This window comes from Carassius carassius, chromosome 46, assembly GCF_963082965.1.
Source record: "Carassius carassius chromosome 46, fCarCar2.1, whole genome shotgun sequence".
Taxonomy (NCBI): domain Eukaryota; kingdom Metazoa; phylum Chordata; class Actinopteri; order Cypriniformes; family Cyprinidae; genus Carassius; species Carassius carassius.
The window spans coordinates 4,584,566-4,656,654 of record NC_081800.1 but is presented as its reverse complement, the minus strand read 5'-3'; the positions used below and the strand labels follow the sequence as shown (position 1 = coordinate 4,656,654).

Genomic DNA, 72,089 nt, shown 5'->3' with positions numbered 1-72,089 from the left:
CACTTTAATGGAAAACTATGTGAGTGGCACGGCAGGATTTTGTACCACGCCCAGAGCCGCAGCTTGGATCAGTGGACAGCTGTGTAAAGTCCACACAGTTGACAGCTTTACCTGTTGTAGTTTTTTCAAGTTGTGCATGAAATAGTCATCACTTTTCTGCACTTTTACTTTGCATGTCACTTTCAATAACTCTCATGCTACCACAAATGCAGCTGCATTTAGCTAGTGTTTGGCTGAGACGAGGACTGATTGAATAGATTTTTTTTCTCTAAACTTTAATGTGCATCGTTATTACATCAACATAACAAAAGATGTGATTGCAAAACAAGCACGACCAAAACAAATAAGACCATTTTAGTCACAGTCTGGAGTCCTGCCTCATGCCAGAGAGGGCCCACCTCGAAACGCTGGATCTGAAAGGTGCCACCTTGAAAATCCCTCCTTCTCAGAAAAGATTAAAAGATTCTCTTCAAGACAAAGAAGTGTACTAAGTTGTTGTTGTTAAGTGCTTAGCTAAGCTACATGTGCTAAGCTGTGTTGCTTCTACTATAAATGCTCTAAGAGCTAAAGCTGCTAAGCTTAGTTGTTCTAAAGAGAAACAAGAAAGTTCTGCAAGAAGTGGATTTGGGGAGTTTGGAAACTGCAACAACGACCACAAGGTTAGTGCCCCCCCCCCCCATTTTCTGCAACAACTTCAGAATTGTCTCATCAGCAAAAAAAAATTTCCTGTGTGTTCCAGGTGTCTAGATCTTCTGTACAGATTTCTGAACCTTCACCTTCAAGGCTCATCTGTTTGCAAATTTTCTAGACCAAGGACTTTCTCTGTGCTCAGGAGTTCATCGTTCACAAGTGCTTTATGTTCAAATATCACTCTTTCCTAACCTCTTTCCAGAGACTGTTGGCATTAGTGTGTATTGTCAGTTTATGATTATCTAATTTGCATCAGATTTTCCTGAGATAAGGGAACAAGCGTTGCATTTTCTTGATGATCTATGGGGAAAACTCCTGTTTTACACTGATACAAAAGTCTAATTTGTTCACGTTTGTGTAGCTGCATAAATCAGAATGGGAAGGCCTGCATGCTATGTAAGCCAGCTCAGAGCACCATCTAATCTGAATCACTCGACTGAAGCAACAATCACCAATTCACTTGCAGCTTATAGCACAGTTACACAGTGTTCGTTCCCTTATCTCAGGGAACCAAGGTTACATTAGTAACAAGAGCATTTCCTATCAAAAGGTAACTCTCGTTGCATCGTCTTTACAACCAAAGGGGAAAAAGTTTTATCTCACTGTGAAATCACTACATTACATGCAATCATTACAGTGCTTCTCAAACTATGTACCACCAGTGGTAACATGTGCAGCATGACTCTGGAGGGGGTGGGGGGGGGGATTTAGTGAGCTTCAGAATAGCTTATATTATATGACATTTGTCTAAGTTTCTTTTGTGTCCTTTCTGAAACATGGACATGTAATGTATGGATGAATTATTGAGTCAGATTATAAACTAAAAGTCTAAAACTAAAAGTCTTAAACCAAATTTAAAAATCTACATTTTAAACTTAAAGTCCAAGTCGAAAATTAATTTGGTATTTAGGATTGGGCATTTGGTATTTAGGATTAGGCATTTTCTATTTAGGGTTGGGCATTTGGTCATTTAGCCATTTAGGATTTAGGATTGGGAATTTGGGGATTTAGGATTGGGCATTTGAGGATTGAGGATTGAATGCAAATTAGGAGGTGTGGCCCAAATACTGGAGGGTGGGTTTGAAATGGCTGGTGCGCAGAGGCACCTTATGGACAGCAGAGGGAGCTCCCAGTGCTAAGGAGCACACTGTAATGAAAGTAATGTAATTATAATGTAATTCTGTTTCTGTAATGAAACAGAGCGAGTGAGCGGCTTGAGCGAGGACTGTGTAATAACTTAAACTTAATGAAAACTTTGTAACATTTGTGGCCTCAAACACAAAGTCACCAGTGAAAGGAGGGCTATCGGTCTGACGACGAGAAAACAGCAGACAGTGCAGCAGGTAAGATGCTAACATTAGCTATTAGTTATATAAGCTGATATTGCTAACATGCTTTAGTAGGGTATTATTATATTGGGACATGCTGTTTTGTTTTTTAAACTGCGGTTAACCCCTCTGACATTAGTAGATACACTCCTTTCACATTGCCACTAGATGGTCTTGTTTCTGTTTTTTTTTGTGAGAGAAAAGAAATTAGGCTTGTTGGACTTGAACCGGCGCTGCACACTGCAAGATTGATCGGTTTATGAAATCAAAGTACTCGAGAGCGATTCAAAAGCATAAGGAGCGTCTACTCTCTTTGATGTCATATGTCGTGTGTGTATGTATATACTCAGACCGGCCCGTCTGGCACCAACAACCATGCTACGCTCAAAATTGCTTAAATCACCTTTCTTTCCCATTCTGACATTCAGTTTGGAGTTAAGGAGATTGTCTTGACCAGGACCACACACAATCCTTTAGGTGAGTGTATACATATACATATATACATACACACATGACATATGACATCAAAGAAAGTAGACGCTACTTATGCTTTTGAATCGCTCTCGCAGTATTTTGATGTCATAAACCGATCAGTCTTGCAGTGTGCAGCGCCGGTTCAAGTCAAACAAGCCTAATTTCTTTTCTCTCACAATCTTTATAAAGCATGTTAGCAATATCAGCTTATATAACTAGTAGCTAATGTTAGCATCTTACCTGCTGCACTGTCTGCTGCTTTCTCTTCGTCAGACCGATAGCCCTCCTTTCACTGGCGACTTTGTGTTTGAGGCCACAAATGTTACAAAGCTGTCATTAAGTTGAAGTTATCACACAGTCCTCGCTCAAGCCGCTCACTCGCTCTGTTTCATTACAGAAACAGAATTACATTACAATTACATTACTTTCATTACAGTGTGCTCCTTAGCACTGGGAGCTCCCTCTGCTGTTCATAAGGTGCCTCTGCGCACCAGCCATTTCAAACCCAGCCTCCAGTATTTGGGCCACGCCTCCTAATTTGCATACACTCCTCAATCCTCAATCCTCAAATGCCCAATCCTAAATCCCCAATCCTCAATCCTAAATGGCTAAATGATTAAATGCCCAATCCTAAATACCCAAATTCCCAATCCTAAATCCCCAAATGCCCAATCCTAAATCCTAAATGGCTAAATGACCAAATGCCCAACCCTAAATAGAAAATGCCCAATCCTAAATACAAAATACCCTATCCTAAATACCAAATGCCCAATCCTAAATACCAAATTAATTTTCGACTTGGACCTTAAGTTTCAAATTTAGATTTTTAGATTTGGTTTAAGGCTTTTAGTTTTAGACTTTTAGTTTATAATCTGACTCAATAATCACTGAATTGATTAATAATAATAGCTGCATTTGGAGTACGAATTAATATATTTGATTTGCTCTCAGGTCGTAACTTAAACTGAATCTCCAAAACCTTTACCTATCATGATTATACACACACACGTACACACACGCACACACACACGTACACACACACACACACACACACACACACACACACACACACACACACACACACACGCACACACACCCACACAAACACACACAACCACACACACACACACACACACACACACACACACACACACAAAGTTATTTTACAATCTACAAAATCTTTGCTTTCCTAAATATTATGATGTCTAAAAGGCACCTAATACCAGGAATGACTAAATAAATGGGTAACACTGGATTGCATTTCAAATCATTTCAATGACATAATGATTATCACGTTAACAATTGGCTGTGTTCTGAGTCCCCTGCTCTACTCTCTCTACACACATGAATGTGTGTCTTCCCACAGCTCCACATCTGTTATCAAATTTGCTGATGATACTGTGATTTTTGGCCTCATTCACAATTCCTGACTTGGACTACCCACATTTAAACACAGGTTAATAAGGAATAAGGACTGTACCATCTGTGACAGCTGAGAAAATTCAGGGTTTCGCCAGCAATCCTGAAAACTTTCTATTCAGGGCCCATAGAAAGTGTATTGACTCAGTTTGGTATGGGAACAGCTCCAGTCAAGACTGCAAAGCTCTGAAGAGAGTTGTGCGCTTAGCTGAGCGCATCTCAGGGACTGCAGAGAGCGCATCTGAACCTCTCTGCAGGACATCTACCTCAAACACTGAAAAAGCATAGCTGTTAAAATCATCAAGGACTCCATCCACCCCAGTAACCATCTTTTCACTTTGCTGCCATCTGGTAAGCGCTTCCATAGCCTGATGGCAAAAATTGAGAGACTTGAGGAGTTTCTTCCCCCAGGCCATTAGGCTCCTAAACTCAAAACCAGCCTCTTAACATCTACATGTCTCCACTTAATAATCACTTAATCAGAAAGATATTCATCATTCTCTACCTTACATTGACATACTGTCAACTCTTGTACATTCCTGTGTAGGGATGGGAACCGAGAACCGGTTCTTATTCAGAACCGGTTTTGTTCTTTGAAAAGAACCGGAACCATGAGCAATTTCTAAGTTTCAGTTCCGATAACGGTTCTGGTGCAACACGTGACTGCCGGTGTTCTGAGTATTCGGCGTTTCCCATAAAGGATCACAAACCGAATAACAGACACGCCTCCCTGCCTCTTTAATTACTGAGCACATTGATTCCAATGACGCGAATGACACAGACTCTTTGCGCTGTCACGTCTTTAATTGCCGAACCCATTGTTTCCCACGACTGTATGTGCACTCGCGCCTTTGATAACTGTGCACATCCTTTTGTGTGACTGTACATCAAACGGCAGCGTGCTGCACCTGCCGCCACTAAATTACATTATATTTGTCCCATATTGCCATTAATATACATACTGGCTTCAACTTGGACCAATAAATAAATAGACTGCTATTGTTATGCAAGTATGAGGGTTAGATTATTTAGTGTACAGGTCATTTCAAGAGTGATAAACAAAGTGATAGAAAATATTTATTTGAATGCATATTAAATGTTTAAAAATGTGGAAACCACTCATTCCATCACACCATCTCCTGACTGCATTATTATTTGTAAAATAGGGACTTTATGGAGAGTGTCTATACATGTTTATAAGTTTAACCGTTTATATTTCTTTAATGAAGTGAAATTAACAAGTGTCTCAGCCCTCAAGGGACTATTTGGCCAACAATCTTATTCCTGCTTGAAAAGCAAAACGTTATTGATAGTGTAAAAAACATCAACTTTGAAACACATGCTGATTGATGGACTAGCATTACTCAACATTACTTACTACCTTCCAGCAACGCTACATTCAGTGAAGGTAAAATAGTAAAAAAAAAACATAATAATAGTTCATCTAAATGGAACCAGAAGCCAAACCGGAAAATTTATTCAATTCAAGTTGCATTTAGTTTTTTTGCCAGTACATGTCTAGCCTATATAAAAGCCTCAGTTTGATCAAAGAGAATAAAGTCAAACAGACCAGGGCAGAGAAAGCATGTTTACATCATTATGATAAAAAAAGTATTAACACCTAAATAAATTGATCGATCAATCAATTTATCGATCAAACCTATTGTATGTAAAATGGTCAACACTCCTGTGGACTACTGTAATAATTCAAGGTAGCTGTCACAGTGTCTGGGTTGTGTTCCCTGGGTATCCACTAGGTGTCCTCAGTTCCCACGGTGTCTATCATATTATCACTTCCTGTTCCCTTATTTGGTCACCTTCCTCCTTGTTTTAGTTAATTGATTGTTCCCACCTGTCTCCTGTTTCCCCATTATCCTTCTGTGTATTTATACCCGGTCTGTCTGAGTCTTTGTCACGGAGTCCTTGTCGTATGTATGATACCTCCCAGAGTCTGCTCTTCCGGTGTGTTCTTGTTTTGTTTTTATGTTTTTGGATTTTCTGGTTTTGACCCTGCCTGGACTGTTTATGCCTTTTGGATTGCCCTCAATAAACCTTTTTACCTGCATTTGGATCTCTTCCGTGTTCCTTGTATCACCGTACGTGACAGAAGGACTCCGTCAGGCAGAGATCCAGCGGTATGTAGGTTGACGCTTCTTCCTCAGCCACCGAGCGGGAGAGAGGCGATCGCTTTGAGGGAACCCGCCTGGTCGTGTTTCGCGGGACCAGGGGAGGTCGCCGAGGAGGAGGTGGGCGAGAGGAAGCTCAGCATCGCTCTCCACCACGGCCCCCCTTCGACTCGTGGCTCACGTGGGAGGGACCAGAGCTGCCGTCTCACCAGGGCAGAAGAGGAAAGTCAGCGACACTGCCCGTGATGGCCGCCAACCCAGGGACGCTGCGGTGCATAGCCAACATCCCCGCACCACGAAGCAAGATGGACGTCAGCTTCACCCCACAGTGTAAGATGGCTGCCAGCTTAGCACCAACGCCCAAGATGGCCGCTGACACCTTTTCTGACACTCTCGATTACTTCGAAAAGCTACCAAAGATCCTAGAAATTCCCAAGATGGTTCACGTCATGGCTGCTGAGCCAGTGCCTCAGCACAAGATGGCCACCAACCCAGCGCCACCGCACAAGATGGCTACCAGCTCAGAGCCACAGCACAAGATGGCCGCCAGCCCAGCGCCACAGCACAAGATGGCCACCGGCTTAGAGCCACAGCACAAGATGGCCGCCAGCCCAGCGCCACAGCACAAGATGGCCGACTCAATGCCTGAGTCTCCAGACAAGGTGCCACCGACTCGCCATCATAGAGGGCGGAGGAGGAGGAGACAGGCGTCTACCGTTCCTCAAAGCCCGGAGAACACTCCCGAGCGGGCAGCTGCCGTCCAGAAGGACGTTCCCGAACGGACCGCGGCCGTCCAGGAGGACATTCCCGAGGTGGTGCCCGAGGCCGTTCCGGAGGCCGAGGCGGTGTCCGAGGCCATTCCGGAGGTGGTGCCCGAAGCCGAGGCGTCTCACGTCTCCACAGGCAGTCCTAAGTCAAGTCAGGTGCCCATTGACTTTCCAGAGTTGAGTCAGTTCCCGGTTGACCCTCTAGAGTCGAGTCAGGTGTTCATGGACTCTCCAGAGTCAGGGTTAGTTACCGTTGACCCTCTAGAGTCAGGGCTAACTCCTGTTGACCCTCCAGAGTCGAGCCAGGTTCCAGTTGACCCTCCAGAGTCGAGCCAGGTTCCAGTTGACCCTCCAGAGTCGAGCCAGGTTCCAGTTGACCCTCCAGAGTCGAGCCAGGTTCCAGTTGACCCTCCAGAGTCGAGCCAGGTTCCAGTGGACCCTCCAGAGTCGAGCCAGGTTCCAGTGGACCCTCCAGAGTCGAGCCAGGTTCCAGTGGACCCTCCAGAGTCGAGCCAGGTTCCAGTGGACCCTCCAGAGTCGAGCCAGGTTCCAGTGGACCCTCCAGAGTCGAGCCAGGTTCCAGTGGACCCTCCAGAGTCGAGCCAGGTTCCAGTGGACCCTCCAGAGTCGAGCCAGGTTCCAGTGGACCCTCCAGAGTCGAGCCAGGTTCCAGTGGACCCTCCAGAGTCGAGCCAGGTTCCAGTGGACCCTCCAGAGTCGAGCCAGGTTCCAGTGGACCCTCCAGAGTCGAGCCAGGTTCCAGTGGACCCTCCAGAGTCGAGCCAGGTTCCAGTTGACCCTCCAGAGTCGAGCCAGGTTCCAGTTGACCCTCCAGAGTCGAGCCAGGTTCCAGTTGACCCTCCAGAGTCGAGCCAGGTTCCAGTTGACCCTCCAGAGTCGAGCCAGGTTCCAGTTGACCCTCCAGAGTCGAGCCAGGTGTCCGTGGACCCTCCAGAGTCAGGGCTAGTCACTGATGACCTTCCAGAGACAAGGCTGGTCACTGATGACCTTCCAGAGACAAGGCTGGTCACTGATGACCTTCCAGAGACAAGGCTGGTCACTGATGACCTTCCAGAGACAAGGCTGGTCACCGTTGAACTTTCTGAGTCAAGTCAAGTCACTGGGTGGCATTCTGCTCCGCCCTTTTGGACTCCGGCGTCGACCACAGGGGCGTGGTGGTCATCTGCTCCGCCCTGGGGGATTCTGGCGTCGACCACAAGGACGTGGTGGTCCTCTGCTCCACCCTGGGGGGCTTCCGCTCTGACCACGAGGACGTGGTGGTCCTCTGCTCCGCCCTGGGGGGCTTCCGCTCTGACCACGAGGACGTGGTGATCCTCTGCTCCGCCCTGGGGGGCTTCCGCTCTGACCACGAGGACGTGGTGATCCTCTGCTCCGCCCTGGGGGGCTTCCGCTCTGACCACACGGACATGGTGGTCTTCTGCTCCGCCCTGGGGGGCGCTCGCCCTGACTACATGGACATGGTGGTTTTCCACTCCGCCCTGGAGGACTCTGGCGTTGACCACAAGGATGTGGTGGTCTTCTGCTCCGCCCTGGGGGGCTTCATGTTGTTGTTTTTGCCTTTTGTTTTTGTGTTCACTTCTGTCCCTGTTCCTTTCTGTTAGTCTGGCCCTCCGTCCCTCCCCCTGAACATCCTCTGGTCCTCCTCCCTCCTGGTCTTCCTGTTTTGTGTTTACATTCTGGTGCCTGTTCCCCATGTTTTTCTTTTCTGGCCCTCCGTCCCTCCCCCTGAGCCTCCACCTGTCCACCTCCCTCCTGGTCTTTGTTTTGTCTATCGTGGAGCGTCTGGAAGCCGCTCCGTAGAGGGGGGGTTCTGTCACAGTGTCTGGGTTGTGTTCCCTGGGTATCCACTAGGTGTCCTTAGTTCCCACGGTGTCTATCATATTATCGCTTCCTGTTCCCTTATTTGGTCACCTTCCTCCTTGTTTTAGTTAATTGATTGTTCCCCACCTGTCTCCTGTTTCCCCATTATCCTTCTGTGTATTTATACCCGGTCTGTCTGAGTCTTTGTCACGGAGTCCTTGTCGTATGTATGATACCTCCCAGAGTCTGCTCTTCCCGTGTGTTCTTGTTTTGTTTTTATATTTTTGGATTTTCTGGTTTTGACCCTGCCTGGGCTGTTTATGCCTTTTGGATTGCCCTCAATAAACCTTTTTACCTGCATTTGGATCTCTTCCGTGTTCCTTGTATCACCGTACATGACAGTAGCCTCCTTGTTTTTATTTTTATTTTTATGGATCTTGTCAGGTGTGATCACTATGAACTGTGGAATGGGAAAAATGCAATGTATTCATGTGTATGCATGGAAATTTTAAAAGAAAGATATGCTCACTGGTTGCCACCTACTGGTATAATGATTTAAACTATAAAGTGAGTCATTGAACAAATCCAAGAATGATTCTATTCAGTGAATGGATTCAATGAAAAATTCAGTGAATTGAAATCATTACTGCTAACATTTTGACCATTTTTTATATCCTTCAAGTCCCAGCAAATAAAATTCCTATGAAATATGAGGTAATGCCTATGAAACAAATATGAATGAATGATATATATATATATATATATATATATATATAATTGCCAGATATTATGTGATTTAGAAACACATTGAAAGTGTCATATGAAATGTAAAATTGTTTATTGGCTCTTTGTCAGATGTCAGATTTCTGACTAAGAACATAAACAGGATGGTCGTTATGACTTAAATGGTTAACACTTTAAAAAAGATTAATTAGTTAACACTATAACCATTTTAGTTAACATGAACTAAGAATGAACAAAACTTCTACAGCATTTATTAATTTAGTTCATGTTAATTTCAACATTTACTAATGCATTTTTAAAACCAAAAGTTGTGCTTGTTAAAATTAGTTAATGCAATGGGAATTAACATGAACTAACAATGGACAACTGTATTTTCTTTAACTGACATTAACAAAGATTAATAAATACTGTAATAAATGTATTGTTCATTCTTTGTTCATGTTAGTTAATACATTAACTAACATTAACTCATTGAACCTTATTACCTAATAAGGTTACCCTTATATAACCTAAGTGTTACCCTTAAATGTTTACAAACAATCAAATTATAAAAATTTATTCTGAGATATATAATATTATATAACACATTATATAACTCTATTACATTATACAAAATCCAGCTGTATCTGATCTCATATATTTAATTAGTGTTACACCTCAAGGTGTAATTACTTGTATTTATTTTGGTATATTTGTACAGTATTTGATATTGCTGCTGACTGGGTAGATAGTTTGCATTGTGGCAGTGTTGTGGTTTTGATCTCTCTCTCTCTCTCTCTCTCTCTCTCTCTCTCTCTCTCTCTCTCTCTCTCTCTCTCTCTGAAGTGCGCAAAGGACCAAGTTACTGACGTAGTCTGGAACTTCATTAAAAATAAAGTTCATCCACTCTGTCCTAATGTCTCAATCAGAAGGAAAGAAGGTGATTTTTTCACATCTTGGCACTGCACATCATCTTGTTGTCTGTGGCGCATCTTAATGGTTTGATTTCAGCAAAGAACTGCATTTGCGCCTCTTGTTATTTACATGCATGAATCAGTGGGCGGGGCTAAATAGAGAGTGATGTAGATTCGGAGGGTGTGGCTTAACAGGCAGTGATGTAGAATCGGTGGCCAGGGCTAAATGGGCAGTGATTTAGAATCAGTAAGCTGGGCTAAACAGAGAATGATGTATAATCAGTTGGCGGGGCTAAACAGGCAGCGATGTAGAAGCAGGCACTGATCTTCTTCTGTGGAGGCGGGGTTTAGTCACATTATTATTTAAGTGGCACATTCCAGAAGCTGTCATTTTGGCAGATGGGCTTCCATATAAGCTGTTTTTAGACTAACAGCTAGACTTTTGAGTTCTGAAACTTACAGGATGTTTTAGCAGGAAGTTTTAGCAGTAGCGCACAGAGTGAATGTGCATGAAGCACGGACAAAAATGCATAGCGAGTGAGTAATTTAGACTATGCTGATTACAATAAGCATTTATATTGCGAATTGTCTTTTGAATAGCAGATTTATTGTTTATGTCAGTTGGGAGGTTGAATTTGAAACACTGTGGAAGAGAAGTTGAAGACATTGTTTTCAGTGACTGTTTTCTGAGACATTCTGGTGAGTGTATTCTGTTTGTAACAAAATATTTTGTTGTCATGTTGTGTTTTATTTGAGCAAAACCAGTCAGAATGTATTCATGTCAAAGAAAATGTGGTTAAATCGTTCATGTGGGAGTGAAGATTAGAGCACCTAAGCATAGCACCATAATGCTAGTTTTGCTAATCAAGGAGAGCACGAGGTGTGCAATGCTTGCGTTTTTTTCACATGTTGAGTGAATTTGCGAATGTATACACCTGTAACTCTTAAACCGATTTAGGTAAAACTGTATTGTTAGCTCTCAAATTGGAAAAAAAAGATCCAAAGCAGGTTTGTTTCATAACCTTTATTTCATAGGTGTAGGAAAATGATTATATGAGAAAAAACATGTGATCTCTCTTACTAGGAATTATCTATGTGTTCTGATATTGTTGATGTAATCAATTTAAAATGTACATTTGTGCAGACTGTTTTTTTTTCCTATTGGACTGTTGTTTGGTGATACAATTGGACCTGAATCATCTGAGTGGATTCCTTTGGAACAAATTCTCTTTGTCATCTCGTCGTACTCAATCAACTCATCTGCTCTTCATCATCTAGTCGTACTCCATCAACTCATCAGCTTTTCTTTCCTTCGTACTTGATTAACTGAATATTATTCCGAGCGAAGTGGTAGGACTGAGACATTTTTTCTTATTTTTTCCACACATCACACAGGACTGAGAGTTTTTTTTGTTGTTGTTTACACACTACATTGGGACTGAGACTTTTTTTTTTTTCTCCAAACTTGAGTTTTCAAAATCAGTTTCCTTGGGTTACAATTATATTCTCATCAAGCTCAATAATTTTTTTTTTGGAGAGTGAATATCATTCAATGTTCATTACTTTGCTTTTAAAGTGCCAGAACAAAGAGCATGCCTTACAAAATACAATTCTGGCCAACTCGAATTCTTGTCTGTGGCTTCGTTTTATTTATATTTTCCATGTGATATTTCAGTTGCTCATTTAAATTGAGATTTTGGTTTAAAAGGAAAACATATCCCAAAGCTCCTAGAACGAACTTAGAAAACTGATATTGTCAATTAGATCATAAATCCCTGAAGTACCCCCGCTGAGTTTTAGGGGGTTACATATACACACTCACCTAAAGCATTATTAGGAACACCATACCAATACTGTGTTTGACCCCCTTTCGCCAGAAAGGCAGACAGAAGGACTTACTTACAGATGGAGAAGGCAGAATGATACCAGATTAAGAAGGGCAAAAGTGTAGATGGGTGGAGCATTTTAATGAGCTGCTGAAAAGGCCATTATTGATACTACGATTACTAATAAAAATATAATATAATATAATTAATAATAATTTGTATTATTGTTATTGAATAATACTACTGATAATAATTCAATAATAATTTAAATGTTTCTTGAGCAGCAAATCAGCACATTAGAATGATTTCTGAAGGATCACATGACACCGAAGACTAGAGTAATGATGCTGAAAATTCAGCTTACCCATAGGAAACTTCATTGACACTCTGCAATCCTAGTCCTTCAAAGCAAAACTTCACATTCTTCAGTGTGAGCTAAAGTGGGTTCCAAAAAACAACCATAGCCTTCAACTCTTTGCCAACTACAACGTCCCCTTCAGGCTTGGAGGTAAACAAGTAAATATTTACAAGTGATGTAAGTGAGATTTCAACGTTGATCTCATTAAACTAAACTCATTAAACTCATCAAACTAAGTTTGAATTAAACTAACTAATTCAAAGCTAAAAAAACACACATTGATCTCCATATATCAAAGTCAAAGTCACCTTTATTTATATAGCGCTTTAAACAAAATACATTGCGTCAAAGCAACTGAACAACATTCATTAGGAAAACAGTGTGGCAATAATGCAAATTGATAGTTAAAGGCAGTTCATCATTGAATTCAGTTATGTCATCTCTGTTCAGTTAAATAGTGTCTGTGCATTTATTTGCAATCAAGTCAACGATATCGCTGTAGATGAAGTGTCCCCAACTAAGCAAGCCAGAGGCGACAGCGGCAAGGAACCGAAACTCCATCGGTGACAGAATGGAGAAAAAAACCTTGGGAGAAACCTGGCTCAGTTGGGGGGCCAGTTCTCCTCTGACCAGACGAAACCAGTCGTTCAATTGCAGGCTGCAGCAAAGTCAGATTGTGCAGAAGAATCATCTGTTTCCTGTGGTCTTGTCCTGGTGCTCCTCTGAGACAAGGTCTTTACAGGGGATCTGTATCTGGGGCTCTAGTTGTCCTGGTCTCCGCTGTCTTTCAGGGATGTAGAGGTCCTTTCTAGGTGCTGATCCACCATCTGGTCTGGATACTGTCCTCTGATCTGGACACAGACTGGATCTGGTGGCCACGGTGACCTCGGAACAAGAGAGAAACAGACAAATATTAGCGTAGATGCCATTCTTCTAATGATGTAGCAAGTACATAGGGTGTTATGTGAAGTGTTTCCGGTTCCGGTTTACCTAATTAATGCAGCCTAAAAATCCTTTAACGGATTTGGATATTAAAAGCATATTAGTATGTAATGTGTAAGCCAGGTCAAAGAGATGGGTCTTTAATCTAGATTTAAACTGCAAGAGTGTGTCTGCCTCCCGAACAATGTTAGGTAGGTTATTCCAGAGTTTAGGCGCCAAATAGGAAAAGGATCTGCCGCCCGCAGTTGATTTTGATATTCTAGGTCAGTGGTCTCCAACGTGGTGCCCGCGGGCACCTGGTAGCCCGCGTGGAGTCTCTGAGTCGCCCGCCGAGCACGTTCTATAAATAGCCTGAATTGTAATCTTTCATTTTTTTATGATAATGGCATAAAATGAGAAAATAACTATTGGTGACATTTCATATACCATTAAAACATAATAAAATAATTCAATAATTTAAAATATTTAGAATCTGCACGTCTCTCTATCTCTCTCTTTCTGCGTCTCGTGCGCGCACCTCTCTCTCTCTCTCGCTCTTCGTCTCGCGCGCGCGCACCTCTCTGTCTCTCTCTGTCTCTCTCTCTCTCTCTCTCTCTCTCTCTCTCTCTTTCTCTCTCTCTCTCGCTCGCTCTGCGTCTCGTGCGCGCACCTCTCTTGTTCTCTCTGCGTATCGCGCGGCAGAGGAGCAGCGTTTTAATTTAGTTAAACACGGATATTATGTTGCTTTTCTAATTTTACATGCAAGTATGTAAAGTATATCATTCAGTCACTATTTCATATTTATGCCGTTGTTCTTTCTCCCTTTCCCCCCGTGATTTTGTCTATATCACGAATATAAGACGACCCCCCATTTTTTAAGACAAAAAAACTTGTCTTATATTCGGGTATATACGGTAATTATATATTCAATAGTCATATTTAACAATATTACAGTTTGTTGTTGTATTTTTCAAAACTTGAAACTTTGTGTGTGTGTGTGTGTGCGCCTATATCAAACAAGTAGCCCTCAAGACTATTTTATCCCTTCAGTGAGCCCTCACTCACAAAAAGGTTGGAGACCCCTGTTCTAGGTATTATCAAATTGCCTGTGTTTTGAGAACGTAGCGTACGTAGAGGATTATAATGTAAAAGGAGCTCATTCAAATACTGAGGTGCTAAACCATTCAGGGCTTTATAAGTAATAAGCAATATTTTAAAATCTATACGATGTTTGATAGGGAGCCAGTGCAGCGTTGACAGGACCGGGCTAATATGGTCATACTTCCTGGTTCTAGTAAGAACTCTTGCTGCTGCATTTTGGACTAGCTGTAGTTTGTTTACTAAGCGTGCAGAACAACCACCCAATAAAGCATTACAATAATCTTACCTTGAGGTCATAAATGCATGGATCAACATTTCTGCATTTGACATTGAGAGCATAGGCCGTAATTTAGATATATTTTTGAGATGGAAATATGCAGTTTTACAAATGCTAGAAACATGGCTTTCTAAGGAAAGATTGCGATCAAATAGCACACCTAGGTTCCAAACTGATGATGAAGAATTGACAGAGCAACCATCAAGTCTAAGACAGTGTTCTAGGTTATTACAAGCAGAGTTTTTAGGTCCTATAATTAACACCTCTGTTTTTTCAGAATTTAGTAGTAAGAAATTATTACTCACCATCCAGTTTTTTTATATCGACTATGCATTCCATTAGTTTTTCAAATTGGTGTGTTTCACTGGGCCGCTAAGAAATATAGAGCTGAGTATCATCAGCATATATACATATACATCATATATACACATTGATCATTTTGAGTTTAAAACAGAGAAGTCTTTTAAACTCACTGATGACTAGGTCTGGTGTGCACAGTCTGAAATGAAACTGGGTGGCCAGAACCTGTTTGGTCTCAGTAACACGTCCAGTGAGTGTGAGCATCAGCACGGCCTGATCCACCAGCTGGTCTTTATAGCAGACACCACTCCGCAGTCTCAACGGACGAGCAAGATAAAAAAATTCATCCCTAATTGGCAACAATAATCCAATATGAATAAAACACTATATTATTGCCTGAGTTCTCTCACCTTCATTGGTTTGGAGTTTGAGTTTATACACCCCAGTATAGTACATAACAACCACCTGGCTGTGGAGGTTGAAAGTGAGCTGTTCTGATCTTGTGTTCTTCACTGTGATGAGCAGTTTAGTGAGTGAGTGACGTGACATGACATTCAGCCAAGTATGGTGACCCATACTCAGAATTCGTGCTCTGCATTTAACCCATCCGAAGTGCACACACACAGAGCAGTGAACACACACACACACACACACACACACACACACACACACACACACACACACACACACACACACACACACACACACTGTGAACACACACCCGGAGCAGTGGGCAGCCATTTATGCTGCGGCGCCCGGGGAGCAGTTGGGGGTTCGATACCTTGCTCAAGGGCACCTAAGTCGTGGTATTGAGGGTGGATAGAGCACTGTACATGCACTCCCCCCACCCACAATTCCTGCCGGCCCGAGACTCGAACTCACAACCCTTCGATTTCGAGTCTGACTCTCAAACCATTAGGCCACGACTTCCCCTAGCATCTGCACCAAGCTGAGGTTCTTCTCTATCCATGGTGATCTGGATGGTGACATCATTAGCACTGGCGACATTGTAAATCCCTGCTTCAGAGCCATACTGAAAGGCTGTTTCCACAGCAATACGCTCTTCCTCTGAATCTAATGAGAGTGACAGCATTGGATATTGACATGGCGCTAATTTTTTGTCATATATATATATATATATATATATATATATATATATATATATATAATTTATTTATTTACTTTGATTCATAATGACTTTTAAATTGTCATAAAAATTGCTTTTTTCTGACAAGCAAGCAGCTTTAAATATGTTATTATTACTTTTTGGTTCTGCCACATTTTTAGAATCTTCAAATTGTCACTTTTCTTCAAAATGGTATAAAAAAAATTCAAACCCATAACAAACCAACTACATGATTGTAATTAATTACAGTATTTTTATTTAGGTAAATTTTTACTTCACTACATTCCAAAGCATAATATAGTTTTTACTCCTCTCCGTTTTATAAAAACATATTGTTCCTTGTAATGATGTTCAGTTGAACTAGCTGATTCTTTCCGGAGAACCTGTTTGCAAATTGGTTTGCAAATTACACTAATAATTAATTAGCAAATTCCACTTATGAGATTGCAGCTGTTCTCGCGTCAACAACTCATTGATTCAGTCAGATCTGACCAGAGTGAGTCTCCTCTAGGTAACAACTCACTCAATTGGTAATTACTGACCAAGTACATTAAAAATCAAGTACTTTCATACTTTTAGTCAAATAACAATCTATAAGAAGTACTTTTACTGGAGTAATATTTTATTACTTTTTCTTACGGGGGCTGATTGCATAAACTGCTTAGACTACTCTTAAAAAAGTTAGTGATCTAATTTGTATTCTTCAAGTGTTGTCAAAACTTTATGTCAGTTATAGAAATGTTGATTAGGCCAGGTTGAATCAGAAAAGTAAGACACCTTGGATAACTGTGAATTGGTCAAACTAGTTCTTAAGACACAGTCTTAACATAGTGGCTATGTTTATGCAACTGGCACTAAGATCACAGATGTATTAAACGTACAGTATGGGATCTTTGGCCACCAGGGGTCACTCAATCAAAATAATAACATAAGACATACTTTGATGAAGTCGGGAAAGAGCGTGGGCTCATGGGAGTTGTTGTCATTGGAACACGTGCTCTGTCGCTCCCCACATTCTGCACTCATTCTAACTAAGTATTTTGACTATCACGTCTTTTCGAACGGAGAGATATATGAATTATCAGACCCCTATCAAATCAATATTCCATCTAGCTAGTAGTAATATATGTTAAAAAAACACGGTTGCCTTTCGTTAATAATTATAATTACGTTTATACTATGATATCGAACAAGATAGTGAACTGCATTTGAAACTACTTTATCCAGCTCGATATAGAACAAATGTGGATTTACATTATACTATACATGAGCGCTAGTCCATCTGCGTTTTACACAAGACATCATCGTTTCAAAAAATATACGGATAGATACAGTTAGCTGAATGGATGCATACCTGTTTATTAGAATGCAAGCATCTCTCTGTAGTTTCAGCTTGTCACGAAGCTCTCTCTATCTTGGAAAAACTCCATTATTTACCCGTGTCTTGTTTCTTCTCTTGTCCCAAAACCTTCTCATTTATTTCACCCGTACGTTTGCGCTTCACAGAACGTGCAGGCAAAGCATAATCATGATCCATAACTAAGTTATTGATTGAGGTATAAATACTAATATAAACAATATAAATATAAAATATGATAGTCTCGATCAAGGCTAGCTACTACTTTTTCTTTTTCGTCTCTTCTTTGCTTCTGTTCACCTTTGTATTTGGCATTCAGCCGGGTTCCGCAGCAAGTTAGATAAACTAGAGGGGTCAAAGGTTATATGACGCCATAGACGGGCGACAAAACGGAAATAAAGAAACGTGCCGTGTTTTCTAATTAAACTATAATTTTCTCAGAATTTGAAAGTTTGTGGAAACTGTTGGGATAATGTAAGTACACAACTAAAAAATATATATAACATAGATATAGTGATTTCTGCTATTTTTAAAGCAGAAAAAATACATATTGTGCCTTTAAGGAACCTGTAAATGTCTAAATTTCCTCCGTCATAACACAACATCATGTTTTGTTTTTTTGTTTGTTTTTTTATACAGAGGTCATGTTTTAGAGGTGTGTGATGTTCTCACGTTCATGAGCCAGCTGCTTTAGTGCTAATACAGCAACTGCTTGCTTTTTTTAAAAGTTGGAAAAGATTAAAGGTGCCATCAGCAGTTCACTCCCAGTACAGTTTATCACTGTTCACCTTGAATAAATATAGTAAAACTTTTATTATCTACAAGTCTTTTTGGGTCTCATTTTAAGTTATAATTTAGAGGTTTAGGTATACCTCTGCTAATACAAATGGTGTGTCATTCTTGAAGTAAACCTGTCCATTCCGGACAGCTGTGACAGAAGCAGGACCACAGCGAAAAACACCCTGACTGGTCTCCTGAGGGGTGGCATCTACTTCTTGCCACCCCCCATACCCGTGGGTCGGTCTGGATGGGTCATCCAGCAGTCATTCCACACATGGAAGTTCCAGTAGACAGAGACATTTGTCTGTTTAATCCTTTTTTATGTGAAGCTGATGCTTTACTACATTGAATGGTATAGTATACGCACTTTCAGAAGACATAGGTTTGTACAGTTATAGTATAATCTTCAAAGTTTTAGAGAGCTGTTTACATTTTTGTGAATGAAGTGTTAACTAACCAGACAGAATCTTGATTGAGCTCCTCAGTTGGCTCATAGTTCTCATCTAAATACACATCTGTTGTCAAGGAAACATCTGTGTCATGCAACGAGTTGGAATCCTTAAACACCTCATTACTGAAAATGGGAAAGAGGTTTAAATGTTATGCTCAAGTCAAATGAATGTGTTCTTACTCATTCTCAAGCACATATTCATACCTGAGGTGGTGACCCCAGAGAAGACCCAACACTGTCCATATCTAACCGGTGTTCCTCTATTTTCATAGTACTGTCTCAGGATGTCACTGCTACTGCTACTGCTCCAGAATGTAGGGGCTGTGCCTTCATCATACGTACCTGGCCAGTTGCCTACCAACACAAAGGTGACATCAGTAGAGTTAATCTGTGAAACATAGGATGAAAGGTATTCTTCTGTTGCATCCAGATATTTTTAAGTGGTTGCATTTATGCATAGCTTAGTCAATGATATTCTTTTGAAAACAAATTGCAGATATGTTAGATTTTTTAAATTATATTATTAAAAACAGCAATTAAAGTATTGGAACAAGCTAAAAATGTAATAGTTGTAGGGTATCAGACGAGAACCAGACAAATTAATGATTCGTTCAGGAGCATGGTTGAAACATGAGGAACCGAATTCCACAGAAAAGCTCAAGACACAGGATGCTCGTAAATCAAATTTGCACAGCAGCCAGTCTGAAGCAAGCTAACCAACCAACTCTTTCACAGAACAGCGTTCAACATTAACACCATTAGAACAATTATTGACAATTTTAATTCAGAAAAGAGTTTTGGGTAATCAAGTAATCAAGATTGATGGTCCAAGAGATGCACAGCATGACCATCACATGTAAACCCATGACAGTAATCATGATCACAAGATCTTGGAATTGACTTCCCCAACCAGAAGAAAAGAACCAGACTGCAATTCCTTTAAGGGGACCTTTTAACCTCTGGTCTCCGCAGAACGTCTTTATGTCAAAGAATGGCACAGAAACTGCCTTTTACAGTTGTAGATGCACTTAAATGACCTCAAAAAGACTTATAAAGGAATATCAGTCCATTGCTTTACTCCATAATATATATGTAACCCACACATTTGACTATCATGTTTCTAATCACTTATTGTGTATGTCTTTTTAATAACTATTGAATAGCTTAAGGATTCAAATTCATGTTTAGTATGTGTGTGTGTTTGAATCTTCTTGCTTGAAACATTTCTGATAATCAATTATTTGTTGAATGTATAATATTCTTGTTATAGGAATCATGTCCAAAATTATACCCTGAAAAAGCAGGAAAATTCAGACCACATGATTGATAAGATAACATGATTTATCAACGGGAAGGAGAAACATCGCAACACCCAGAGCAAAGACAATATCTAATTGGTCAAGAAAACATTTGAGGTGTGTTTAAATACTCAGGACACCATCAAATTTTGCTCTTAGCTTTTGCTTTTAGTCATCACTTTTAGCGTTCTTTGAGTGCTGTTCCAGCAGGCTTCGACCTGCACACCTGCTGCTACTTAGCCACGATGGGAAGAAACACCACCTAGTCTCGTCAAACTTTACTTCTATTCTTTTACTTTATTTTCTTTTTGAGAGTTTGAGAGTTTCGTTTTTTGAGTTAAGTTTAGTCACGCTGCGTCTCTGAGTCTGACCTCGAGTGCTTCAACCAGCCCACAACTGCATCGTCAGCCAACGCCCAACAATTGGCTTCCCAAGACATCACTTCAAATAATATTGAACTTCCAGCCAATCAGCAGCCTCGGGAAACCCCCTTTTGACAACAAAGGGAACCCCTTTACACAGTCAACACAAGTAACATACCTCCAGACTGAGCTAAACTGGTGCATCTAATATAATTTTAACCTCATTGAGGAACTCAATGCGAAGGTTAATTAATGATGGATGGTTGTTCATGTCTATGCACTTTCACGTATCGCTGCAAACTTGGGATTTCACATTTTCATTCTCTTAAACTCATTCTTTCCTTACTTTCTATCTTCCTGCAACTTGTGTGAATATATGGGCTAATGTGTTAGATTAGTTTATATGTCTTAGATTTATCTAATAAAGCCTTATTCATTTTGAAAAGAGAAGTATCTTGTGTTTCGTGCTTACAAGTTAATGTCTTAAACTGCCGATCTTGTAACTATGCTAAATAATAGTGTTTTCACTATACTTTGGACATTAATATCCATTGCAGAGTTGATGTTAAACGGCTTGTTCAATGAATCCCTGGCCATCTCAGTTATCAGCCATAAAAAAGTGATTCTGTCCAAATTTCCTTTAAAATCTTAAATGATTCTCTTTGTGCTAAATTGACCTGTATCCCTTACATAGTTTTAGCATGTTAATGGATAAGACAATGTTAATTAGTTGGTCTAGGTGAACTAGATGTGCTACACACTAATCTAATATTGGGCAAATTTATAAAATAATGTGAATAGTCAAACCAAAAAATCTGATCTGAGCAATAATTGATTAAGGGCTTGTAGCATGTAGCTTGTAGATGTGCTGCTGCTTCATGAATAGGCATGTAAATCCAGTAACAGATGTAGACAGGTGGAGCTGGGGGAGGTAGAGGGTTTCAGAGGAACTCTACACTGTGCAGCAGGTCCAGCTTACTGTGAACACACTGAACTGGGGGGTGGTTAGTAGAAATTAGTCATTATAAGTGGACCCCAGTGGAAGATAACAATGAAATGACCCATTTAAAATGAGTGTTAAAACTCACCATTGCAGACAAAAGCCTGACCACATTGATAGGATCTCCACATCCTGACACTGGGGCTCCACTGTGCTCCAGCAAAAAAAGACATGCAGGAAGAATGCCCTTATCAAACTATAACACAAGGAAGGAGCACATTTTTCATTTAAATTCATCTTTGGAAATTGGAAATCTGGTTTTCTGCCATATGTCAAAGCTAAGATGGAATCTATTTATTTAGTCACTTCTTTTATTAAAACACTGGATGTATATGGATGGGTTGCTCTGACCTGACCAAAATTCCACGACCTGTCTCTGATCTGGCTGTCCATTCCGTAATAGATTATACCCATGTCATTTTAGACATACTCTTTCCTCTCTTCCTCATAATCCATGTACACATCAGGGGTGTCATCTAGGGGGAAAAGAAAAGCTGGATGATTCTTTTCATGCTAGGTTTAATGTCATTTAAACATATCTACTGTCTAATATATAGTTTTTATATAGTTTTTTTTTGCAGCTTCAGCAGCAGCAGCGCTGGCAGCACTGTCGAAACCATGTGCTACATGTCCACTTTGTATCTGGCTTCTCTGGCTTCACCTTGTCTGGATCCTTCAGTGTAAGAGTGCCGGACAGAAAGCAGCCAATGGCAGTGCTGTTTCTGATTGATAGTTTTTCTACAGGAATGCTGTGTAATTAAACAGAAAACTTGGAATTTCTGAAAGATACTAGCACAATTTTTTTTGTGTTTCTTTCTGTTCTTTTAAAATATTTTGTCACATCTGACTCCGATCTACTAGCTGCTTGTTGTACAAAATGATATTTTGGAATAAAATTTAAGTCTATTCTCATTTAAAAATCCACTTCAACAAATGGTGCAGCATTGTGGGCAAGGTTTTTTTTTTCACAGGGGAACCTCAGTCCTTTTATCAAAGTAGATTTTTGTTTTATTCCAAAATAATTTTCTTTCATTTACTAATCAGTTACTTAAAAACATTGTTGATGTAATCACTTGTTGAAATTCATGTATTAATTTATAGTTTAACAATTATGTACAGTCAGCTGGTTATTTTAGCAAATTAAACCTAGATTAGTTTATTACTACTCCAGAGTTGAGTTCCTGGGCATACTCTCTACTTACATAATAATTTTAGCCTCAAAAGTTTAAATTAAGTCAACATAGTGTTCCAAACTTTGTATGATTGTTTATATATATATATATATATATATATATATATATATATATATATATAAATTATAAATTATTTTATACAGCAATGATTAAATTCTTAAAATGGACGTGACCGTAAACCTACGAATTGTATTTTATTTTATTTTTACAGTATTTTAATCAAATAAATGCATCCTTGTTTAGAATAAGAGACTTAGTTCATTTTGTCTGGATATTAAGAATGCACCTAGTTTACAGATACTCATATTCTGGGTTAATTCCCCATGCTAAATTTTAAATAAATTGACCCTGCTAACTAGATTTTGCATACAATTATAGTATGCTATTAATTCAAACACAGTAGTAACGGTAATTTTTTGATGGCCATTTATCATGTTAAAACTTTCTGAATATATCCAGTTTTAGACAGGAATATTTTCAGGTGATATCCCTTCATATAATGATAAACAGTTTTCTTATTTGTTTGCAGTCCTTCACCGTCTGTAGAAGTGTCAGTGCTGTTTATGCCCAACCCCACTCTAAAAATACCTGTAGACTCGTGTGTGATCGAGCCGTGTTAAGTGTGGCTCACTCTGTGTTTAAAGTTTCTAGCTTTTAGCATTATATGCAGGGTTAAGAACAGCTGTGACAATTGCATAAGAACTGGTTGAACAGGATGACTTCTTAAATGGCATTTCTCACCTGAAATTTAGCCTGGTCATTCAACCTACTTACTGTACATACCAACCAGGGGTGTTTTCTCTGAGAAGGCCAGGGTGGCAGTAACACTATTAAAAATAATAATAATAATAATAATAAATATAATATTTAATGTATAAACCATCAATTTTAATAATAGTTCCCCAACGTCAATGGATGAAGTTATAGAGAGATTCAGCATCACTGTGTTCTCATGATTCCTAATGAGTTAACGTCCAAAGGAGAACAAAATCACGGAGACCAAACACAATTCACTCCTGAAATCACTGTAACAACCACATGTGACCATAACTTATCATTTCTCAAACACACGTTTAGTGAAAGTTTGTATATCTGGTTTTGAGAGGTGTTTGGGCAGGGAACGGGACATAATGAGAGTATCAGCCTAAAGAAAACATTTAATCAGCAGCTTAATCATACCAGTGGCAGAAGAATGTGTCACATTTGTACAGACATCTTAGAACATGCCCATGCCGTTTTTAACACCCCTCGTAGAGCGCCCCAGCACCCATGCGGGTATTAGTCATAACAGGCATGTCATATACAGTAGGCCTATGCTATAGACACAGCTTTCTAAAATCCAATGCGAAAAACACCATTCAAGTAGCAGCTTCACATGGGCACAGAAAGCTGGTCACAGCCTGCATCTGCTCACTTGTACCTGCATTCATCTTGTACAAGAGCATGAAAGTTCCTGTCTTCCACTGAGTTAGAGATTTGACAGGGCAGGTAGCTTGAACGGAAGTGCACTCCTGTCCAGTGTACCTAGATAGCACACGTACATCTGTAAATCAAGCTGTCTGTTAAAGATCGCTTGATCCGGAATGCATCTGCTGTTTACAAACATCTAATAGATGTCTTTAAGATGTCAGTTTTACATTTGTCCTAAATCATAAACATCTTAAAAGACAACTAAAAATGTCTACTTGACATCTGCTAGGAAACGTCCTATAGGCATATTGTAGATGAGCAAATACTGTAAAAAACATCTTGCAGATATACAACCCGAATTCTGGAAAAGTTGGGACGTTTTTTAAAATTTTAATAAAATGAAAACTAAAGGAATTTCAAATCACATGAGCCAATATTTTATTCACAATAGAACATAGATAACGTAGCAAATTTTTAAACTGAGAAATTTTACACTTTTATCCACTTAATTAGCTCATTTAAAATTTAATGCCTGCTACAGGTCTCAAAAAAGTTGGCACGGGGGCAACAAATGGCTAAAAAAAGCAAGCAGTTTTGAAAAGATTCAGCTGGGAGAACATCTAGTGATTAAATAAGTTAATTGATATCAGGTCTGTAACATGATTAGCTATAAAAGCTTTGTCTTAGAGAAGCAGAGTCTCTCAGAAGTAAAGATGGGCAGAGGCTCTCCAATCTGTGAAAGACTGCGTAAAAAAATTGTGGAAAACTTTAAAAACAATGTTCCTCAACGTCAAATTGCAAAGGATTTGCAAATCTCATCATCTACAGTGCATAACATCATCAAAAGATTCAGAGAAACTGGAGAAATCTCTGTGCGTAAGGGACAAGGCCGGAGACCTTTATTGGATGCCCGTGGTCTTCGGGCTCTCAGACGACACTGCATCACTCATCGGCATGATTGTGTCAATGACATTACTAAATGGGCCCAGGAATACTTTCAGAAACCACTGTCGGTAAACACAATCCGCCGTGCCATCAGCAGATGCCAACTAAAGCTCTATCATGCAAAAAGGAAGCCATATGTGAACATGGTCCAGAAGCGCCGTTGTGTCCTGTGGGCCAAGGCTCATTTAAAATGGACTATTTCAAAGTGGAATAGTGTTTTATGGTCAGACAAGTCCAAATTTGACATTCTTGTTGGAAATCACGGACGCCGTGTCCTCCGGGCTAAAGAGGAGGGAGACCTTCCAGCATGTTATCAGCGTTCAGTTCAAAAGCCAGCATCTCTGATGGTATGGGGGTGCATAAGTGCATACGGTATGGGCAGCTTGCATGTTTTGGAAGGCTCTGTGAATGCTGAAAGGTATATAAAGGTTTTAGAGCAACATATGCTTCCCTCCAAACAACGTCTATTTCAGGGTAGGCCTTGTTTATTTCAGCAGGACAATGCAAAACCACATACTGCAGCTATAACAACAGCATGGCTTCGTCGTAGAAGAGTCCGGGTGCTAACCTGGCCTGCCTGCAGTCCAGATCTTTCACCTATAGAGAACATTTGGCGCATCATTAAACGAAAAATATGTCAAAGACGACCACGAACTCTTCAGCAGCTGGAAATCTATATAAGGCAAGAATGGGACCAAATTCCAACAGCAAAACTCCAGCAACTCATAGCCTCAATGCCCAGACGTCTTCAAACTGTTTTGAAAAGAAAAGGAGATGCTACACCATGGTAAACATGCCCCGTCCCAACTATTTTGAGATCTGTAGCAGAAATCAAAATTGAAATGAGCTCATTTTGTGCATAAAATTGTAAACTTTCTCAGTTTAAACATTTGCTATGTTATCTATGTTCTATTGTGAATAAAATATTGGCTCATGTGATTTGAAAGTCTTTTAGTTTTCATTTTATTAAAATTTAAAAAACGTCCCAACTTTTCCGGAATTCGGGTTGTATATACAGACCTCAAATTGACGTCTCCGTGATGAATGGGGCATTCATATAGGCTAACGCTTCCATGATGTATTGCTCGTATACTCAAAGCGCTTTACAATCATATGAGGGGATTTCTCCTCAACCACCAGTGTGAAACGCCCACTTGGATGATGCGAATGCAGCCACAGTAAAAACAGCACCAGTGTGCTCACCACACACTGCTCTTATGCCAGTGCCAACCAATGGCAGCATCCAAGATTAAAGGATTATAAAGGCTCAAACAGAGGTTCACATATAGTCTGTAGACATAAGCCTTAAGTACTTCGGCCCCTCGCACTCCACACACCTTCCGTGCAACATAAACCTTGTCAACAGGAGGGCATCCATGGACATCCATGCACACTGTCTGCGTGCAGTACAATTTTTGCACAAATGCAAGTGACTTGAGCGCTTGGAAACAAAGTCAATTAGAAAGTGTATATTCGCTGAACACGTCTTTCTGCACTAATGTGCATGAGATGGAGTAGGACGAGGAAGTTCAACTAAGGTCCTTGCACTGCCTGTATGATGTGACTGCCATAATCAGGAGCGTAACCGTGCAGCATAACTTTTGTGTCTGTGCGATTAGCGCGCGCACATCAGTGCTTGTGCGGGTGGCTTTAAGCACTCACAACCACTTACACAAAACACACACGCCAAACACGTCTTGCCATGCACCCCGCCAAAGGAGTATGCATCGAAAAGCTTGCACTCACAACTTTGCGTGAGCCGGAGCAGAGCTTAAAACTTGAAGAATACTTGGTCCTTTAAGGAACTGCAAGTCAAGCAAGTGCGTGCTTCAAATGGTGCAGCAGCATCAATGCAATGCCCTCATGACAAGACAAACCGCTGTTCAATAACTTCCATTAAAGAATGGGAATCACCTTCCTTCAGAAAATCAGTATCCCCTCAATCGGGCACCGACATGGCAATGATGAGCCGTCATAATGCTTGTGTGCCATGTATTCGGGGGCCAGCGAGAAACCACCAAAATCAGTGACAGACCCGCACCCTGTCCATGAGGGGCTGTAATGAGGGGCGCAATTCCCTCAGCGAGAATGCATACAGCAGGGCTCTGGACTATACAAGCGACAAAGCATCCACCCAAGTGAGTCTTTCCTATCCATAATCAAGAAAATAGCAGGCAGCACATATTTTCTGTAGACACAAAAAGATCAACACCGGTTCTGCGGAACCTATTTTCCGCAGAACCGGTGTTGATCTTTTTGCGTCTACAGAAAATATGTGCTGCCTGCTATTTTCCCAGATCTGCACCATTAAGTGCAAACATCACTCCATGGGGGACTGCTGGTCTGCCCCATATCCAGAGCGTCCATGCCAATTGTAGAAGGGGAAGAGAAAAAATGCTACCCTGCCAATTATGTATGACACCACATGTCGTATTTCTCATTCCCTACTGGGCCAAGTGTCTCAACACCAAGGGAACTACTCCAAAACGTTCATTTGATGTTCTTACAGCGCTGTCGACCGCTCTCCTCCTACAGTGTCCCTCATCCATTTTATGAGCGATGCATTTGTTGTCACCACTACACGTGGCGTAACTCTGCCCTGGGAATTCCCTCTGTTAACAAATTGGGGTTTCAATGCCTGAACACACATCGGTGCTATCGACATATGTCTGACATATGTTTAGTTTATGGGGCGGTCACGTGATGAAGGAACGACTCAAACCCGAAGACCTTAGTTTAGATGCGCTAATCATAGGCTAAAGACCCAGGTAAATTATGAATTAATCTTTTCTTTTTCTTATAGCATTATAGTTTTGTATTGTTTGTAGTGTGATCAACATTTGCTTAAGTAGTACACATGTTAGGGAAGTAAAGTAACATTTTAATTACATTTTTCTAATATGAACGAAATGACTCGAAAAGATATTTGTTAATTTTGCTGAATGAGACTCAAAGGTCTGAGTCGGTAAAATGATCCATTCTTCCGATTACTACCTGTGCATGAGGCATCTTTTTCTTCTTGCTTGCTTTACAGTGGATCGCAAAATTATAAGGGCATTCCCGCTACCTATCTCTCAAATGGACCATTGACACTCAATCTACAATCTCAATTGACTCCCATTTGTCAATGGTCCATTTGAGAGATAGGTGGCGGTCTGCTTTCCGCCGTAGAACAAGGAGAAGAAGACGCCTCATGTGCAGGCTGTGTTGAGGATGCACAGTACATTTCAGACAGGTCAGGCATTTTAGTGCATCAGAGGTAAAAAAAAAAAAAATAATAAAAAAAAAAAACAAATTGTACAAATACTGTTCAGTTTCTTGCACAGACCGATCGTTTTGTGTCTTTACACATCAATGTCTCCTCACAAGCCGCATGATTTAATATGGTTTTGTGTATGTTTTTTTTTTTTATTGTATGCTTTTGTTGCAGGCCCCGCCTCCGGAGGCCCGTCAGACAGATTACTGTACCTGTAAAAACAGGATAAAATGAAAAGACCGGGAGAGTCACGTCTGTTCCTTCACAGCTCCTCTGTTGGTATCTTTATTCAGTGCAAAATCAATTTCAGATACATACAATTGTTTTTTAAAGCTTTGCTTTACATTCTGTCGTGTCTCTTTTAGACAGCACTTTAATGTCACTGTCATCACAATAAAACCATATTACCATTTTCCTTGTCTTCCGTTTACCCTTTTGTTGACACCTGAATACTCTATATACACTTCATACACATCAATACTAATATTTATAAAGACAATATAACTTAGAATTAGATTTACTCAATATATGTATATTTACAGTGTAAAAGTATTTTTCCTAACCCACAGTCTACTTAAAAATATTATACATTGTAAATATATATTGTATGTTGTAAATATTAACACAATTTACTACTTTTTTCCCCTCACAGGCGAGTATCTATAATGGAAGAAAACACAGTGTGCTTTTCTAATCTTCCCTCAGTGCCGGTCACTTTATTTGAACACAAAGAATGAACTTCTCAGAGACATTCAACTCTCTATTTTACACATTAACTTGAAAAAATAAACATTTTATAACCAAAACACAATTAATAAATGTATATAGATCGATATAAAGATCACTGGAGCATATTTAGATCCTTTTCCTCTGTAACACTAATGAGCTGATGGTATTTCAGCCATCTGTTCCATATTAATGAATCCTGACTCTCTAACACATTCTGCACTCAAAGACCAGAACGTGATTAAACAAGGACCTTCGTTTTACAACATCTTCCAACATAATTCACCATTTGGGGCGCCGCGATGTCGGCAACATCCTGGTGTGACAGTTATTACACCTATTGAGACTGTCCAGGGATACCCGCGCTAGCCTCAAAGAAGAAACAAAACACCCACATTCCTAAACACACACAAACTTTTCTTTACGCTCTTTATGTAAGTCCTTAATAATATGTATTGTGAATAGGTTTGTGTGTTGCTTAAAGTGGTTAAACCTGTTATGCGAGGATTATAAGTTGCTGACTTGTAAACGGGAAATGTTTTTGGAATGAATGTTCTCACAAAGAGTCATGATTCTGTAACCCTACCCCCCTGACCAGGTCGTAAAACTTTATGACCTAACTGACAGCAAAGCCAGATCACTGGTACCTTTTCTCAATGTATTATAAACTGGTACCTTTTCTCAATGTATTCTAAATGTATTGAGTATTGCTTTTTGGTGCATTAGATGTTTTCCCCATATAAATTGGAATATCTGCAGTTTTATCGTGTGTTAATCAAACTTTAAATGTGTGTAATTCTGCATATGAATGTAACGTTGTGTTTCTATCAGTTATTTACGTTATTTTTGATATCTGTTTAATCGTCATGCTTTGACGGACTCGACGGAAAAATTTATTAATCTGGAATTACGAACTTGCTAGAATATCACTGCTGAAATCTGATAAGCCATAACTTATTAGAGTGGGTGGATCCCCAGAGACAAAGGAACGTTTTTCCCGCTTCAGATCGCGGACGTTCATTGGTTGTTCACGCAAACAGAGGCGTGAACCAGGCAAGCCATAAGATCTGACCCAGGAAGTTCCTCCCTGTCTTCTGCTTGTCTTCTTGCTCTTCTTCGCGCTCTTGGTCCGCTCTTCTATCGCCGTTGATCTCAGCACGGCGGCTGAGAGAACAGCCTGTTCTCATGGCTCCCTCGGGAGCTTTCATCTCCGTTGTTTTCATTTCTTTTACTTACTAAGTTCTTCTCTACACGAGGAAGACTAATTCTGAATCATTAAGTTTGTTGGACCTTTCAAATATCGCGCTATTCCGCAGCAGCCCCGGAAGACACGAAAGAACACGCCTAGCTACAAAGAATACGCTCACACGCACGCTGGTCTGGCGAGTCACAAAGTGACCACATTCTCTATGGAGATTTAAATGCTGCTTAAAGTTTGTCTATTACCTTTTAAAGGTGATTCACGCCTATTCTCTCATTCATCCTCTCTCACTCATTCTCTCTCTCTCTCTCTCTCTCTCTCTCTCCCTCATTTGGATTCCGTTATGTCTTGTATAAAGTTTACTGTCTGTATTGTCGTATGCGTATTTACTCTGTGTGATTTGTAGTTTGATGTATTATTAGTTCAATTATTAAAACCCAATATATATTCATGATTGCTTCTGTCTGAAATGCTCACCTCACAAGTCAATGAAATGTCTGATCTTTAGCTACAAGCTCTTTACTTTTTAGTAACCGAAATTTCATAATGATAGGACAATGTTTTCATGGCCAGAGAATATTTTTTTCCTTGAATTATAAGAAGTGATAACTTTATTGAAAGTTGATAAGTTAATCTTACGACCATTTGCTGGACAAACCACTGTTTGATTTGCGGTAATTTACAGTAAGAGATATCACTATAATTGATATGAAGAATGGAATATTGACATATTAATGAGTAAATTACAGTGCCTTGTAATGAGTTATTGATATATACAATTAACCTATTTTTCATAAAATAGGTCTATTCTTCAATAAATTTAATGTAACTGTCATATGAGATATATATATTAATCATATTCCTGATTAATTATTAAAATTCCCTATATATCATTTGAGTTAATTATAATGTACAACCCAGTGTGGCTACACCTCATATTAAAGAGAGAACATACATTGTTTATAAAAAACAAAACGTCATAAGATGAATCAACTTCAACACCTCACATTCATCATACATCACACTAGTGCAATCACTGTTCTATATTTTACGTTTTTCCTTAAACTTTTCGTGCTTTTACCTGTAAAAACAGGATAAAATGAAAAGACCGGGAGAGTCACGTCTGCTCCTTCACAGCTCCTCTGTTGGTATGAGGAAGCATGCGCAGTTCGCCAGTCCGTTCGCGACTCCCGGGTCAGAATATCAAAATAAGAGTCCTTTTTCTTTGTCCATGTAAACCAATATACATACGTTAATTTGCACACTCCATAAACAAATAAGGTGATCGTTGAACTTATAACAATATACAGATTTCAGTGAAAAAAAAAAAAAACACAACTGTATACAGAGCCGCCTTAACCTAATGGGAGGCCCCGGGGCTGAGAGGTTTCGTAGGCCCCCCAAATCTCCCCGCCATCCACTCAGTTTAGTCTCGTTTTAAAATGGTGTAATCTACATCATAAAATGCATTAGTTTCTTTCAAGACCTGGCAACAACGGTGAGTTTTCCTTCTTTGAGACAGAAAACACCATAATATTGTTATTAAAATATCACTGAGCCCTCTTGAGCATAAACACAAGACACTTTATATATCAACAAAGCAACTTACGTTGACGAAAACCAAAATGTGTGATTTTAAACACTATTATGAAAAACATCATCACCAACCATCACCTGTCTGCACAAACATACTCAACCTGTCTGAACTGATATAACTGATAACAGCAAGAACAGCAACAGATAAATGTAGGAGCCTCTTCTCTGACCTCAGCAGGCCTTTTGAACCAATCACATGACATGCACCTGCACAGACACAAACACACTCATTTCAGCACCGTGGATAGCAACACCAACATGGCCAAACCACTTTTGGCCATGTACCAAAAAGATGGAACTGAGCAACATTTATAGAAGGTTTGCAGTATAAATGTTAATTTCTTTTAAAACAATGCACAACCACAACCATTTAAAACCTGCACAACAGCACAAGCTATAAATACAGTACTTTCTTACCTTTTTAGAAGTGCTTTCGTCTGGTCTTCTTTGAAGAAAAGGCCCTAATTATGTCCTTAAAATCCAAATCACGAAGGATGTCATGCTCATTCGTTTGAAATGCATTTTTGAGAAAAATCTTCTCTGCTGTTTATATTTGCGTTCCGATGCTGACACGTCCGCATTTTTATTTTGACAGACCTTCGGTCCCATTTTCGCCCAATAAGCCCGCACTTGTGGGTCAATATTATTTCCCCAGCGGCCCGGGTCACTGTTATATGGGTCATCATCTGACTGTTTAGCGGCCTGGTCCTCTCTCTGAGACTCACCCGCACCCCGCTCCTCCTCCTCCTCCCCTCTATTGATGCTGCTGCTGGCAGTCCCCTGCTGTTCCTCGTCCATCTGCGTGGGCAGCGCGGGCGCGGCGGTCGCGGCCTGCACCTCCTCCGCTCCCTCCGCCTCCGGTGTGTGAAGCGATGTTTCTCCGGTGCTGGATGCATCTTCAGTAGCACTAGAAGCTGGTTTAAAAAATCCGGTGAGCTTTGGGATGCTCTTTAGCAGACATTTTTCGCGCAACTCCTTCTTAATAAGGTTTTTCTTTTCTGGGCACCGCTCTCAAACTTCCGACTCATTTTTTTCTTTTCTGGGCACCGCTCTCAAACTTCCGACTAATTTTTTCTTTTCTGGGCACCGCTCTCAAACTTCCGACTCATTTTTTCTTTTCTGGGCACCGCTCTCAAACTTCCGACACATTTTTCTTTTCTGGGCACCGCTCTCAAACTTCCGACTCATTTTTTCTTTTCTGATCACCGCTCTCAAACTTCCGACTAAATGAATGACACGGACACACCCAGTAGCGCAGGAAGGGAGACCACCCCTGGTGGTGGGCTGTCACTTCACCTGTCACGGGGGAGCTGTCAGTCTGACTAAACATTAAGCAACTAGACATATAATAGCTTTAGAGCCTTGAACACGAGAGAAAAAAAAAAAAAAAAAAAAAAAACACCGACCATCGGAGACCCCTAAACTTGCGAGGCCCCTGGGCTTCAGCCCAGGTAAGCCCGTGCATTAAGGCGGCCGTGGCTGTATACATACTTTGTGTGTATCACACTTTAGCCATGATTCCCATCCACTTGCATTATATGACTAAAAGACTGCAACGGTTTGAGTAAAATATCTCAGTTTGTGTCCTACTGAAGAAACAAAGTCACCTACATCTTTGGGTGTCCTGGGGGTAAGCCGATAAACATCACATTTTTGGGGTGAACTATCCCTTTAAGACCAACTCAACTACAGGAGGTTATATACTGTATACTAGATAGATAGATGGATAGATTTATTATAAAGGAAACTATATTCATGTAGCTGAAATAAATGATTCACCTCATTCAGTGTTTTGAATTTTAGTGATAATGAAATGCTACAACACAATATGATATGAAAACCTGCACTATGATTACTGTAATTGATGTTTAACAAATGTAACTGCTTTAAAATAATTACTTAACATCAATGCATAAAATGTAATTTACCTTTAGTATTCCTATACACCAGAACTATCAATTATTTACTCCAAACGCCCACCTAAACACTTACACTTACAATGGGCAAAAACAGCTGTCTAGGCAAACAACAAAAAGCAGCACAGTGAAAAACAAAAGGAAACAGCCCTTAGGCAGAAATGATCTTTATGTGGCAATAATTTGACCATGCTTCTCGTCTCCATCTACTCCTGCTGCTAGTCCGCGGTTACTGACTACTCCATAAGTTATAATGGTATATCTACACTTTACTTTTGAACTTAGATTATATGTATAGCTATAATGACTGAATAACTTCTAATGCATGTAACATGTGGAGTGCTTGTAAGTGTATTTGCACAAAAAAAAAAAAAAAAAACCTTTTCAGCATGCACCATGAACTCTTATAAGATCCCACTGACTAACATTACAGCGGGAGGTTCTCACAGAAGCCCAGATAGACACAAACATCAGGGAGAACCATGTTTCTTTATTGGCATGGAGAGACAATCATGCAGCTTTTACACCACAGAAAAAGGTGTCTAATTCATAGGAATCCCATAGCCAAATAAATGCATCTTCACTGATACATTGCAAGAACAATATTGCTGCCCAAAATAGGACTTTAAGAGCAAAATATGAAAGCAGATGTGGCAAATCATGCAGTATGAGGTTTGTATAGAGGTCAAACGTTATTTGAAATGTGAACCGCCATTTATCACACAAAAACACAGATAAACATACAGACAGAATGCTGAACATTTGTAAAGGCATAGTTCAGCCAAAAATTGTATTTGTTCTCTTTCTCAAGTCTTTCCAAACCTATATGATGTTATTTATTTCCAGTTTAATGCCTCTAAAATCAAATAATGGCACTGAAAATATTCCCCTCTGATTTGAATTACGTTAAGAACTGCCAATGCATGGAAAAAAAGAGCAGTATGAACATTTGTCAAATATACAGCCTACCAAAATACAGATAAATGACTGAATTAAAATTTTTGGCTGAACTTTCCCTTTAGGCCCAGCACACAAGGTACGGTTTAGAAATGGTTAGTGAGCTCTAATTCTCTCTACAGCATTACAGGTATTAAATCACACACACACACATCACAGGGACAGAGCAGTAACCAGAGGCAGGAGCTGGCTCAGCTCAGAGTCGATGTGGGCAGTTTTGTGGACAGGGTTTCCACGCAGGTCCAGTCGGGTCAGTTTGGTGCAGGACGCCAATAATTCAAGATCAGACAGCTTACAGATTTCTAAAAGATGCGTTAAGAAAACCCTTTTTAATGTTTAGTGACAGTAACACAAACAATCAGATAAGACATACTGCGATACAGTGAATTAAACATTCTCGACAGGTAAAAGAAATATAAATACATTATTAAAAGTGTATTAATTGCAATTTATATTTATTTTAAATACACTACCATTTAAATTTTTTTGAAAGTCTCTTCTTTAATCAAAATACAGTAAAAACAGTAATATTGTGAAATATTGTTACAGTTTAAAATAACTGTTTTCTATATTTTAAAATGTAATTTATTCCTGTGTATAAAGCTGTATTTTCAGCATCATTCCTCCAGTCTTCAGTGCCACCAGATCCTTCAGAAAACAGTCTAATATGATGACTCTGTGCTCCAGAAGCATTTCTGATTATAATCAATGATGAAATGCTGCATGTAAAAATTAAATTAAATTAAATACATTAAATTAAAAAAGGAGGTTCAGAAAGTTATCCTTCAAAAACAACTATATATATTTATTACTTTACTTACAATGTAATAATACACATACTTTATTTAGTTTTTTTTATAAAATAATAAACTAGATGATAATGTGTGGTAATACTATTTAAAATTAAAATGTAGGCCTATTATTAAATACAAATACAATTATTTTACAGTAAACGTAAAAAATAAAATGCTAATATTTACTACTACTTTCTTTGTATGACTCTATAAGAAAAATCGTTTTATGTATTCCCTAATTGTAAGTCACTTCGGATAAAAACATCTAAAAAAATAAATAAAAACAAGAAAAATAAAGCGTTTTCATCATTTTCATACTTAAAATCAGCAGGCTTTAATTTTGGTGGGTTAGTGGCAAGTTTAAGTGCTTCCGGATTTAGCACTGCTTCTGATTAAAGAGCTTCAGTGAGTGAATGTCACAGTTTTGCATTGTGATTTTGAACGGCAAGGAATAGCATAGATTTATGCTCTCGGTTTGAATAGAAATCTTATATAGTACAGTTTGTCGATCTAAAATGTATAGCATGCCGGTACACAAATGTGCTACACAGAGCATTTTTTTTGGTCACGTATGCGGACCACTTGTGCACCAAATGTGCACCCTTGATAATAATATAGTAATATAACTAACAAAATTCATAGCAATCAATTCAGAACATATTTGCAAAACCATATATAACCACCGTTTGGGGAAATAAAGGGTCTGAAAAAGACCTTTGACCAGAAATAATGTCTTACAGATAAAAAAAATAAAATAAATAATAATAATAAAAAATGCTTCAGACACTGGCTCTGACACCAGAAAAGCAGTTTATCATCAAACATTTGGATTGTTTGGAGAAAAGGATACGATTGTTTCTCAGAGAAACTTCCTCTAGTTTAGGCAGATGATACAGTCCCTCCAGACTTTCAATGGCGTTATCATCGGCCTCCAGCACCTGTGTGTGTTAAGAGAGGCATTAAACCACAACATATGAAGCATCCTTCACCATTTACATCACTGCTACCAGTGTGATCACTCAAAAGAAAGACTGAGTAACTGTAAGTTGGGAAAGAAATATCAGTTGACCTCGAGGCACTGCAGCATGGCAAACTGAGGCGGCAGCCGCAGCAGCTGATTGGAGGAGAGGTTGATGTGAGTCACAAAGAGAAGCTGATCAAGGTGACACAGGGTCGTCAGGTTCTGTTGAACGAATGAAAGACAAAGAAAGAAGTCTAACTGGAAGATATTTCAAGTTAATCTTTCATTTCAAGGACTGTAACATTGATTGAGAAGAATAGAAGAGGCCTCCACTCTTCAAAACACCTCAAGAGAAACTCGCTGAAAACTGACACAAGAAAACAAGCACGAATGAAAAAATATACATTAATTATTTGAAGTTTTTCATTCCTTGAATGGTAGAGATTTTATGTCACATTGAAATTCATTCAGAAAATTATGACAATGAAAATTGTCACCATTCGATTTCTTTATGCTTGTGAAAAGATTAACATACATGATCCACATCTCTTATGACAGATTTCATTGCTGCTTACATCATGAAATGATGCAGAGAGTTGTAATTACAGTTTAAACTACTGTGATAACTAGTTGTTTTTGTGCTTAACACTGGTTATGATGACTAAATGAGTACACAGATTTTTAACACTTAAATTGTGCTCTATTAAGTGAATGAAATGCCTGACAAAAATTTAGGGAGTCAAACAACTATAATCTCTCACATGCCAATGCTTGAGTAAGACTACTGTACATTACTCATGTTTCTGTCATTGCACTCATATGCAACATCAGTTTCTTCACACGGGTAAAGATATTTAAACAATGCTGTCAAACACATGAAGGCATTAAAACACCATGATGATGTTTACAACACCTTTAGACATTAAGGTTGGACTTATTTTAATTTAATAACTCTAACCTCAGAAATGAATTTTTTTAGTTAAATGAACACACATTAAACCATTATTTTGATAAATGAAAATGTAAACTATAAATAGTAATAATAAACTAAAATAAAAACTAAAGTATAAATTTATCATTTTTTAGTTCTCATTTTTCATATCTTATAGGATTTGAAAGCTACATGAAGATGCCAGTAGTAACACAAGAAAGAGACACTATAGACACCTACAATTCTTTCAAAATCATTTACAACTTTGTTTGAAGAATTAAGTTCAAAATAACATGTATTTCAACAGATCCCTGCTGCTTTAAATGCTCCAACATCATTCCGGTCCCCAAAAAACCCAACAAATCTGGACTTAATGATTACAGACCTGTCACTCTCACATCTGTGGTCATTAAGTCACTTAAGAGACTGGTCCTGGCCTACCTGAAGGACATCACTAGACCCTTGCTGGATCATCTGGTCTGTGGTTGATGCAGTCAACATGGGACTGCATTAAATCCTGCAACACCTCGACAGACCTAGGAATTATGCAGGGATTTTATTTGCGGACTTCAGTACCATAATGCCTGACCTTCTTGCAGCCAAACTGACCCAGCTCTCCATGTCCACCTCCATCTGTCAGTGGATCAAAAGCTTCCTGACAGACAGCCAGCAGCTAGTAAGGCTGGGCAAACTCACATCATCCAGGACTATCATCATCAGCACTGGCGCCCCCCAGGGATATGTTCTCTCCCCACTGCTTTTCTCGCTCTACACGAATGACTGCACATCTAAACACCCCTCTGTCACGCTCCTGAAGTTTGCAGATGACACCACACTCATCGACCTCATCAAGGACAGTGACGAGTCTTACAGACAGGAGGTTAAAGAGCTGGCTGTCTGGGGCAGTCTCAACAACCTGGAGCTTAACACACTCAAAACTGTGGAGATGATTGTGGACTTCAGGAGAACCCTACCTGCACTCCCCCCACTCACCATCATGGACAGCACTGTGACTGCAGTGGAGTCATTCAGGTTTCTGGGTACCAGTATCTCTTAGGACTTGAAGTGGGACATTCACATCGACTCTATTAAGAATTATGTCCAGCAGAGGCTGTATTTCCTTTGCTGCCTCACGAAGTTCAACTTGCCACAGGAGCTGCTCACACAGTTATACTCGGATGTCATTGAGTCTGTCCTGTGTTCATCCATAATTGTTCAGCTACAAAATCAGACATCAAGAGACCACAATGGACAATCAGGACTGCTGAGAGGCTCATTGGTGCCCCCCTGCCCACCCTTCAAGATCTCAACACCTCCAGAGTGAGGGAAAGGGCTGGTAAAATCACTCTGGACCCCTCACATAATTGTGTCTTTTGAAATTTTTTCACTATATTTCATTACATATTGTTATTTTTTATTTATTGTCTATGCACTTTATTATTAGTTAGTGTGCACTATGTTTGTACCATCTGCACTGGAAGCTTCAGACACCAAGACCAATTCCTTGTGTGTGTAAACACCTGGCAATAAAGCTCTTTCTGATTCTGATTCTGCAACCGACCGACCCCCTTACTGACTTTGTTTGACCTTTTACCAGACCAGGGTTGGGCTCTCTCACCTTATTTGACAAGCTAAACACTCGCACCTCTGCATACTCCATTTTCAGAATGGTGTTTTCAATCAGAAACTTGCTGCACAGGTCACTGTAGTAGGAAGAGCGCATCGGGTCCACTTCCTGTGAGAGACAGAGAGAAAGAGAAGAAGAACAATTATACCGCCTTCTTTTGAGAGGTGTTTACAGAGCCAAGCATTACCATAACATACTGAGAGGTTAGTGATTTAAACAGTGTTCAACTGGCATTGCATAATCTATCACTGACATGAATGACACATTTTAAGAGAATAACTCAAGTCCTGAGAAGGCATTTCTTATTTTCAAGACCCTAATATTGAGCTCTACTATGAATATGATCTGACTGCTATTTCCTGCTGCCAGAGCATCTCTCATAGTTGAGGTTGTGAGAGAAGGTTCTCACTTTAAGGGCTTGAAAATGTGTCAGGGTCTCTTTCTCATGGCCTAGAGGATCCAGAGCTCTCATGAGGAGTATGATTGTCAGCAGACACCCTGAAACACACACACACACACACACAGTTTCTTTTGTCAAAGATAAGGCAGCAAATACAAATGCAATGTAAAATGCATTTACAAAACACCCATTTAAAAGCACGCTGACACACACTTACATTTGTTCTGCGGTTCGAGCTCCAGCAGCTGATTGCAGGACTGAAGCTCTGCCTGTAACACTGAACTCTTCTCAACTGACAGTTCACTCCTGCCACACACACACACACACGCACGCAATTAATCTAAGTTCTGGTAATAAATTAGTCAACAAAATGAAACACTGGAAGACATTACTCTCCTCATCAAGACACCTGTTTGACATGTGCAAAAACTGTGTTGCAAACAACTGTCAAACTAATTATTAAATCGGATAAGTGATTCCATTTTATTTGGTGATGTCAATATATATATATATAACTTTATGATATTCTAAAGCATTAATGTGTAGACAGATTTGACAGGAGGCTTTAACATATCAAAATAAATTTGTTAAATTTTAATATTTAATGTACTGTTTGCATAAAATATTTGAATTTACATATAGCTGATATCATGTATTACTTTATCGTATCCGTTTATGACACTGTTGGATTCAAAAATACTTATTTCTTAGACATTAATATTAAATTTTTTTTTTTACAAAGTTTGGGGTCTGAAAGATTTCGTTTTTTTATGCATTTATTTAATGAAAAATACAGTAAAAATGGTAATATTACAAAATATTATTACAATTTTAAAGAACCGTTTTCTACTAAAGAGGATTAAGGCCAAGTAATAATAATAATAATAAACAAATAAAAATAATCTCAAGATTACAGTTATTATAATAAAACTAAACTCATTAAATTTCAATAAAAAAAACTCTAAAATGTTAAGAATAAACTCATTAAATTACGAGAATAATGCCGTTGTGTCTCGAGAAAAAAGATGTTAAATTTTGAGAGAAAAAAGTCTAAACCGAATGTTGAGAATAAACTCATTAAATTACGAGAATAAAGCTGAAATAAAAAGCTGAGAATAAACACACTGGTGTCTTGTTCATGTTATCTTGGACAGTTTTAGTCAAGTGTCTTCAGAGGCGCAGGTCGTAACTTACTCTTCTTTTTTTTCAACACAAATCACATCGGACACGGAGTAACAATGGTGATTATATTTACAAAATAAATAATTTATAAAATAGTGATTCTATTTACACTATGTAAACGTAGGAGATCTTTGCAGTTTTTCACTTTTGATTAATTTAATGCATCTTTGCAAAGTAAAAGGTCCCAAACTTTAAACTGGTAGTGTGTTAATTAGGCTAAAATTCACGGACAGGTGCGTGTTGACAATAAAATGGCTTAAATTAATTGTTTGTTGCATATGCACTGTATTGGTCTTAAGAATCAATCTCTTCATCTTCAAATTTTAGAGATGAATGGTTTAGTTATTGTGTCAAAAGAAGTAAAAACTAACATTGTTCACACGATCACACAAACGGACACACAGCAGTACCTGAAGAGCTCCTGATCCGTGGCAGAGTCTCTGCACCAGCTTTCAGCACAGCCTAAAACACGACAGAGTTGTTTACACTTGCTCTCTCTGCCCAACTTCATCCACCTCTTTTCATCAAATAGAAAAAGCTCCTCGGCTGTATTTGCCTGCAAACACTCCACCCCACACACACGTCAGTGTGACGCTCACCTGTGTAGAGAGCACAGTCTCTGTGTGTGTGTTTCTCTGTCCAGTGGATGGTCAGGTTGTGTTCATTACTTATATCACTGATGGAGCCGGGAGGAAGATCACACAGCTGACAGAGACAGCTAAAGATCTTGTGTGCGAGTGTATGAATACATAAACTATACATGTTATATGCTTTACAAAGCTCATTATATAAAAAAGAGCCTTTGAGACATTCAGCTACCGTAAATGTCTTCTTTTATGTTTCCTGGAAGGAAGAAAGTCTCACAGGTTTAAAGGAATAGCTCCCCCAAAAATGTACATTTGCTGAAAGTTTACTCACCCTCAGACCATCCAAGATGTAGAAGAGTTTGTTTCTTCATCAGATTTCTTCAGCACTTGCTTGCCAAGGGATGCTCTGCAGTGAATGGGTGCCGTCAGAATTAGAGTCAAACAGCTGATAAAAACATTACAATGATCCACAATTAATGTTCATTAATCCATCAATTATTAATTTTCTTAATGTCTTAAGTGAAAAGCTTTGTTTGTAAGAAACAAATCCATCATTGAGATGTCAGTATTGTCATATGTCAAGTTGTTAACGTCCAACCGGCTCAACATATTAAAATATTACAACAGCTCTAAACACATATGTGGATTTTGATGAGAGAGGACAACAGGAGATGGACTTTTTCACAGGAGGAATATTATGTATTATGTTATTATGGATCATGAACTCGCATTTCGGTCACAAGTTATGGTTTAAAGTTAAAATGTTTTGATGAATGTGTTTCTTACAAACACACAGTTATTCACGTCACAAGACGATAACTGATGGTCTGGAGTGGTGTGGATTACTTGTGGATTATTGTGATGTACTTATCAGCTGTTTGACTCTCATTCTGACGGCACCCATTCACTGCAGAGCATCCAACACTGATGTAATGCTACATTTCTCCAAATCTGATGAAGAAACAAACTCATCTACATTTTGAACGGTCTTACTTTAAGTAATTTTATTTTTGGATGAACTACTTTAAAAAGAAACACTGGTGAGTAAAGGAGGAAAAAGATGACATTTTTGATATGTTTTAAACGGGAGTGAAGCTGCTTGGAGAGGCTGAAGTGAAGGATACCCAGACGGGACTGTGACGAATACTTGGGTGGGTGCTTCTCCACTCCACCTGCTGAGGCTGACCGTCCAACACCAACATCAGACCCTCTGACTGAGCCTGAGAGAGAGACAAATGGATGCATTATACTTTTTTTCCTTTTTGTTTTCTCGTTATAACGACTAAATTTTCTCGTTATCTCAACATAACGAGTCGTTTTCTCGTTATAACGACTTAATTCTCTCTAAGAAGTTACAAAACTGCGCCAGCAGGTGGCTCTATAGACCTGAGTATAACTGATTGTACACTGTCAACTTTACTGTACGCGGACCTTCCTCGTGATCGCTATAATTTGTGCAGTCTTGTTCATTACTGACATTTAATTAATTCATAAATGTTAAATGCTTTAATCAACATGATTATTTTGTGTATTAAGTTCTTGCTAGATGCATGAGTTTCACCGACGCGTTCTGGGTCATAAAATAACTGCTTATCAAAACCAAGGTTGATGTCACTGTATTCTGTTTGCACCTGTATCTTTATTTGTGCTTCTTTTAGGCACATGATTAGGTAGTTAATAAGCGGAGATGTTCTGTGTATCTACAGTAGGACGGGATTTAACGATGTAGGCTATTTGTGATGTGCTTCTTTTCCTTATTATTAATCTTTATTGTTAACCATATTGATGAGAAATGTGATGTATATGTAAAATGCATAGGCTAATTTAATTCAGTTTTGTTCTATAATGTTGTAATAGTTTAATAGTTTTTTTTCTACACACACACACACACACACACACACATACACTGCACATGAACGCTATTTTCAAACAGAAGCTTGTAACGCACATGATATCTGCCACAGCATATAATGACTAATAAAAATTACAAATTATATATCATTTTATTTCAAATAAATGTAAAATTAAAAGTGAGGTGAGTTCGTTACTAAAGCAACAGTAAAACTGTAATGTCGTTATAATGAGAAAACGACTTTCGTTATGTCGAGATAACGAGAAAACAAAAAGGAAAAAAATGATAATGCATGGCCGCTTAGAATTTCCGTAATTATCCTTTTTCTTTATGTTAATATATACCGTAATTCCTCAAATAAACGCCGGGCCTCTTATAGTGGCCGGGGGCGTGGTCAACACGGACAAATAAAGGCCGGTCTTAAATAAAGGCCGGGGAAGATTTGTGCAGCAGAGCCAGATAACGAACATAACGAACACTGCCGGAGTGTTTCTCGTTCTCGAGTCAAGAACCAGTTGCATCGGTTTTCGGATCAGCAGTACACTGAACCGAGAACCGTTTCTGTCAGACGCGTCCGATTCGAGAACCGAGGAGCTGATGATACTGCGCATGCGTGATTCAGCTTGAAGCAGACTGACACACAGAGCGTCTGAACCGAACTGATTCTTTTGGTGATTGATTCTGAACTGATTCTGTGCTAATGTTATGATCTCTGTCCACTGGAACGCTATCGCTTTTCATTTAAAACGGGTTATTTAAAACAATTACTTATCAAACAGATGGAATTAGAAATAAAGGCCTGCCTCTAATAACAATCTGTTTCCTTCTGCAGTTCAGGTAAATAAAGGCCCCGGCTTTTATTTGAGGAATTACGTTATGTGCACTATTTGTAAGCAGCCCAGCTGCAACTGCTTTGGCAATACAAATGTACAGTTTTTGTCATGCCAATAAACCTCACCTAAATTGAAACTGAAATTGAGTGTGTGTGTGTGTGAGATACAGAGAGAGAGACTCATTCAGTCGTACTGAGGTTAAACAGTGCAGCTGAACTTCTCAGGATTCACTTACATGAACAGGTTTGGAGAAGGCGACAGACACCCTCTCTCCCTCCCGGCTGACATACACACAGCTGATCATCTCCTCTCGCTCCGCTACACACACACACAGCATGGGGTGAGCAGAAGTGTCTTCACAAATGCACAGTAATTCTAAACACACACACACACACACACACACCTCTGCCCAGCAGCCAGCGGTAGTAGAACCAGACGCTCTGGTCGTTGGGGTCGGTGAAGAAGGCATTATGCGCCAGCTCATATTCTAGAGAAATAAACACAGAGGATCAATACAAGTCAGCAATTCTGACCGGCCAACTGTGGCAGCCTTGTGTCCAATATGTTTGATAATCCTTAGATGCTTGATTTAGATTAACTGACAGCTATTCTGAAGTTATGATTACTGAAGCGATTATTTTTCTAACTGCAAAGATAAAAGAAAGTCCAGGTCTTGACAATATCACCATGTTATTTCTAGAAGACTAACAGCCTACAACAGCAAACTAGCCATTATTATTGTCTTATAAGATCTATATAAAGTACACAGACACCTCACATAATAAAGATAAGTGTAACTCAAATCAATATTTAATTTCCCTTTATTTATTTTGTGATGCAGCTGTATGATAAGCAGATGTATGTACAGACAATCTCTGTGTCTGGGTTTGAATAAAAATATTTGTATTTCAAATAAATGTTCTTTTTAATATTAGGCAGCACAACTGTTTTAAACATAGAGAATATTTACATGCACACCCATAAGTTGATAACTCACAAATATCAGCTTATTAAAATCACCAGTTTTCCCCGTTTACATGCACATCAGTAACCTGACAGCGCAAGTAAGCTGCATTTACATGACTTTATTAATAATCAGGTCATTTCCCTGTAATGATGTCAAAACATAATCATTTGTGTATCTGACTCAGAGTACTCCATATGTTGTCAGTTGTGAGGCTAAATAAAGCTTGCACTATATCAGCGGGAAACTTACAGCTCTGCGTTCACGTGAGCAGGTGTTTTTTTTTATTAATAAACATAATCGGTTTAAGAAAACATGCTTGTAACGCAATTATTGATAACAATCAGAAATGGTTCTTGTGCAGAATGATGGTGAAAATACAGCTGCGCATCACTGGAATAAAGTAGAGTTTACAATATATTTATTAAGAAAATCAAATTGCAATTTTATTTATTAGTTTACATTTTAAGTTGTACGACTTCATTTTGAATTGTAACAATATTTCACAATATTACTGCTTTTTCTGATTTGTTTATAACTGGACTAGTTTAAAAATGTTAACTCAGTTACGCAGCAGGATGGAATATAAGCTAAAGCACGATCTCGAGTGTCTTACTGCTTCCACTGCATCAAACTCTAAATGAGCTCTTGTACCTTTAAGAAGCTGCTCCTCACAGACTCTGTGTGAGTGAATCTGAGGCGAGGTGGTGGGGGAGGGGCTTGTGTTGGGGGCGGAGTCAGGGGCAGGCTGTGGGTGGAGCTGAGGGAGCAGTGTGCTCCTGTAATGCCAGCTGGAGTAGTTGGAGAAATTGGAGCCGATCAGACGATCAGTGAACTGCAGCTCCTGCTCGACAGAAACACCAGACTCCTTGACCACCACGCGCCGGTAATCCCAGCAGTGGACTGAGGAAAGAAACAGAACAACTACACATCAGAGAAAGATCAATCTAAAAAACCTCCATTCTCATATCAGTCTTGTCCAGTCCAGGACTGTCTCACAGTTGCGCTCGTCCAGGCTGAGGCAGCGGTCGCAGAGGCCGAGCTCTCGGGTCCAGTCAGGCTGGGACAGGCGCGTGTTTACCCAGGTGCGGTGGTGCCAGCAGCCGTAAGATTTGGGGTTCACTTTCAGACAGGCCTCGATGAAGTGCAGCTCAGACTCGTACAGCTTCTGCACCTCGTCCTTCTCTCTAGAAGATGCAGAGAGAAATATATCACTGTCTTTACAATGCTCTCTAATATCACATTTGGTTAGTTTTTATGCCAATTTACATCTTTAAAGTAAATACTCTTAAGTCCTTTTTTTTTTTTTGAGTTTTTCTTTGTTAATAAATGCAACTTATTTAAAAGAATACTGCTATGTCCTGACATTAAAAAAAAAAAAAAAACATTAAAAAAAGCTATTAAATATTTCAGAGACCAGTCAGAAATATTTAAACCAGAAAAACGTTTTATATAATTTCTGCATTTAAGTAGAAACACTCATTTTCAGCAGAAAAACTAAATGGATTTACAAATTAATACAGACATAAAACATAAAAATGGTTCAGTACAAAGTATAAAAAAATATGGTATAAATATTGTCAATCATTTTATTATATTAGTAAAATATTTCAAGATTTAGAATAAAACAAAAAAGCCCTGGGCAGAAAAAATAAATATTTATTCATTTTGTATTTAGGGCATGTGTGATTTGCATAATATAATATAATATAATAAATATAATATAATATAATATAATATAATATAATATAATATAATATAATATAATATAATATAATATAATATAATATAATATAATATAATATAATATAATAAATATACAGAAGCCCTGGGCAGAATGAATTAAAGATAATTTCAAAAAGTTTTTGTGTCTTTTGTTTTTTATAATAATACATTTTAAGTAGAAACAAAAAAAGGATTATGCATTTAATAAATGTGTGATTTGCATATTCTACATAAAATATTCTAGTCACTGATCATATTATATTATATTAAATTTAATTAAATAAAATTTGTGTTCCTGTGGCTCAAGTGGTCGAACATTGTGTCAGCAGCACAAGGTTGTGAGTTCGATTCCCAGGGAACACATGTTAGGTAAAAAATGTTAGGCTGAATGCACTGTAAGTCGCTTTGGATAAAAGCATCTGCTAAATGCATGAATTTAATTTAATTAATATTATATTGGCAAAATACAAAAAATAAAAATATATAATAATAATCAGTAGTTGAAAAATCTGAAAATATTCATTCATTTGAAGTGAACATCAGCGTGTATGGAAAATATTTAAAGAGACAGTACACTGACTTTTTTTTAGCTGAGCTGACCAATATTGAGAGACTTACAAGAGAAAAAGAGGTGAGAGAATAAAAGAAATATGCAGCTGCGTGTAAACATGTCTCAGCATATTAAAACGACTCCTTGGTTATCCTAGTTTTACTATATTCACAGTAGAGCACAGTGTCTCATACATCATATCTTCAACAAAACCCTGCAGATGCTCTAGGTCTGCGTTATGTCTTGATGTGTCAGATGTGCGTGGTCTCTCACCGTAAGGTCTCCAGCTGTAAGAGCACCTCTCTCCTGTAGTTCCACAGCGAGGCGAAGTCTGGGTTTGAGGACAGGAGCTGTCGAGTCAGCTGTAGAGCCTCCTCGTCATGTTCCCCAGCGCTCCTCTGACACAGACACACAGAAACTATTACACACTTCAGCTCCAGACCTGACCTCGCTCAACACACAATACAACAAACCTTTTTCAGGACGGCATCGCGAGCAGTCACAAACGCTTTCAGCTTCTCCTCTTTCTCCTTCCTCTTCTCCTCCTCCTGCTGCGCGGTGGACTTTACCTTCACACGTCCGTGCTGACAAAACACAGAAAGAGACAGATGTCTAACATACAGAGAGCAGACCAGAGGAAACAGCAGAGTAATGACAGAAACAACAACTCACCATCATTCACCACTTGATGAAGAAGATCTAAAATAGAAAAACTGTACAGATTTATTTTAATGATTTGATGAATAAAGTGATACTGTGCGTGTGCTTGAGTGAAGCTCTAGATTGAAGCTCTAGATTGTTTTAAGATGTAAAGACACAGACAGACAGACAGACAGACAGACAGACACACACACACACACACACACACACACACACACACACACACACACACACACACACACACACACACACACATATATCTCATATGTAATTTCTATGAGAGCATGGGTATGACCCACCCAAGAGACAGTGAATAAAGACGTAATCTATACCCTGAGCACACATCTCCTATCGTGTAAATCAGAGTAACGTTACTAACGTTAGATGAGTGCAGCGCTGTAACGTTAAACACGTCTGGATGATTGATCTGTCACACTGACTGAGGCACAATCGAAACGCGTTCAAATTAGCCTTACCCTGAGCTTCGAAATTAACATAACATCTATTAAACAGCCTTATATGACAAATAGTGTTATTGTTTTACCTCAGTCTTTGACTAGGATGCGCTGGAGGTGTAACAAATGCCAGCTGTACTACAAACTACTCTTCCGTCGCTTCTAAAACACGTCACCGTTACGTCCACTGCGCCCTCTGCGTGGCCACCTATGACAGTTTTTAACTACTGTAAAAAAAAAATCCATTTAATAATATTTATATATTACTATAAATATGAATCTGCTATTTATATTATTACTTATTTATTTCTCTCTCTCTTCATATATATATATATAATTACAATTATGTTCACTAAATAAAAAATAAGTGTATATATATATATATATTTGTACACTTATTTTTTTATTTAGTGAACATAATTGTAATTACACGGTAAATAAGCCTTTGTCTTTAACAATAGCTAAGCAAAGTACCACTAATAAAAAAAAGTTACATTAAAGTTAAGTTACAAAAAGTTACACTGTACTATATATATATATATATATATATATATATATATATATATATATATATATATATATATAAATTATAAAAATAATAATAATAATAAATTAAATTTAAAAAAATCTAATTGGCCATTACTGGGAAACAAAGACTGCACCATGATTATTCAAAAAAAATTGGTCAATATGATTGAAGAAGGCTGTAAAAATAAGTCTGCCTTGTTTATCCATTTGATATTTCATTAATTTATTAATTCATAAAAAAAAACTGAAAATTGGATATAAATATAAACAGGAATGTAAATATAAACACAATGAGTAAAATTTATGAATATAGTTCTGATGTGCAGCGACATATTGTTGAAAGTGTTTGTATGAAAAGAGCTAAAGCATTGAAAATTCCTATTTCCAACATCAAAGTTAAGAAGTTCCAACAGAAAATGCTACAAATCTGCCTGGAAGAGGACGGGTGTCTATATCGTCCTAATGCACAGCGAGGAGGAGAGTGTGAGTGGCTAAAGACTCTCAAAACACCACAGCTGGAGAATTGCAGGAAATAGTTGAGTCTCTGGGTCAGAAAACCTATATATATATATATATATATATATATATATACTTCTTTGATCATATTTGGTATCACATCACATATACCAAGGGTATAAATAATTTTGAGCACAACTGTATATTACATTTAATCATTTAGAAGCTTTTATCCTAAGTGACTTACGAAGCAATCAAACCAACAATTGAGCAATGAAAGTGCTGTGACAAATCACGGATAGTCTAACACAAATAGACAAAAAGAAAACAAGTTCGAAAGAACAGAAAAGGAAGAACGCTAGAGTTAGAAGGTCATTTTTTAAATAAATAAAAATAAAACAAGCAGATATAATAGGACTAATAGGAACTTCTCATTTTAAATAAGAAGAAAACAAGTAGTTCAAATAGAAATAAAATGGAGAGTGCAGCCTGGACAGAACTAGAGCTTGAGTTCTGTAGTATGTTCTAATAGAAAGGGCCTGATCTTCCTAATGTTGTATAAAACAAATCTGCAGTTCTAACAATGTGGTTTGAGAAAGCTGATCATCAATTCCTGATTGTCCTGGAAGTTTTGTTGAAACCACAAGCAGTTCTGTCTTTGCAAGGTTAAGTTAAAGGTGATGTTTCTTCATTCAGCAATAAATGTCTGTTAGACAAGCTGAGATGTGAGCAGCTACAGTCAGATCATCAGGATGGAATGAGAGGTAGAGTTGAGTCTCATCAGCATAGCAGTACTAAGAAAAGTCCTGCTTCTGAATGACAGAACCAAGTAGACAGAGAAGAGAAGTGGTCCAAGAACTGAGCCCTGAGGCACCCCAGTAGTTAGATGTTGTGACTTGGACACCTCACCTCTCCAAAATACTTTGAAGGACCTATCTGATAGGTAAGACTCAAACCATTGAAGTGTGGTTCCTGAGATGCCCTTTGCAAGTAGGGTTGATAGGAGGATCTGGTGGTTAACCGTGTCAAAAGCAGCGGAATAAGCAAGATAATTACTGAAGATTTGGATTCCGCTCTTGCCAGTCTTAGAGCTTCAACAACTGAGAGCAAGGCAGTCTCAGTTGAATGTCCACTTTGAAGCCAAATTGGTTGCTGTCCAGGAAGCTTTTCTGTGTGAGAAGGGCAGAGATTTGGTTGAAACAACTTTTTTTCTTCAGTTAATGGAAGAAGGGATAATAGGCTGTAGTTCTCTCAAAGTGCTGGGTGGTTAAGAGTGGATTTTAGTAATGTAAGTAATGAGGTTATCTAAACCCCGTATACATGTATACACACACACATATTTATATATAATTATGCTCTAGGTGGCAGAATATTTTTTTCTTTTGTAATCTATTTGTTCCCACAAATAAAGGACATATCAGTTTTCTGTCAGACTGTAGTATGCATTCAGATGCTCAACACGCACATCCACGTTTTCACCTTACATGAATCCCAAAATAGGACAAATTTGATAAGATTAGATTATTCTGTTTCATCAAGTCCTCTGAAAGGGTTATTTTGGTTATTGTTCTGACCTGAGACCACTAATCTGCAGTAATCAGAGACCTTTTATGTGCGTTCAGTGCGAGTGCTCTCCTATGAGGCACATTCTAAAAAAATAAATAAGACTATCTTGTTACCTTTATCCGTTTTTTTTTTTTTAACTCAAGCAGGGATTTAATATCTAAGTGTGTCGAAAAAAGCTCCCTGGATGTCAACAAACTCCTTGTAGCGTGCCTGCATAAAAATCCCCTCTTGCATTTTCTTCACAATTTTATATGCACAACAGGGGTCACTGTCAACAGGACTAAATCCATGAAATCATACACAGAGACAATATTTTTATTAAGTAGTTGACATTATACAGACCACATTACAAACATTACAAACCAAACATAAGAATTGAACCACGTCATTCAGGTTATGTCAGCTGTTCAAGAAGTATGCATTAAATCGGTGTAATCCCTCATTTGTTCATCAGTAAATGTTTAATACAAGCAACACATTCAAACGGCACACAAGCATGCAATACATATGTACAAATTAACTCACAAACAAATCGTCAAAACATGAAAACATCTTTTTCAAGATACAATTAGTGCGCGAGATAGAAATACAGAAAAAGAAAAGTGTCACTGAAAACCCAGTGCAAGCATTTCGCTATCACTGGTAAAAAAAAAAAAAAAAAATTACAATTAAAAAGGCACCAGTTTATAAAGCTCTGGTCAAGAGCGGATCTCTTTTTAAAAAATAATTATATTGTATTAAAGGGTTATCAAACAAATTGTGTTACAAATGTCTCTACTCATGATGCATATCAATGGATGATGTTATAATTTTAAATACCTAAATACCTCAACAAAGTTGAAGTTGTGAAGAGTTTCTGTTACATGTAACCTAAACTGAGCACAACTGAGACTTTAGACATGAAATGACCTCAAAATGTTCCATGTACAACATTGGTTTATTTTTTTGTGATAAGTGAATGCTGTGAGGTGACAAGCAGCTGAAATCCGTTCCCTTCAGTCCTGAGGAGGATATGGCAGGGCAGGGCTGCTCAGGGTTTGTCCTCAATGTTAAAGCTTTCCATGGGTTGTTTGCCCAGTTTATAAATGTCCTCCAGCAGACCACGTGGAGTGAGGATGTTTGTTGAGCCTGCAGATAAATCATAAAGGCATTTGTTTGAATCTGGGTGCATTTCAAAACACAGGCAGCATTTGAATCCTCTTTTCAGGTTTACTGAATCATACTGTTAGCTTAGTAACATGCTATGCACTCGTATGGACTCTTACCAATGATGACCTCACAGGATTTATTAGCATGTGTGACTTCATAAGCACAGCGCATTTCTGAGTAACTGACCCCACCCAGAACAAAGATGATGAGCCGCGAGCCGCTCCGGAGATCATCCGGAGAACTGCCCTTGTGCTTCTGCCGCGCACTGACAGGAAACAGACCCAATCATGTAAGGACACGTTAAATCACATGATGCATTACTGATCAAGTCTGGGGTCTTAAGATTTTTTGTTTTTGAAAGACATTTTCAGCATCATTCCTCCAGTCTTCAGTGTCACATGATCCTTCAGAAATCATTCTAGTATACTGATTTGCTAAAATAAAATGAAATAAAATTATTAAAATATATATTTTATAAAAAAGAATAATTTATTTCACAATAATAAAATATAAAAATAAAATACATATTTTATTGGCTATTGGTAAATATATTTGTAATTATTTAAAACCAATATTTAAAAAAAATGCTTAGCAATTAATACTTGGAAACAATCACTGCATCTGAGAAAAATTAAAAAAAAAAAAAAAAAGGAAACCAAATTTTTGCATTACATAGGCCTGGTATAAATTTGGTAACTTCTGATCAATTCGATATGCCCTCAATAAAAGTATCTATCTGACCTGTCTGACCCCAAACTTCGAACAGTACTGTGTCAACAGTATGATCATGCAATTAGAACATCAGTGGGAAATGAGAAGCCTTTACACTTTATTATAAAAAAAACCTTGAAATAAAGAAATGAAACATTATGTGTAATACTGTATGTGCACACAGAAAAGGCAACCAAAAACCCAAAGGGCTGATCTTCACTCTTACCTCACCACTCTGACAGCCAGAGGAACGAAGAAAGAGGCATTGACTACAACTTTACACTCAACAATTATAATGAAACATTCAGGATGTATTGTTTTAAACTGATGGATGAGCTGCCATGAAACTATGTCACATATGCTGTTGTACTGAAAGCACAATATTCCTTTAAAGGGTCTATCATGAAGGAAATGGAAGTAATTAATTTGTTATGCAAGAGACTTGTTGGGAACTGCCCTACCTTACAGCACGAGAGCCGTTCCACGCAGACGGACATTCAGACTGAAACGGCCAGTCTTTGACCTCCAGTTTGTTCTCCACTGCATCCTACCATTAAAACACACACACACACACACACACACACACACACACAGGTTTAACAGACAAGCTGATTTATCAATATACAAGAGGCATCTTTATTAACTCTTCCAATAATGTATGAAAAATTAATTTAATGAATATTTGTGTGTTAAAACCATTCAGACTGTGTCTCCTCAGAAGAATTGGATTATACCACTCGAATTATATTCATTAATTTTACAATGTCAATATATATTATTTGAAGCTTAAAAAATGAGGTTGGAATGGAGTTTCAATGGAGGGACAGAAATCTCTCACATTTCAATATAAATATCTTCATATGGCAACTTGTGTATACAACTTGGTTGTGTCTTGTCAAAAGATATTTTTTTGAATTACTTGAATTGCCATTTAAAAGGTTTTGGGCTCAGTAAGTTTTTATTTTTATTTCATACTCTTTGATCAGAACTGAAACTGGAGTAACGGCTGCTTATAATTCAGCATTACATCACAGGAAAAAAAATACATTTTAAAACATATTCAAATAGAACACGGTCTTTTAATTGTAATAATTATTTTTCACATTTTTTTTTACTGATCCCAATTTTTTTCATTTTAATGTAATGGACAAAAAAGTGATAAGTTAAAGCAGATAAAAATCTTTGTGCTCTGTAACACGTGACTGTTGGTGACTGACGTGTCTCTCACCTCCATTATGTCTTTAATGACGGGTGTCCAGCGAGACACGTTGTATGTCTCCTTGTCTGACCGGTCTCTCCGAGATGGTTTACGAAATGAGAACATGCTTGGCTGTTATGAGGAGAGATTTGAAAAAAAATCTATATCAGCAAAAATAAATCCCTGTAAAATTGCAGTTGTATTGCATCCAATCAGAACTGTAAAAAAATCAACACGCCAGAATCAACAATAAGATTTGCTTTTGCTGTGGTTTAGAAAATGCCATCGAGTGTCATGTAATTTTGTTTGTATGCATACTAAAACTTTGGTACTGTGATAGTACCAAATGATGATTGACTTATGCGATATCTACAGGAGAAGAAGCAGTGGCGGAGGAGAAGGCAAGCATCTGCAGACTCACCGTGGAGAGGATGGGAACTCCCAGATGTTTCCAGTTCAGGATATACCCGCTCTCATCCTCGATTTTCACATGCTGGATCAGTTTATTCAGGTTCTCCGCTGTCGTTCCTGCTCAGTACACACAAACACACATCCAGCAGGAAAACACACTAAGCTGGACAGTTAAGATATCTACCAATCTCTATATGACAAGAAAACAGAAATATCCACCATTTAGGCTGAAGATGTAGAGAAGGACGGCCCGGATCTTATCAGTGGTGTCATGTGGGTGTAACAGCACAGGAAGTAATGTCCTCATGGGGTCCTTGACCTTCTGCCCTTCAGCATCAGCACCTACAGCCAGATCCTACAAACAAAGCACAAAACCAGACACACACAAAGACCACGTGCGACACACTGTGGACAGAAGAGGGCGTCCTTTTCCCTCGAGACATCTCGAAGCTTTACCTGTTCAGCTTTGCAGAGTTTTTCCACATTCTTCTGGTAGTGATTCATCAGATCCTCGGCTAAACTTATGTGGACAGTTTTCTGAGGGAGAGAAATGGAAACATTAAACTGTAAGTGAGTATTTTAGGCAGCCTGGACCATCACTGCTGAACGTATAGGCAGACTGAACGTGATCTTTCACAGTCACATGTGTCGTGTGATCTCACACTCTTACAGGACAGGTGAGGCGGATCGATTACCTGAGTCATCTGCTTGCGGAAGCCTGGCATCTTCTTCATGAGCTGCGATAGGCCTCCGATTGTGATCTGCCAACGACAGGGGCATCTATGACATACTCACATGAGGGAATCTGTAACTGGACACTACTGTTATTGTTTGGAGGTCTAATGAATTGTAAACACATACTGTACCTTCCCATCAGCCTGTTTCTTCTCTTCTCTGCTGGCAGAGATTTCCTTCACCAGTTTGGGGATTTGCCTTTGGAATAAATAAAACAGTAGTGCTGGTTACATGAACAAGGATATTTATAGGCTTTACGCCTAAAGTCACATCTGCTTGGTTTACAGAATACAGAAGTTTGTTGAAAATGGGACCTCTTACAAAAATAGAAAATCTTACAACCCCAAACTTTTGAACTGAAAAGTACTGACACAAACATCCCAATTTAAAGAAAAGTGACCGCCCGATGCTTGTGTGTTAGATAGTGGAGATTAAACTCACATGAACAAGTAATTCTACTCACTCAGTGACCTCAGCAATGTGCATGTGACGTAATTTGACCCATAATTCATCCTCTTCATTCAGTAAAGCTTCTTTCTTAGAGCCATCCTTTAACTTGTACCTAAGAGAAAACACACAGGAAAACACCAATACACAGGAGAACCACATTAAGAGCGAGGATGTCCGTTAAAGTAAAGGAGATTCGGCTGAATTAAGTTGCGGTGTCATACTCATAGGTGTTGTCCTTTATTGGTATGAGGTCATAAGCCATGGCCTGGTAGGTGAGCTCGTGAAGAATAGGGCTCACAGGGTCCAGCGCACGATCCACGATCAGAAGCTGTGCCGGCGTTTTATCCTGAATGGGAAAAGAAAGCACTGAAGAGGCAGTTTGTGCAACAGAAATATCCCTTATAAGAACACATCAGGAAAAGAACAACATTACAGATGTACAGGAAAAAAAAAGAAGCCTCAAGGTTTCGATTTTTATTGTTATGAATCAGTTCTTTCAAACGGTCTTATCCAATTAAATGGATTGCGAATTCTGATCGATTAATTGTCATCAATCGTTAAAAATCTTCATGGAATTGAAGGCACTGAACAAGTGTGTGGAACAAGCTCTTTTCTTTTTTCATTCCCATGTATTGTACTGTATTTTACATCTTGCTTTAAACATTTGAATTTACTTAAACTTTCACTTCAACCAAACAGACATGTATAGCTGCTTAGCCACTGCAAATAAATACATTCATACAAATATTTTCAAAGATTGAAATACACTAGATTGAACATTAGTCTATCTTAAGAAAAAGCTGTATTGTCTATATCTAAACCCAGCCATATCAAACAGACACACTGTCATGGGAGTTTGCTGTAAACACTAAACAGCTCTAACCTTTTTCTTCGAATTATCATCCAACTCGTAATGTTGTGCCAGTTTATTATCCACAAGTTCAGCCAACTTGCTTCCAAGAGCCGAATCTCTGCATTGAAGAGAGAATTCATTACCGAAACCTAGATTAAATATCATCAAGTATCAGGTGTAATTACAGCACATGTGAAGTGACTGTACTTCTTGTATCTGACTCCAGGATACTCCTCCAGCGTGGCACAGAGAGTTACGATCTGATTCCCTATTGTCTCCAGCGTCTGATCTCGGTCCTGACTGTTCGGATTGTAGATACTCTTGAAGGCCTCTGTGTTTTCACAGGTGAACACCTGTACAGGTCACACACACACACACACACACACACAATCATTAACACAACACAACTCTCAACCATAACAGGCTAAATGAATCTCTAGATGCACTCACCTGTGCTTCCAGAGGCAGAAACGAGATGTTGATCTCTTTACACACTTTAATGTGCTTGGCACAGTTCTTCTTCATCTTGTCGAAGAGATCATCAGGACAGTCTGTGGACATTTTGATATAAAAGTAATAAAAATGTCACTCTTGCTGAAAAAAAAAAAACAACAACACGTAATCACTTTGTTTTTTGTGACAATCAACTCACAGTCAGTGAAGAAGACATACGCAGCTTTGTATTTAGGTTTCGGTTTGAAGTCATTAATAAATGCATCAATACACTGCAAATAAAAAGCATCTGGGTCACAAACAGATCAGCACAGCAAAATAAGTGATATTATGCTTATTATTTGTGTTTCCTGAGCCCTGACCTCAGCAGTGGGTCTCATGAAATAGATGGCCTTCATCTCTAGAACTGGCTCTCTGTTTTTGTGCAGGTCCTCCACAACTGTGAACAAACGAGAGGTAACACGTTATGACAATAACCCCCCGTCCAGCACATGTGCATTCTTTTACTCGATATGAAGGAAACGAACAGCTTCCCTTCTGGAAAACACAGGAAGCAAGAGCGTCCGACTCTCCCTACACAATGACTACACAAAGACAGCTGGATTTCTGTCTGACACACCCGATGTTCAACAGAAGCTGGAGCAAAACCTCTTCTCTCACTCACTTGTGATGCCCTCCGACATGAGATTGGACATTTTGCAGCAGGAGGACAGGAGGCGCGTGGTGAACCGGTCCAGAATGAGGATCTGTGAGGACAGATTTGACATCAGTTGCAGAATGTGAATCATTAATCATATTACTCTAACATTAACATAACATGAATCATACACTGGTTCTCAATACCACTTGCCCTTTCAAATCATAATACCCTTTATTATAACAAATCCCCGTTCAAAGTGTCACTCAGTATGATTAGGAGTAGTTAAGTCATAGGGCTGGACGATTATGGCCTAAAATCAAAAACCTCGATTAATTGAACATTTTACCTCGATTACGATTAATAAATGATTATTTTGTTTCTGTTTAGTTTTTTTGCCCTCATAGTTCGCTAACAAGGTTTGTTCTGTAAATATGATTGACTATTAGGGCTGGGATAAACGATTATTTTTTAAACGATTAATCTAGCGATTATTTTTTCGATGCATCGATTAATCTATCGATTACTTTTTCCAGATCGATTCGACTTCGATTATCTCCCCATTAATTGACTACTAACAATTTATACATGTTGATTTACATATCTGAATGAAAAAAACATGAATTCCTTAACATTGCAATATATGTTTATTTCTCTTAAAATTACAAAATAAAAGACTGACTAAGAATGCATTACTTTGCACTTGTATAGAGATGGCATTCAATAAAACCTTGAAGCCTTGAAAACACATAGCTTACTGAAACAAGCTTACTGAACACATAGGGCCTAGCTTACTGAAAAAAAGTTCTTCGTACAGATGAAAATAACAACTTGATGTCTAGCATTCAATAAAAAAAGGTCACCCAAAATACTTGTTTAGAGCAATTGAAAGAATACTGTAACCAATGTAAACTTGAGGGCTTTAAGCTAATACAGAGAGTGCTTTTACAAAAAAAAATTGTTTTTTTAAATTAACTGTGGGAGCCAGCAGCCTGCCATGGAGAAAAAAAAATCTCCGAATGCTCCACGTGAAACTTTGGCGTTCCGCCCTTTTTCTATCGTGTCTAATGATTTTGATTAATATGCACGAGGGAGAGAGGGAGAGAGAGAGAGAGAGAGAGCGCTTGTGTAGTTTGAAGACTGTGAGTGCGCGAGCGCGCGTGAAACTTTGGTGTTTTGCCCTTTTTCTATCGTGTTTAATGATTTTGATTAATATGCACGAGGAGAGAGAGAGAGAGAGAGAGAGAGAGAGAGAGAGAGAGAGAGAGAGAGAGAGAGAGAGAGAGAGCGCTCGTGTAGTTTGAAGACTGTGAGTGCGCGAGCGCGCGTGAAACTTTGGTGTTTTGCCCTTTTTCTATCGTGTTTAATGATTTTGATTAATATGCACGAGGGAGAGAGAGAGAGAGAGAGAGAGAGAGAGAGAGAGAGAGAGAGAGAGAGAGAGAGAGAGAGCGCTCGTGTAGTTTGAAGACTGTGAGTGCGCGAGCGCGCGTGAAACTTTGGTGTTTTGCCCTTTTTCTATCGTGTTTAATGATTTTGATTAATATGCACAAGGGAGAGAGAGAGAGAGAGAGAGAGAGAGAGAGAGCGCTCGTGTAGTTTGAAGACTGTGAGTGCGCGAGCGCGCGTGAAACTTTGGTGTTTTGCCCTTTTTCTATCGTGTTTAATGATTTTGATTAATATGCACAAGGGAGAGAGAGAGAGAGAGAGAGAGAGAGAGCGCTCGTGTAGTTTGAAGACTGTGAGTGCGCGAGCGCGTGTGAAACTTTGGTGTTTTGCCCTTTTTCTATCGTGTCTAATGATTTTGATTAATATGCACGAGGGAGAGAGAGAGAGAGAGAGAGAGAGAGAGAGAGAGAGAGAGAGAGAGAGAGCGCTCGTGTAGTTTGAAGACTGTGAGTGCGCGAGCGCGCGTGAAACTTTGGTGTTTTGCCCTTTTTCTATCGTGTTTAATGATTTTGATTAATATGCACGAGGGAGAGAGAGAGAGAGAGAGAGAGAGAGAGAGAGAGAGAGAGAGAGAGAGAGAGCGCTCGTGTAGTTTGAAGACTGTGAGTGCGCGAGCGCGCGTGAAACTTTGGTGTTTTGCCCTTTTTCTATCGTGTTTAATGATTTTGATTAATATGCACGAGGGAGAGAGAGAGAGAGAGAGAGAGAGAGAGAGAGAGAGAGAGAGAGAGAGAGAGAGCGCTCGTGTAGTTTGAAGACTGTGAGTGCGCGAGCGCGCGTGAAACTTTGGTGTTTTGCCCTTTTTCTATCGTGTTTAATGATTTTGATTAATATGCACAAGGGAGAGAGAGAGAGAGAGAGAGAGAGAGAGAGAGAGAGAGCGCTCGTGTAGTTTGAAGACTGTGAGTGCGCGAGCGCGCGTGAAACTTTGGTGTTTTGCCCTTTTTCTATCGTGTTTAATGATTTTGATTAATATGCACAAGGGAGAGAGAGAGAGAGAGAGAGAGAGAGAGAGCGCTCGTGTAGTTTGAAGACTGTGAGTGCGCGAGCGCGTGTGAAACTTTGGTGTTTTGCCCTTTTTCTATCGTGTTTAATGATTTTGATTAATATGCACAAGGGAGAGAGAGAGAGAGAGAGAGAGAGAGAGCGCTCGTGTAGTTTGAAGACTGTGAGTGCGCGAGCGCGTGTGAAACTTTGGTGTTTTGCCCTTTTTCTATCGTGTTTAATGATTTTGATTAATATGCACAAGGGAGAGAGAGAGCAAGAAGCGCTCGTGTTGTTTGAAGACTGTGAGTGCGCGCGCAGCCGGGGCTCTCTCTCGTACGCGCCCTGTCACTGTCACTCACCGATCAAATAAGGCTTTGACAGCCGCCCAAAAAAAAAGATCAATGCAGAAAAAACCCTTGATCTGGCCATCGCGTATATTCAGCGAACATAAGGTAAACGTTTTGCAAACGTTTTTTAGAGAAATAAAAACAGGTCGACAAATCGATGCGCATATTTTGCGTCGACGTATTTATTGCGTCGACGTCATCGATGACCTCGACGCATTGTCCCAGCCCTATTGATTTTTGATATTGATATTTTTTCCTACTGAAAGAGCGATCTGACATCATAGCTCACTATCAGCAGTTATTTTATCTATGTTCGTAACATTTTTTATAGATTATTGCTCTGTGTAAGAGATCAATTAAAGATCAGATAAAGATAAATTAGCACAAGTACCAGTACGAGTGATTGCGTGTGTGAATTAGTCATACCGTCTCTATATTATTTTGAAGCTGTGGGTTTTAAATAGCCTAGTTCCTTCAAAAGTAGAAAAATATGCTATAACAAGTTTTGAGATTCTAAGCTACTCTAGTTGTCAGCGCTGTCCTGTGATTTATCACTAGTTTCTGCGATCCTCTGTGCGCGAGATCTTCAGAGCTACTGTTTATATGAGTGTTCGTGCAACAATGCAGCTGCGCGAACTAGGGCTGTGAAAATGGCTAAAAAACTAAATTCGAATTTGCAATTAAATATTATCCAAATTCGAATTTAAAATGCATAATTTTAGTTAGGGTGAGGAAAAGCTTTTGGCTTCTCTTCTAAGGCCACAAAAGGGCGCATTGGGCAAAATATTACTAATGCACGTTTATTCAAAGCATTAGAAAATATGACTGTGAAAAAAAGTGCATAATATTTCAAATAATGTTTATAAACCAATTATAATTAAGTAGCTTAAAGAACTATAAACAAAACAGCACCATGTGTGCATGCATAGTTTAATTCAAAGGGGTGAAAGCCAATAACACAGAGTAAATTTTTCATTTAAACATGAGATGCAGTAGGATGGGGAAAACCCACCATAAAGTCTCAAAAAATATTTTAAAAAAAAAACTGAGCACACCTTAATTTTACATGGCTTTCTAAACATGTGGCTCTGTTGTGTGACACGCCAGTGCAAGGGTAACAGAAGATGTCCCTCTAGAAATGCGTGAAATATGCGGTTTGTGTGAATGGCTTGGTTTCAGTTTTGACGTAAAAAAAGATCTTCTCCACATTCTCTTTTTCCGTGATATTTTGACTGAACATCGCAGCAGCGCTGCATCCAGTTGCTTGAACTGTATAGGTTAACAAAAACATTCTAATGCAATGACACTTTTATATTGTCATTGCATCTCGTGCGCCACTGATAAAGGCCAAAGTATAATTTGACCATCCGCGCACCATCCGCATTATGTAATTTTCGTCATCAAGAGGGCTCGCGGACAGCCGCGCATCCGTCCACACGGTCTCAAAAAGTGCTTGCACGCGGACGGTGCGTGGCTGTCAACAGCGCATGCACGAGGTGAATGATGACAGAAGTGGTACTGCTCATCGGGCTCGTCCGTCTTCTGAAAGCTGTGCGGATGCAGCCGTGTGAGACGGAACGGAACGCGGAATGTGAAGTATACCTGGGGCAGGCCTTAAAGCTGCCTCCTTAACGGACACCTACAATTCGAATGCAACATTTTTGCATTCGAATGTGGATTTATTTATTTATTTTTTGACAGCCCTAGCGCTAACATGGTAGCTCGATATAATAATACACATCTGATCATCTAATCGCTTGAATGTCCAAACCATAAAACAAATACAACTGACAAAGTTTAGTGAAGACACAAGGCCATCAATATGTGTTAAACCGGCGTTCACCTCCGTGTTTTGCTTTTATGCCACTGACTGGACGGGGCAGGGTCATGTGGCTACACACGCGGTAGTATGCTTTTAAGGGGGAAGTATTAACAGGATTAAAAAACCAAAATAACCGACATGGGAAAATTACGTTGGTTAGAGGTTCTGAATTTCGGTTTCGATTACTTTTCAATTAATCGTCCAGCCCTATTAATTCAGTAATTTTTTGTTTGCTGTACCCTTGTTGCACATCCTTAATATAGTAATAAACTAAACAACTGACCATAAACCAAGCCCTTGGGTAGGTATAAATTCATTAATATTACTTATTTACTTAATTGTGTAAATGCAATGAAACAGAATGTCACCTCAAAATAGTGTAACACACTTTACAATAAGATTCCACTTATTAAATTTAGTTATATGCATTAAAAATACATGTACCTCCTACAATGAAAAACACTGATTAATCTTACATAATTTTTATTTTCATATTGACCAATACATTACTAAAATTTATATAATGTATTATTACGATTATTTAATTGACCATTCATTTTATTAGCGAACATATTATTCAAATATTAATACATACTGTAAAACAAATATGGTGTTACTTAATGGTAGTTAAAGTACCAATTAGACCTTATTGTATTACTATTTAGTTTTTAATACACATAAGATGCAAACCTTATTCCAACTAAAAAATGTTGAAAAGAACAACTTGCTCTTCCGAATCTCTGACTGACTCTGCCTCTGAAGTCCTGTGCACTAGACGTGTGCCGGTATTTGATGATGCAATATATTATGATTTAAACAGCCATTCAGATTTGTGAGTTCACTATCACACATAAACTGAACATCATTTTCCACAGCATTCTGTTAAAGTTGTGATGAAGCTAAAGTAGAAACAGATCTAATCTTCTATATTGTGACAAAACTTGTTGGGTAGGACTTGGTTTTGTGTATCGGTTGTTAATAGGATGTTGTGAGGAAGGCTTTGCACTCTCAAAAACTGGAAGCAGATGCAATTTTAGGGGCTTTTAGGAGGTCAGAAAAGACAAATGGATCTATAACATGCATTTAGAACTAATTTGTGAGTTTTTATTTAATGCCAGATTTAAAAAATAAAAAATAAATCCATGCCACTACTGAATAGTGATGTAACGATTAACCACAAGCCGGTTGAAAATCGATCCAAAATGTGACAATTTAAATTGGCTGCGATGCAAAACAAATCGTGATTCAATTAAAGGCAGGAGTTTATATGAATGTATGTCTGAGGGGAACTTATTGTCTTTAGAAAAGTTTAGATGGTATTTTTTCCCTCTTGCCTCTGCACAATGCATATTAAAGTTCATAAGTGCAGCGCTGCTTTGTTTACAGCGGAAACCAAGGAAACGCTTTAAGCTCCACCTGCTGCAGCGTTCACAAGTGCATTGTTTACAGCGGTAACCAGGGAAACGCTTTAAGCTCCAACTGCAGTGTTCATAAGTGCTTTGTTTACAGTGGTAACCAGGGAAACGTTTTAAGCTCCACCTGCAGTGTTCATAAGTGCTTTGTTTACAGCGGTAACCATGGAAACGCTTTAAGCTCCACCTGCAGTGTTCATAAGTGCTTTGTTTACAGCGGTAACCAGGGAAACGTTTTAAGCTCCACCTGCAGTGTTCATAAGTGCTTTGTTTACAGCGGTAACCAGGGAAACGCTTTAAGCCGTTTAAATAATACGATTGTATATTATCAGTACATCTAAATAACAATAAATTGTAAGTTAAAACCTTCTAGTAGATTATTACTCATTAAATGAGTAGATTTAAGGGATGTTATCAGATAACTAACAGATTAGGCTAGGATTGTAGGTGAATAAAGTTAGAAACGAACACCCTATTAATTGTAAAATCTGTTCTCTTAATTCAGTTTCATCCATTGTGTTTGGAATTAGAGAAAAAGAGTCTAAACATTTTTTTCTACTCAATAGTGATGTAACGATTAACCACAAGCCGGTTGAAAATCGATCCAAAATGTGACAACTTAAATTGGCTGAGATGCAAAACAAATCGTGATTCAATTAGAGGCAGGAGTTTATATGAATGTATGTCTGAGGGGAACTTATTGTCTTTAGAAAAGTTTAGATGGTATTTTTTCCCTCTTGCCTCTGCACAATGCATATTAAAGTTCATAAGTGCAGCGCTGCTTTGTTTACAGCGGAAACCAAGGAAACGCTTTAAGCTCCACCTGCTGCAGCGTTCACAAGTGCATTGTTTACAGCGGTAACCAGGGAAACGCTTTAGGGTGATTCTCATGAAATCCAGATATAGAAGGTGTCTAGCATCAGAATTTTTAAAATGCCCTTGAAGCCAATTTTCTTTTTGCACATATAAGATTGAGGTCTGAACTTACTATAACCATTATTTTTAGAAGATTTAAAAAAATATTTCCTATATAATTTAATTTTTTAGATGAAGTCCATAAAATATTATCATTACCGCAACATGACATTACATTAAATATATGGTTAAAAATTTGTATTTTTGGCTAATGTTAAAGTAGACCCTTATTACTCATGCTCAAAGCTATGTAAAACTCTGGAGAGATTACTTTTTCATATTTATTATTTTTTGTAATATCCTTATTTTCTCTCATTACCGAAACATGCGTGATGATTTACAATTTCTTTTATTTAATTGTTTTACTAAAAGATACCATACACATTTGTCATGTAGCAGACCTTAAATAAGCAGTGTTGTATAATATGTATATACATTTTAAAACAAAGTATGATTATCTAATTATTGCTTAATTTGTAAAAAATATACATGTTGCGGTAATGAAAATGCCATTTCGGTAATGAGGATCAATGTTTCGGAAATGATATTTAGCTCACACATTCACTGTTGACAAAGGGGTTTGATGCCTAAACCTATTTTACATATTTAATACTCATACAATTTTTAAAAGAACATTTATTTCATAAACAGTGTTTCATTTTCTCATTTATAGTAATCATCGCAGTACCATGCCTTGTGTTAACAAGTTACAATCTTATGCTCTTCTTAAGAATCATGTCATGTAGCCTACACTGAAGTACTAACAATTATACAACCATTAGTATACATTTTATCATTCTAGTTAAACATACAACCATGTGATGAGAACTTTTTCAATGTAACATATCGTCATGTGGTCCTGAGAACATTTAAATGTAACAGCATCATGTGCTCTTGTAAAAAGAATTTTGTTTAGCTAAAACACTTTGGTCCTGACATTGAACCACACAACCTTTTTCTGAGAATAATTTAATGTGAAGAACTTGAATAGCAGCAACTCGATTTATGAGTTGGTCAAACAACTAAAACAAACAACTGGAACGACTGCTCTGTACCAATCATGTTTTCCCTCAACTGTAACTCATTCATGAGCATTTCTTGTGTTTTGCCCATATGTCAGGTAAAATGCAGAGATTTTTCAAGGCCCCACCAACTCCATCTGGTGCACCTTTGCCATGTGATGCCTCAGTATAGTTGCAGGTCACCCATTCAAATCCATGCATAAAGGGCACAGTGGAGGCTAGATAGAAAGATGTTTTGTTTCTATACTGGGAAGTTGGGCCATCTGAAATGAAATGTAGGTTGTGGACTTCAGGATACTTTCCTCGTATGTATCTCAGCACTGGGTCAAGATGAGCCCAGGTTGCCACTGCATCGTGCTGTAGAGATGATGAGAGGGATGCGAAGGCTTCCACTCTGCCCCTACTGAGATAGAGTACCCCGGTGTGGAGGGTTACCTGATCATTCCCAGTTCCAAAATGGGTGTCCTTGATTTCTTTGGCATATTTGCAGCTGTAATTTTCGCTGTAATCCACATGTACAGCAACAGCATCATCTGTCAGGGTATCTTTCATTGCTTTCAATGACAAATATTGGTTCTTGACATTAAACATGTGAATGGCAAAACCTGGAAGGTGTTCTGTTGTTAGGGCCAGCAACCGCTCAATGGATGAGATACGTTTTTCGAGTACCATTTTCTTTGTCTGCCTTTCCTCTGTAGATCCATCCTTGAGGGTCTTTGTTACAGTGACAGACCTTGTGACCCACTCTTGCCAGATGACAGTGTTCCCCTGAGTGAGAGGATCTAAGGATGTGGGAAAGGTCTTTTCAATGCATTTTTTACATCTGCCGTACATGCAGGACATGTTGCCAGTGTCACACACACTGGACTGCACAAGATCCTCTGGGCTTGATGTTTCAATGATACCCAGTTGTTGCATTCTTTTTAATTTAAAGCCAATGTTCTCATGTATTTTACATGCAAACGTCTCTCTGTCTTTAACTTTAGGCCTAATAATCCAAAATGGCCTCAATCTAAAGAACTGAGCTTTGGACACTGTTTGCTCAGGATGTTCAACAAGGAAGCGTTGATGGAGTTTTGCCAAGGTGTCTGTGAGTGCTCTTTTTCTATAAATTTGTCCCTTACGACGAATCTCTCCAGACTTGCCATTTATGATAGTTGAGACATCATCCCGATGTAGGAACATGCTCACAACCTTGACAAGTTGTTTGCGCCTGCTATTGATCATCAGTCCCTTTTTAGCCTCTCTGATACTGATCCTCTGTGAAATATTTGCTGGTAGCATTGCACTTTTTGTTCTATTAGCCGCCAGCCTTCTAATTTTTCTGTTTAGTGTCAGCAGTTGTGTTTTCTTTGCCCTAAGTTTCTCTTCAACATACCTTAGTTTTGCTCTTAATTTGGCCACAGTCCTTGATGCCCGCTCTCTTTTTTTAATGACTGGCCGTGTTCTCTGGGGGGTGGATGCCTCAATTGGCCCTTTCAGGTCTAAACTTTCTTTTGCTGGTGTTCTGTTCAGACTTTCATTATTTGTGTCTAGTTCCTGTCTGTTTTTTTCTTCATTTCCAAAGGAATTTTCTGTCTCACTTAATGAAGATGTTGGGGTTAGATCTAGAAGTGCTTGCTCTTGCTTTTTTTTTTCTGTAATATTTTGCCGAATTTTCTTCCACATTTTTTTTTCTCTCATGCTGTCTACTTGTGAGGTCCTGAGTAGTCTTAAATTTACCATTTTCTTTACGTTTCCGATACCTGAAAAAGAAAAAAATAATGAAAGGTGAAATGCAGTAAGCACTGACATAAATACAAACTTTGGACACAATTTGCACACAATTTTTCATTTATGAATGGTAGGTGTGTGTGTGTGTGTGTGTTTGTGTGTGCATGTGTGTGTGTGAGTGTAAGCACGCACACACACATGTCTGTGTGTGATATTAGTGAAAGAGAGTGTGTGTATCTACAATATAGTGTATACTGTACAATTATGTCAGCCTTCACATTTCCATGTCAGCAACTGTGTGTTTGTGTGTGTGTGTACTTATGTTTCTGTGCGCGTACATGTGTCTGTGTGGGAATGAGTTCAAGTGTTGGTCAAAACAATTAATCCAAGTTATATTTGCTCCCTATTATCGCCCTGTCCCCTGACCTTTCTCTCTCCTTTCTTCTGTACTCCTCAAGAAACACTGGATTACTATATATTTTTTCCCTATGCTTTGCAAGCCTGTCTTTCGCTGATGCCCTTTTCTTTTCAACTGATGCTTGCCTGTAACAAAATATACAATATCATCTTGATTGAATGTAACATTTTATAAAAAAGACATAGAAATACATTGTTTTACAGTAAAAAATTAAATAATTTAATTAAATATTACATTTATAGTAGGTGGCCTATACTGCATTCATACTCCTTTTTGTGGAAGCACTTCATAAAAATGAAAAATTAGTGAGCCCTGCTGGGGGGGTTGTTATAGCTATTTTGTTTACGCAATCTGTTCAAGAAGTGTTTAAGGCAAATATCAAGTTATATTGAAATTAGCAAGAGTTATAGTGCACGTTCCTCCTTCATAAGTCTTTTTCTCATTACTGAAACATTGAGTATCTCCACCGCAACAGGCCTTCAATTGTTGCGGTGAATGATAATGGTGTTGCGGAGGATGAGCGACCTTAAACATTTTTGCTTACTGTGGAAGCTAAATGAGGGTTAGCTAAACTTTCCCTATCTTTTTATATTTAGACCATAATGGGGTATATAGTAATCAAAAAATTAAACCGGAAACATTTTTTAAAACTTCACAAACTCATGTTTCGGTAATGAGAACTAAAAAGTTGTGTAGGTACTTTGACAAACAAAATGTTAACTTTTATCTGGAGAAAAAAAATAAGAACTGCTTACCTGGTAGCCATCTTGAGTGTCACAGTCAATTATGTCCCTTCCAGCAAAACTCCTTGAAAATGTTAGTTCCTTGAGGACTTAAACAATGATTGAAAATTGTTGCGGAGGATGAGAAAATTGGTCTTGGACACATTTATATTCCTTATTATTTTTACTACATTTACCAATGATCACCAAATACCACATGTTTATTTACTGTAAATGTTTATAGTACAACATGCACTGAAGCTTTTTATTTTTTATAATTTTTAATTATAAAAAATTCCACCTCAAAGAACCCAAATCCAGTCATGGACACGTTGCGGTAATGAGAAATTTTCCCTTAAATGTGAAAAAAATAAATAAATTTGTATTTATGATGTAATTTGAAATCATGTGCAAAATAGTAGATGAAGAGATGTTTATAACTGTATCTTTCTTATTTTGATAGCATTTATTTTTATCATCAAAATGTTTCATGACACCTCATAAGTCTAATTTCGCGAGAATCACCCTTTAAGCTCCACTTGGAGTGTTCATAAGTGCTTTGTTTACAGCGGTAACCAGGGAAACGCTTTAAGCCCCACCTGCAGTGTTCATAAGTGCTTTGTTTACAGCGGTAACCAGGGAAACGCTTTAAGCCGTTTAAATAATACGATTGTATATTATCAGTACATCTAAATAACAATAAATTGTTAAAAAAAAAAAGTTAAAACCTTCTAGTAGATTATTATCATTAAATGAGTAGATTTAAGGGATGTTATCAGAGAACTAACAGATTAGGCTAGGATTGTAGGTGAATAAAGTTAGTAACGAACACCCTATTAATTGTAAAATCTGTTCTCTTAATTCAGTGTTTATACAACTTAACGTTAGCCTGAAATGAGTTACGTTTTTAAAATAACGGTAATTGAACACTAATCCTCAAAAATTACCTGATTTGATATTTTAAAAACAACATCGCTATAACTACATACTCATGCTACATACATATGTCGGTGTGTTGTATAAATATATAAAATAAATGCATTTATTGACTCCTTATTACCAGAAATCACAGTTTTCTTACTCTACTCTATCAGTTTGAATGGCTGCCAATGCACTTCCTGGAACTATTTGAAGTCTACATGAATCACGTGACAACCAAACATTTCGAACTTCCGTTGTCGCAACTCTCTCTCTCTATGGCTCTGAGTGTTCAGAAGTGCAGCGCTGCTTTGTTTACAGCGGTAACCAGGGAAACGCTTTAAGCACCATCTGCTGGCAGAGAGTGAATCTGCATCTCGTTCAGCTCGTCCGCTGAAGTTTTATGCAGATATTTTTATGTATAGTTTCACAAAACAAGTCAAATCATTCCGTTTTTGCTTCAAATTTCTAATTTAGATTAAAAACTGTTCATATTGCATGTATGCAGCATCTTTGTTTGGATCGTGATTAAAATGCAATGGTTGCCTCTAATGTTAAATGCAAAGAGCACACAAAGCCTTATTTTGTTAATACTGTATGAAGAGATTTTTTTTTATTTTCTTAGTTATTTATTTGATTTGGGGCTTGTTTTGTTATTTACATTACATTTGGTTATTTAACAGACGCTTTTATTCAAAACTACTTACAAATGAGGAAGCATTCAAAACCAACAAAAGAGCAATAATATGCAAGTGCTATATTATCATACTGTTATATTTCATTTTCACAAAGAAACGTCCAGCATTTTGCCCAAGCAATAATAAAAGGAAACATTTAATTTTTAATTTGTAATTAACTTGTCTTAAATCTTATTTTGTAAAAATAGTGAATCAAATCGAATCGTGAAATCAAAACTGTGAATCGAATCAGGAGTTGAGTGAATTGCTACATCCCTACTACTGAATCTACAATGGCACAGAAAAATCAATAACGCTTTAGTAGAGTTTAGCTTGCATTCATCTGAAATGAATGTGATGAGATAGGTTTCCTTGCTGGTAGCATGCAAAAACAAACATACAGTGTGAGCAGCAATCTCAGCCTCAGACATCATCATGCCCACGGACCGTTGGCTGAACGTCTGATGCATATGACAAACAAAACTGGAAACACCTCAGGAGCTATAAAGTCGTCATCTGATTGGTTGAATTCCACAGGATTTTAAAAAAAAAACGTGTTTATCACATTCTTTAACGGTCTGACTGGAAACAAAGATACCGTGACGCCAAATCCCTCATGGAAGAAGCAAGCCGCCATCTTATCAAGATCAAATAAATACTCGATTTTCAAAAGCATGTTAAATTTGTCAAGTTTGCAGGGTTTGTTGTTATGATATTGTGGTAATTTTATGTATATAAGAGGTTACCAGAAACAGTGTGTTTTTGTTTAGTATATAGTAAGGAAAATGTCCTGTATGTGATAGCAGTCAGGTCAGCCAGCTTCTGTGTTTAATATACAGCAGAGAATTAAAGCCGGAGTCAATACTGCATTAGCTCAGTGGGAGATCTTAAAGACCACAAATTTGCTAAATATAAATAGAAACCCTCAGGGGGAAGAGAAAGAAAGAAATCGTTCAAACTTACCTTCCATACTTCTGACTTTCTGCAGTCGGCAATGAGGGTGTCCTTGATTCCTGTGATGCCACATAAAGGAAACTGTTAGTTATAGCAGTGAATCGGTTTTGCTGACGCACCATAGAACTGAAAATCAAGAAACATTTCCAAGAAGCTTTACTTCCTGTTTTGAGTTTTTCCTGCTTTAAGAATGCAATGTTTATATATATATATATATATATATATATAAACATCTTGTAAATATTATAAATGAATATGTATGCATATGTGTGGAAAATACTATTTGGTAAATTTCATAAATGTTAATTTACATGTATATCTTTATTTTTTTGTGGATGTATTCATATACTGATTAAGTTATATTATTTAAAAATAATATATTAAAATAATCTGAGCCATTGGTCTTGGAAATCTGGTGTCGACCCCCTTGAAATATATTTGTGAAAGTGCAGCCTAACCATTTATAATACTTTGAAAAACACACACATACACAAATATCATCAGCCTTTGAATCCACATATTTAACATTGCAAAATCACTTTGTGTTATGGCTAATCGTCATCAAATGGTGTGAACACATATGACAGTCCAGAACACAGCCGACAGGAAGTCATTGATAAACTTCACAGAATGTAACACATGGGCGCGTGAGAACTGAAGTTCCATTATGACATCATCAAACACTCCGCGTCCCGCAACACTTCAAACGGAAACAGCCAGAGCAGAATTGTCAAAGTGAGCACTCAGTGGTGAAACTGAACTGGACTTGCTAACATTAGCAGAGCAGCTAACATAAACAGTGTGGACATTTAATGAGACAAACATGGCGCAAAAAACGGAACACAATCCACATTGTTTCCTTATTAATCACCAAACCAAACGCTTAAACAAACGACTGTGACTCCTTCGTGCAAACCCAGAATAAACTCATCTCTTTAAAATTCTGACAGCTCCTCCTCGGAGTTGAACTCTTATAAATGACGAAGCATGAGGCTGTGCATGCAAGAAGTGTGCATAAAATCGCCTGAATACTCCATGAACTTACTTTGCCAAACTATTTTTTTCAAGCCATACTCAGCTCCAGCTGCCATCTTGAGTTGAGTTGAGTCGAAACAAATGCGTGCCTCCGTCATGTGGGAGGAGTGAGAGAGAGTGCACGCGCACAAGCGTTCACGTCCGGACATTTTTGACGGAGCATTATGCGTATGGAAAGCCATTTTAACATTTAATCTGTAATCCGTACCAGTTTCTATTTTCATGGTACTAGTAGTTATTTTTTAGATACTAGTATATTTTCCATTAAGTACTAATACTTATTCATTAGCTACTAGTGCTTATTCTTTAGGTATAGTGTTTATTCGTACTAGTGTCTTTTGTAAAGTTATTAGTACTTATTCATTAGATACTAGTACTCATACCAATCGTGACTTGTATTTTTAATTATAT

General features: G+C 38.5%; 2 protein-coding genes across 2 annotated transcripts; both read right to left on the bottom strand.

Moving 5' to 3' along the window:
• Positions 1-34,132: 34,132 nt before the first annotated feature.
• rabggta (Rab geranylgeranyltransferase subunit alpha) lies at positions 34,133-47,811 on the bottom strand. Its single transcript, XM_059540723.1, has 16 exons — positions 47,698-47,811; positions 47,499-47,609; positions 47,299-47,423; positions 45,750-45,937; positions 45,405-45,653; positions 44,190-44,273; positions 44,022-44,104; positions 42,226-42,321; positions 41,114-41,219; positions 40,925-40,976; positions 39,550-39,638; positions 39,342-39,430; positions 38,924-39,040; positions 36,483-36,596; positions 36,264-36,351; positions 34,133-34,921 (listed from the first exon to the last, which is right to left on the bottom strand). Exons 1-16 carry the CDS (start codon positions 47,701-47,703, stop codon positions 34,773-34,775), a joined length of 1,746 nt encoding a protein of 581 aa, XP_059396706.1. The 5' UTR covers positions 47,704-47,811; the 3' UTR covers positions 34,133-34,772.
• Positions 47,812-51,608: 3,797 nt separating this feature from the next.
• Positions 51,609-71,812, bottom strand: LOC132129215 (syntaxin-binding protein 3-like). Its single transcript, XM_059540727.1, has 19 exons — positions 71,689-71,812; positions 70,653-70,702; positions 57,315-57,396; positions 57,013-57,089; positions 56,850-56,922; positions 56,648-56,748; positions 56,405-56,550; positions 56,228-56,315; positions 55,566-55,690; positions 55,358-55,456; positions 55,026-55,092; positions 54,855-54,920; positions 54,616-54,696; positions 54,379-54,514; positions 54,170-54,276; positions 53,779-53,880; positions 53,012-53,097; positions 51,956-52,104; positions 51,609-51,818 (listed from the first exon to the last, which is right to left on the bottom strand). The coding sequence occupies exons 1-19, from the start codon at positions 71,774-71,776 to the stop codon at positions 51,721-51,723; spliced, it is 1,821 nt and encodes a 606-aa protein (XP_059396710.1). The 5' UTR covers positions 71,777-71,812; the 3' UTR covers positions 51,609-51,720.
• Between the last annotated feature and the right edge of the window lie 277 nt (positions 71,813-72,089).

Excerpts from the sequence above, each read along its gene's own strand:
- rabggta (XM_059540723.1), bottom strand. Across the intron at positions 42,322-44,021 it reads CCTTCTCCAAACCTGTTCAT|GCTCAGTCAGAGGGTCTGAT; the intron begins GTAAGTGAATCC and ends TCTCTCTCTCAG. Across the intron at positions 39,639-40,924 it reads ACGGATCAGGAGCTCTTCAG|GAGTGAACTGTCAGTTGAGA; the intron begins GTACTGCTGTGT and ends TGTGTGTGGCAG.
- LOC132129215 (XM_059540727.1), bottom strand. The coding sequence starts at position 71,776 with ATGACGGAGGCACGCATTTGTTTCGACTCAACTCAACTCAAGATGGCA. Across the intron at positions 57,397-70,652 it reads GAAAGTCAGAAGTATGGAAG|ATCCTCATTCTGGACCGGTT; the intron begins GTAAGTTTGAAC and ends CTGTCCTCACAG. Across the intron at positions 54,921-55,025 it reads AGAAACAGGCTGATGGGAAG|ATCACAATCGGAGGCCTATC; the intron begins GTACAGTATGTG and ends TGTCGTTGGCAG.